The sequence below is a fragment of the Lactuca sativa genome, chromosome 1, assembly GCF_002870075.4.
Source record: "Lactuca sativa cultivar Salinas chromosome 1, Lsat_Salinas_v11, whole genome shotgun sequence".
Taxonomy (NCBI): Eukaryota; Viridiplantae; Streptophyta; class Magnoliopsida; order Asterales; family Asteraceae; genus Lactuca; species Lactuca sativa.
The window spans coordinates 179,089,421-179,161,509 of record NC_056623.2 but is presented as its reverse complement, the minus strand read 5'-3'; positions in this window follow the sequence as shown (position 1 = coordinate 179,161,509).

Below are 72,089 nucleotides of genomic sequence, written 5' to 3'. Positions count from 1 at the left end.
TGGAACACAAGATCTAAACAATGCTCATCAAAGCGTTGCTAAATTGCATAGACTTCTATTGTGGAACTCGAAAATTAAACAATGCACACAAAGCTTTGCTTAAATTGCATAGACTTCTTTTGTGGAACTCAAGAGATAAACAATACTCATCAAAGCTTTGCTATATTGCATAGACTTCTATTGTAGCAAGAATGAAACAACGCTCATCAAAGCTTTGCTTAAAGTGCATACACTTCTATTGTGGAACTAAAGAATTAAACAATGCTCATCAAATCTTTGCTAAATTGCAAAGGTTACTTCTATTGTGGAATTCATTAAACAATGCTCATCAATGCTTTGCTAAATTGCATAGACTTCCAATGTGGAACTCAAGAATGAAATAATGCTCATCAAAGCTTTGCTAAATTGCATAGACTTCGTGGAACTAATAAATCAAACAATGCTCATCAAAGCTTTTCTTATATTGCGTAGACTTCTAATGTGGAACTCAAGAATTAAACGATGCTCATTATAGCTTTGCTACATTGGATACACTTCTATTGTGGAACTCAAGTATTAAGCAATGCGCATCAAAGCATTGCAAGTTACATAGACTTCTATTATGGAACTCATGAATTAAACAATCCTCGTCAAAGTTTTGCTTAAATTGCATCGAATTCAATTGTGGAACTCAAGAATTAAACAATGCTCATCAAAGCTTTGCTTAAACTGCATAGAACTCTATTGTGGAACTCAAGAATGAAACAATGCTCATCAAAGCCTTGTTTAAATTGCATAGACTTCTATTGTGGAACTCAAGAACAAAACAATGCTCATCAAAACTATGCTAAATTACGAAGGCTACTTCTATTGTGCAACTCTAGAATTAAACAATGCTCATCAAAGCATTGCTACATAGCATAGACTTCTAATGTGGAACTCAAGAATGAAACAATGCTCATCAAAACTATGGTAAATTAAGAAGCCTTGTTTAAATTGCATAGACTTCTATTGTGGAACTCAAGAATATAGCAATGCTCATCAAAACTATGCTAAATTACAAAGGCTACTTCTATTGTGCAACTCTTGAATTAACCAATGCTCATCAAAACTATGCTAAATTACGAAGGCTACTTCTATTGTGCAACTCTAGAATTAAACAATGCTCATCAAAGCATTTCTAAATTGCATAGACTTATAATGTGGAACTCAAGAATGAAACAATGCTCATCAAAGCTTTTCTATAATTGCACTGACTTTTATTATGGAACTCAAGAATTAAACAAGGCTCATCAAACTTATACTAAATTACGAAGGCTACTTCTATTGTGCAACTCTAGAATTAAACAATGCTCATCAAAACATTCTTAAATTCCATAGACTTCTAATGTGGAACTCAAGAATGAAGCAATGCTCATCAAAGCTTTGCTTAAATTGCACAGACTTTTATTGTGGAACACAAGAATTAAACAACGGTCATCAAAGCTTTGCTAAATTGCGAAGACTACTTCTATTGTGGAACCCAAGAATTAAAATATGCTCATCAAAGCTTTGCTAAATTGCATAGACTTATAATGTGGAACTCAAGAATGAAACAATCCTCATCAAAGCTTTGTTTAAAGTGTATACATTTCTATTGTTGAGCTCAACAATTAAACAATGCTCATCAATGCTTTGTTAAATTGCATAGACCTCTAATGTGGAACCCAAGAATGAAACAATGCTCGTCAAAGCTTTGCTAAATTGCAAAGACTTCTATTGTGGAACTCAAGAATCAAACACTGTTCATCAAAGACTTGCTTAAATTGCATAGACTTCTATTGTGGAACTCAAGAATTAAACGATGCTTATCAAAGCTTTGGTAAATTGCATAGACTTCTATTATGGAACTCAAGTATTAAACAATGATCATCAAAGCTTTGCTAAGTTACATATACTTCTATTGTGGAACTCAAGATTTAAACAATCCTCATCAATTTGGATTTGCTTAAATTGCATAGAATTCTATTGTGGAACACAAGATCTAAACAATGCTCATCAAAGCGTTGCTAAATTGCATAGACTTCTATTGTGGAACTCGAAAATTAAACAATGCACACAAAGCTTTGCTTAAATTGCATAGACTTCTATTGTGGAACTCAAGAGATAAACAATACTCATCAAAGCTTTGCTATATTGCATAGACTTCTATTGTAGCAAGAATGAAACAACGCTCATCAAAGCTTTGCTTAAAGTGCATACACTTCTATTGTGGAACTAAAGAATTAAACAATGCTCATCAAATCTTTGCTAAATTGCAAAGGTTACTTCTGTTGTGGAATTCATTAAACAATGCTCATCAATGCTTTCCTAAATTGCATAGACTTCTAATGTGGAACTCAAGAATGAAATAATGCTCATCAAAGCTTTGCTAAATTGCATAGACTTCGTGGAACTAATAAATCAAACAATGCTCATCAAAGCTTTTCTTATATTGCGTAGACTTCTAATGTGGAACTCAAGAATTAAACGATGCTCATTATAGCTTTGCTACATTGGATACACTTCTATTGTGGAACTCAAGTATTAAGCAATGCGCATCAAAGCATTGCAAGTTACATAGACTTCTATTATGGAACTCATGAATTAAACAATCCTCGTCAAAGTTTTGCTTAAATTGCATCGAATTCAATTGTGGAACTCAAGAATTAAACAATGCTCATCAAAGCTTTGCTTAAATTGCATAGAACTCTATTGTGGAACTCAAGAATGAAACAATGCTCATCAAAGCCTTGTTTAAATTGCATAGACTTCTATTGTGGAACTCAAGAACAAAACAATGCTCATCAAAACTATGCTAAATTACGAAGGCTACTTCTATTGTGCAACTCTAGAATTAAACAATGCTCATCAAAGCATTGCTACATAGCATAGACTTCTAATGTGGAACTCAAGAATGAAACAATGCTCATCAAAACTATGGTAAATTAAGAACCCTTGTTTAAATTGCATAGACTTCTATTGTGGAACTCAAGAATATAGCAATGCTCATCAAAACTATGCTAAATTACAAAGGCTACTTCTATTGTGCAACTCTTGAATTAACCAATGCTCATCAAAACTATGCTAAATTACGAAGGCTACTTCTATTGTGCAACTCTAGAATTAAACAATGCTCATCAAAGCATTTCTAAATTGCATAGACTTATAATGTGGAACTCAAGAATGAAACAATGCTCATCAAAGCTTTTCTATAATTGCACTGACTTTTATTATGGAACTCAAGAATTAAACAAGGCTCATCAAACTTATACTAAATTACGAAGGCTACTTCTATTGTGCAACTCTAGAATTAAACAATGCTCATCAAAACATTCTTAAATTCCATAGACTTCTAATGTGGAACTCAAGAATGAAGCAATGCTCATCAAAGCTTTGCTTAAATTGCACAGACTTTTATTGTGGAACACAAGAATTAAACAACGGTCATCAAAGCTTTGCTAAATTGCGAAGACTACTTCTATTGTGGAACCCAAGAATTAAAATATGCTCATCAAAGCTTTGCTAAATTGCATAGACTTATAATGTGGAACTCAAGAATGAAACAATCCTCATCAAAGCTTTGTTTAAAGTGTATACATTTCTATTGTTGAGCTCAACAATTAAACAATGCTCATCAATGCTTTGTTAAATTGCATAGACCTCTAATGTGGAACCCAAGAATGAAACAATGCTCGTCAAAGCTTTGCTAAATTGCAAAGACTTCTATTGTGGAACTCAAGAATCAAACACTGTTCATCAAAGACTTGCTTAAATTGCATAGACTTCTATTGTGGAACTCAAGAATTAAACGATGCTTATCAAAGCTTTGGTAAATTGCATGGACTTCTATTATGGAACTCAAGTATTAAACAATGATCATCAAAGCTTTGCTAAGTTACATATACTTCTATTGTGGAACTCAAGATTTAAACAATCCTCATCAATTTGGATTTGCTTAAATTGCATAGAATTCTATTGTGGAACACAAGATCTAAACAATGCTCATCAAAGCGTTGCTAAATTGCATAGACTTCTATTGTGGAACTCGAAAATTAAACAATGCACACAAAGCTTTGCTTAAATTGCATAGACTTCTATTGTGGAACTCAAGAGATAAACAATACTCATCAAAGCTTTGCTATATTGCATAGACTTCTATTGTAGCAAGAATGAAACAACGCTCATCAAAGCTTTGCTTAAAGTGCATACACTTCTATTGTGGAACTAAAGAATTAAACAATGCTCATCAAATCTTTGCTAAATTGCAAAGGTTACTTCTATTGTGGAATTCATTAAACAATGCTCATCAATGCTTTCCTAAATTGCATAGACTTCTAATGTGGAACTCAAGAATGAAATAATGCTCATCAAAGCTTTGCTAAATTGCATAGACTTCGTGGAACTAATAAATCAAACAATGCTCATCAAAGCTTTTCTTATATTGCGTAGACTTCTAATGTGGAACTCAAGAATTAAACGATGCTCATTATAGCTTTGCTACATTGGATACACTTCTATTGTGGAACTCAAGTATTAAGCAATGCGCATCAAAGCATTGCAAGTTACATAGACTTCTATTATGGAACTCATGAATTAAACAATCCTCGTCAAAGTTTTGCTTAAATTGCATCGAATTCAATTGTGGAACTCAAGAATTAAACAATGCTCATCAAAGCTTTGCTTAAATTGCATAGAACTCTATTGTGGAACTCAAGAATGAAACAATGCTCATCAAAGCCTTGTTTAAATTGCATAGACTTCTATTGTGGAACTCAAGAACAAAACAATGCTCATCAAAACTATGCTAAATTACGAAGGCTACTTCTATTGTGCAACTCTAGAATTAAACAATGCTCATCAAAGCATTGCTACATAGCATAGACTTCTAATGTGGAACTCAAGAATGAAACAATGCTCATCAAAACTATGGTAAATTAAGAAGCCTTGTTTAAATTGCATAGACTTCTATTGTGGAACTCAAGAATATAGCAATGCTCATCAAAACTATGCTAAATTACAAAGGCTACTTCTATTGTGCAACTCTTGAATTAACCAATGCTCATCAAAACTATGCTAAATTACGAAGGCTACTTCTATTGTGCAACTCTAGAATTAAACAATGCTCATCAAAGCATTTCTAAATTGCATAGACTTATAATGTGGAACTCAAGAATGAAACAATGCTCATCAAAGCTTTTCTATAATTGCACTGACTTTTATTATGGAACTCAAGAATTAAACAAGGCTCATCAAACTTATACTAAATTACGAAGGCTACTTCTATTGTGCAACTCTAGAATTAAACAATGCTCATCAAAACATTCTTAAATTCCATAGACTTCTAATGTGGAACTCAAGAATGAAGCAATGCTCATCAAAGCTTTGCTTAAATTGCACAGACTTTTATTGTGGAACACAAGAATTAAACAACGGTCATCAAAGCTTTGCTAAATTGCGAAGACTACTTCTATTGTGGAACCCAAGAATTAAAATATGCTCATCAAAGCTTTGCTAAATTGCATAGACTTATAATGTGGAACTCAAGAATGAAACAATCCTCATCAAAGCTTTGTTTAAAGTGTATACATTTCTATTGTTGAGCTCAACAATTAAACAATGCTCATCAATGCTTTGTTAAATTGCATAGACCTCTAATGTGGAACCCAAGAATGAAACAATGCTCGTCAAAGCTTTGCTAAATTGCAAAGACTTCTATTGTGGAACTCAAGAATCAAACACTGTTCATCAAAGACTTGCTTAAATTGCATAGACTTCTATTGTGGAACTCAAGAATTAAACGATGCTTATCAAAGCTTTGGTAAATTGCATGGACTTCTATTATGGAACTCAAGTATTAAACAATGATCATCAAAGCTTTGCTAAGTTACATATACTTCTATTGTGGAACTCAAGATTTAAACAATCCTCATCAATTTGGATTTGCTTAAATTGCATAGAATTCTATTGTGGAACACAAGATCTAAACAATGCTCATCAAAGCGTTGCTAAATTGCATAGACTTCTATTGTGGAACTCGAAAATTAAACAATGCACACAAAGCTTTGCTTAAATTGCATAGACTTCTATTGTGGAACTCAAGAGATAAACAATACTCATCAAAGCTTTGCTATATTGCATAGACTTCTATTGTAGCAAGAATGAAACAACGCTCATCAAAGCTTTGCTTAAAGTGCATACACTTCTATTGTGGAACTAAAGAATTAAACAATGCTCATCAAATCTTTGCTAAATTGCAAAGGTTACTTCTATTGTGGAATTCATTAAACAATGCTCATCAATGCTTTCCTAAATTGCATAGACTTCTAATGTGGAACTCAAGAATGAAATAATGCTCATCAAAGCTTTGCTAAATTGCATAGACTTCGTGGAACTAATAAATCAAACAATGCTCATCAAAGCTTTTCTTATATTGCGTAGACTTCTAATGTGGAACTCAAGAATTAAACGATGCTCATTATAGCTTTGCTACATTGGATACACTTCTATTGTGGAACTCAAGTATTAAGCAATGCGCATCAAAGCATTGCAAGTTACATAGACTTCTATTATGGAACTCATGAATTAAACAATCCTCGTCAAAGTTTTGCTTAAATTGCATCGAATTCAATTGTGGAACTCAAGAATTAAACAATGCTCATCAAAGCTTTGCTTAAATTGCATAGAACTCTATTGTGGAACTCAAGAATGAAACAATGCTCATCAAAGCCTTGTTTAAATTGCATAGACTTCTATTGTGGAACTCAAGAACAAAACAATGCTCATCAAAACTATGCTAAATTACGAAGGCTACTTCTATTGTGCAACTCTAGAATTAAACAATGCTCATCAAAGCATTGCTACATAGCATAGACTTCTAATGTGGAACTCAAGAATGAAACAATGCTCATCAAAACTATGGTAAATTAAGAAGCCTTGTTTAAATTGCATAGACTTCTATTGTGGAACTCAAGAATATAGCAATGCTCATCAAAACTATGCTAAATTACAAAGGCTACTTCTATTGTGCAACTCTTGAATTAACCAATGCTCATCAAAACTATGCTAAATTACGAAGGCTACTTCTATTGTGCAACTCTAGAATTAAACAATGCTCATCAAAGCATTTCTAAATTGCATAGACTTATAATGTGGAACTCAAGAATGAAACAATGCTCATCAAAGCTTTTCTATAATTGCACTGACTTTTATTATGGAACTCAAGAATTAAACAAGGCTCATCAAACTTATACTAAATTACGAAGGCTACTTCTATTGTGCAACTCTAGAATTAAACAATGCTCATCAAAACATTCTTAAATTCCATAGACTTCTAATGTGGAACTCAAGAATGAAGCAATGCTCATCAAAGCTTTGCTTAAATTGCACAGACTTTTATTGTGGAACACAAGAATTAAACAACGGTCATCAAAGCTTTGCTAAATTGCGAAGACTACTTCTATTGTGGAACACAAGAATTAAACAACGGTCATCAAAGCTTTGCTAAATTGCGAAGACTACTTCTATTGTGGAACCCAAGAATTAAAATATGCTCATCAAAGCTTTGCTAAATTGCATAGACTTATAATGTGGAACTCAAGAATGAAACAATCCTCATCAAAGCTTTGTTTAAAGTGTATACATTTCTATTGTTGAGCTCAACAATTAAACAATGCTCATCAATGCTTTGTTAAATTGCATAGACCTCTAATGTGGAACCCAAGAATGAAACAATGCTCGTCAAAGCTTTGCTAAATTGCAAAGACTTCTATTGTGGAACTCAAGAATCAAACACTGTTCATCAAAGACTTGCTTAAATTGCATAGACTTCTATTGTGGAACTCAAGAATTAAACGATGCTTATCAAAGCTTTGGTAAATTGCATGGACTTCTATTATGGAACTCAAGTATTAAACAATGATCATCAAAGCTTTGCTAAGTTACATATACTTCTATTGTGGAACTCAAGATTTAAACAATCCTCATCAATTTGGATTTGCTTAAATTGCATAGAATTCTATTGTGGAACACAAGATCTAAACAATGCTCATCAAAGCGTTGCTAAATTGCATAGACTTCTATTGTGGAACTCGAAAATTAAACAATGCACACAAAGCTTTGCTTAAATTGCATAGACTTCTATTGTGGAACTCAAGAGATAAACAATACTCATCAAAGCTTTGCTATATTGCATAGACTTCTATTGTAGCAAGAATGAAACAACGCTCATCAAAGCTTTGCTTAAAGTGCATACACTTCTATTGTGGAACTAAAGAATTAAACAATGCTCATCAAATCTTTGCTAAATTGCAAAGGTTACTTCTATTGTGGAATTCATTAAACAATGCTCATCAATGCTTTCCTAAATTGCATAGACTTCTAATGTGGAACTCAAGAATGAAATAATGCTCATCAAAGCTTTGCTAAATTGCATAGACTTCGTGGAACTAATAAATCAAACAATGCTCATCAAAGCTTTTCTTATATTGCGTAGACTTCTAATGTGGAACTCAAGAATTAAACGATGCTCATTATAGCTTTGCTACATTGGATACACTTCTATTGTGGAACTCAAGTATTAAGCAATGCGCATCAAAGCATTGCAAGTTACATAGACTTCTATTATGGAACTCATGAATTAAACAATCCTCGTCAAAGTTTTGCTTAAATTGCATCGAATTCAATTGTGGAACTCAAGAATTAAACAATGCTCATCAAAGCTTTGCTTAAATTGCATAGAACTCTATTGTGGAACTCAAGAATGAAACAATGCTCATCAAAGCCTTGTTTAAATTGCATAGACTTCTATTGTGGAACTCAAGAACAAAACAATGCTCATCAAAACTATGCTAAATTACGAAGGCTACTTCTATTGTGCAACTCTAGAATTAAACAATGCTCATCAAAGCATTGCTACATAGCATAGACTTCTAATGTGGAACTCAAGAATGAAACAATGCTCATCAAAACTATGGTAAATTAAGAAGCCTTGTTTAAATTGCATAGACTTCTATTGTGGAACTCAAGAATATAGCAATGCTCATCAAAACTATGCTAAATTACAAAGGCTACTTCTATTGTGCAACTCTTGAATTAACCAATGCTCATCAAAACTATGCTAAATTACGAAGGCTACTTCTATTGTGCAACTCTAGAATTAAACAATGCTCATCAAAGCATTTCTAAATTGCATAGACTTATAATGTGGAACTCAAGAATGAAACAATGCTCATCAAAGCTTTTCTATAATTGCACTGACTTTTATTATGGAACTCAAGAATTAAACAAGGCTCATCAAACTTATACTAAATTACGAAGGCTACTTCTATTGTGCAACTCTAGAATTAAACAATGCTCATCAAAACATTCTTAAATTCCATAGACTTCTAATGTGGAACTCAAGAATGAAGCAATGCTCATCAAAGCTTTGCTTAAATTGCACAGACTTTTATTGTGGAACACAAGAATTAAACAACGGTCATCAAAGCTTTGCTAAATTGCGAAGACTACTTCTATTGTGGAACCCAAGAATTAAAATATGCTCATCAAAGCTTTGCTAAATTGCATAGACTTATAATGTGGAACTCAAGAATGAAACAATCCTCATCAAAGCTTTGTTTAAAGTGTATACATTTCTATTGTTGAGCTCAACAATTAAACAATGCTCATCAATGCTTTGTTAAATTGCATAGACCTCTAATGTGGAACCCAAGAATGAAACAATGCTCGTCAAAGCTTTGCTAAATTGCAAAGACTTCTATTGTGGAACTCAAGAATCAAACACTGTTCATCAAAGACTTGCTTAAATTGCATAGACTTCTATTGTGGAACTCAAGAATTAAACGATGCTTATCAAAGCTTTGGTAAATTGCATAGACTTCTATTATGGAACTCAAGTATTAAACAATGATCATCAAAGCTTTGCTAAGTTACATATACTTCTATTGTGGAACTCAAGATTTAAACAATCCTCATCAATTTGGATTTGCTTAAATTGCATAGAATTCTATTGTGGAACACAAGATCTAAACAATGCTCATCAAAGCGTTGCTAAATTGCATAGACTTCTATTGTGGAACTCGAAAATTAAACAATGCACACAAAGCTTTGCTTAAATTGCATAGACTTCTATTGTGGAACTCAAGAGATAAACAATACTCATCAAAGCTTTGCTATATTGCATAGACTTCTATTGTAGCAAGAATGAAACAACGCTCATCAAAGCTTTGCTTAAAGTGCATACACTTCTATTGTGGAACTAAAGAATTAAACAATGCTCATCAAATCTTTGCTAAATTGCAAAGGTTACTTCTATTGTGGAATTCATTAAACAATGCTCATCAATGCTTTCCTAAATTGCATAGACTTCTAATGTGGAACTCAAGAATGAAATAATGCTCATCAAAGCTTTGCTAAATTGCATAGACTTCGTGGAACTAATAAATCAAACAATGCTCATCAAAGCTTTTCTTATATTGCGTAGACTTCTAATGTGGAACTCAAGAATTAAACGATGCTCATTATAGCTTTGCTACATTGGATACACTTCTATTGTGGAACTCAAGTATTAAGCAATGCGCATCAAAGCATTGCAAGTTACATAGACTTCTATTATGGAACTCATGAATTAAACAATCCTCGTCAAAGTTTTGCTTAAATTGCATCGAATTCAATTGTGGAACTCAAGAATTAAACAATGCTCATCAAAGCTTTGCTTAAATTGCATAGAACTCTATTGTGGAACTCAAGAATGAAACAATGCTCATCAAAGCCTTGTTTAAATTGCATAGACTTCTATTGTGGAACTCAAGAACAAAACAATGCTCATCAAAACTATGCTAAATTACGAAGGCTACTTCTATTGTGCAACTCTAGAATTAAACAATGCTCATCAAAGCATTGCTACATAGCATAGACTTCTAATGTGGAACTCAAGAATGAAACAATGCTCATCAAAACTATGGTAAATTAAGAACCCTTGTTTAAATTGCATAGACTTCTATTGTGGAACTCAAGAATATAGCAATGCTCATCAAAACTATGCTAAATTACAAAGGCTACTTCTATTGTGCAACTCTTGAATTAACCAATGCTCATCAAAACTATGCTAAATTACGAAGGCTACTTCTATTGTGCAACTCTAGAATTAAACAATGCTCATCAAAGCATTTCTAAATTGCATAGACTTATAATGTGGAACTCAAGAATGAAACAATGCTCATCAAAGCTTTTCTATAATTGCACTGACTTTTATTATGGAACTCAAGAATTAAACAAGGCTCATCAAACTTATACTAAATTACGAAGGCTACTTCTATTGTGCAACTCTAGAATTAAACAATGCTCATCAAAACATTCTTAAATTCCATAGACTTCTAATGTGGAACTCAAGAATGAAGCAATGCTCATCAAAGCTTTGCTTAAATTGCACAGACTTTTATTGTGGAACACAAGAATTAAACAACGGTCATCAAAGCTTTGCTAAATTGCGAAGACTACTTCTATTGTGGAACCCAAGAATTAAACTATGCTCATCAAAGCTTTGCTAAATTGCATAGACTTATAATGTGGAACTCAAGAATGAAACAATCCTCATCAAAGCTTTGTTTAAAGTGTATACATTTCTATTGTTGAGCTCAACAATTAAACAATGCTCATCAATGCTTTGTTAAATTGCATAGACCTCTAATGTGGAACCCAAGAATGAAACAATGCTCGTCAAAGCTTTGCTAAATTGCAAAGACTTCTATTGTGGAACTCAAGAATCAAACACTGTTCATCAAAGACTTGCTTAAATTGCATAGACTTCTATTGTGGAACTCAAGAATTAAACGATGCTTATCAAAGCTTTGGTAAATTGCATAGACTTCTATTATGGAACTCAAGTATTAAACAATGATCATCAAAGCTTTGCTAAGTTACATATACTTCTATTGTGGAACTCAAGATTTAAACAATCCTCATCAATTATTTGCTTAAATTGCATAGAATTCTATTGTGGAACAAAATATCTAAACAATGCTCATCAAAGCGTTGCTAAATTGCGTAGACTTCTATTGTGGAACTCGAAAATTAAACAATGCACACAAAGCTTTGCTTAAATTGCATAGACTTCTATTGTGGAACTCAAGAGATAAACAATACTCATCAAAGCTTTGCTATATTGCATAGACTTCTATTGTAGCAAGAATGAAACAACGCTCATCAAAGCTTTGCTTAAAGTGCATACACTTCTATTGTGGAACTAAAGAATTAAACAATGCTCATCAAATCTTTGCTAAATTGCAAAGGTTACTTCTATTGTGGAATTCATTAAACAATGCTCATCAATGCTTTGCTAAATTGCATAGACTTCCAATGTGGAACTCAAGAATGAAATAATGCTCATCAAAGCTTTGCTAAATTGCATAGACTTCGTGGAACTAATAAATCAAACAATGCTCATCAAAGCTTTTCTTATATTGCGTAGACTTCTAATGTGGAACTCAAGAATTAAACGATGCTCGTTATAGCTTTGCTACATTGGATACACTTCTATTGTGGAACTCAAGTATTAAGCAATGCGCATCAAAGCATTGCAAGTTACATAGACTTCTATTATGGAACTCATGAATTAAACAATCCTCGTCAAAGTTTTGCTTAAATTGCATCGAATTCAATTGTGGAACTCAAGAATTAAACAATGCTCATCAAAGCTTTGCTTAAATTGCATAGAACTCTATTGTGGAACTCAAGAATGAAACAATGCTCATCAAAGCCTTGTTTAAATTGCATAGACTTCTATTGTGGAACTCAAGAACAAAACAATGCTCATCAAAACTATGCTAAATTACGAAGGCTACTTCTATTGTGCAACTCTAGAATTAAACAATGCTCATCAAAGCATTGCTACATAGCATAGACTTCTAATGTGGAACTCAAGAATGAAACAATGCTCATCAAAACTATGGTAAATTAAGAAGCCTTGTTTAAATTGCATAGACTTCTATTGTGGAACTCAAGAATATAGCAATGCTCATCAAAACTATGCTAAATTACAAAGGCTACTTCTATTGTGCAACTCTTGAATTAACCAATGCTCATCAAAACTATGCTAAATTACGAAGGCTACTTCTATTGTGCAACTCTAGAATTAAACAATGCTCATCAAAGCATTTCTAAATTGCATAGACTTATAATGTGGAACTCAAGAATGAAACAATGCTCATCAAAGCTTTTCTATAATTGCACTGACTTTTATTATGGAACTCAAGAATTAAACAAGGCTCATCAAACTTATACTAAATTACGAAGGCTACTTCTATTGTGCAACTCTAGAATTAAACAATGCTCATCAAAACATTCTTAAATTCCATAGACTTCTAATGTGGAACTCAAGAATGAAGCAATGCTCATCAAAGCTTTGCTTAAATTGCACAGACTTTTATTGTGGAACACAAGAATTAAACAACGGTCATCAAAGCTTTGCTAAATTGCGAAGACTACTTCTATTGTGGAACCCAAGAATTAAACTATGCTCATCAAAGCTTTGCTAAATTGCATAGACTTATAATGTGGAACTCAAGAATGAAACAATCCTCATCAAAGCTTTGTTTAAAGTGTATACATTTCTATTGTTGAGCTCAACAATTAAACAATGCTCATCAATGCTTTGTTAAATTGCATAGACCTCTAATGTGGAACCCAAGAATGAAACAATGCTCGTCAAAGCTTTGCTAAATTGCAAAGACTTCTATTGTGGAACTCAAGAATCAAACACTGTTAATGTTATGCTTTTTCGCTTTCTCTCTCTACTTTCTCTCTCTTATCCTGATTCTTTCTGACGGTGGTGCGATCTAGCTTAGATTCATCGGCGCTGCTTTTCCGACGTTTTTACTTTTAATTGGTGAAGCAATATCTTTCTTTATTCCGTTGATTTAATGGGAGCATCTTCCAAATCGGATAGATTGAAGGATGTGAAGGTTAAACCTCCGGATAAAAGTGCTGCAGTTCGTTATACAAAAACTGAATTGGAGGTGAATGATCTTGTTCCTCCTGGGGTAATTGAACAATCATCTGCCACGATCTATAAAGCTCGACGTAAACCAAGTGTGACAGGAGCTGTTGTATCTGGGATTAGCAAAGCTGGATGGAAAATGGAGGGGAAATCTTTTAGGATTAAGAACAGAGCTAGGAAGAAGGTGGATAAATTAGCTCCGATGGATACGGAAGAATTCTTCAATGATGATGGTTCAGAGGAGGAAACGGAAGAAGAATTGGAAGCTGTCTCAGTTTGGGAGTCGGATTCTAACATTTCTATTCCTGGGTCTGTAGGAAAGGAGAAGGAATTGAAGAAAGGGTTGGCTGGTGATTCTAAAAAGGTAAGTTCTCATGTTGTATCTATCCCAACTGGTAATACTGCTAATTTGATGAAAAATTGGGATGGGTTGATGATGAGTAATGAAGCTTTGAGTCCAATCTCTGAGTTAAAGAATGTTATTAGTGAAATGGTTAATGTGAACCCTACCTTAAAAGTGATGGATGATAATATTCAGAATAAATCTATTAGGGAAGATAATGAAGTTGTGAAGATTATAACTGATGGGGAGAAAAGGGCTAATAATAATGAAGATTTCATTCCAGGAATTGGATTTCAATTTCTGAGTGAATTGAAGGAAGAAGGACAGGTGGGAAAGGGAGATGTGAAGACTATGGGGAAAGATTTAGATAGTGAGAAGAACCAGAAAATGGATGTTGATATGTCAAATTTGGAAAAGAAAGATAAGGAGATAGAAGGTAATACTGAAGATGATGATTCTACTGATGAGGAAGGGGATAATGATTCAAGTGAGGAAGATACTAGTGGGGAAGAGGAAACTGAGATAGAAGAAGAGGTTAATGCTAAGAGTAATATGGGTAATAGCTGCAATGAGAAATCAGGTACTGTTATTAATAGCATTAATTTACTTCCTTCTATTTTGGGAAATGCTAAGAATAGTAATAAGGAGGATGGAGGAATGCAGGGGAATGAGATGAACTCTTATGCTGGAGTGTTAAAGGGTAATAGACATAAGGGCAAGATTGATGTTAGATTCATTCCAGGGGAGAAAGGGGAAGAGGATGGACCTGTAATAATTCCATTAGAAAATCTAAAGAATGCAAGTATTCCTTTTACTAATACTCTTTATGGCTATATGATTGACAAGAAGTTGGCGTTTCCTGTAATTCAGAAAGAAGTAAGAAGTTTGTGGAAGAATATGGGTTTGGAAGAGGTATTCATGAACAGCAAAGGTTTTTTCTTCTTTAAATTCAGTGATGAAAAGGGGATGTTATCTGTTTTGGAGGGTAGTCCTTGGTTAATGTTTAATAATATGCCTTTATTTCTTCAACGATGGAGGCCTGGTTTGACATTAACTAAGAACAAGCATGATAAAATTCCTGTTTGGATTAAAATATTTGATTTGCCCTTGGAAGTTTGGAGTGGTGAAAACTTATGTAGAATTGCTAGTAAGATAGGTATTCCTTTGGCTTTTGATTCCTTTACTGAGGATATGTGTTTAGAACATAAAGGAAGGAATGCTTATGCTAGAATTCTTGTTGAAATAGCAGCTGGGAAGGAATGGAGAAAGAAGATTGATATAGCTACTTGGGATTTTGTCTCTAATTCTGCTGTGATTCAAAGTTTTGATGTTGAATATGCTTGGATTCCTTCTAGATGTAATCATTGTAAGGTCTATGGGCATGTTGATAAAGTTTGTGCTGCTGCTATGAATGTTGTGAAGGAGGATAATAATGGAGAAGTGAGAAATTTAAAGAATAATAAAGGGAAGGAAGTTGTTAATGGGGATGGTTTCACAGAAGTTAAATATAAAAAGGTAATGGGTAACATTGATGGTGAAGGCACTAGCAAATCTCAAGTGGGCTATTATCAAACGAATAATATGAAGAATAATGGAAAGAATGGGAATTGGAGAAGGAGTATTTTCGCTAAAGGCAATAATGGGAACAGAGGTGGAAATGGTAAAGGGCAAAATTGGAATTGGAGTAATAAAGGAGTAAGTCACTGGAATCTAGAAAAGAATAGAAATTATGAGAAGTTTGTTATTGGGCAGGATGATATAGGAAATCGGGGGTTGAAGGAGAATAATAAACAGCAGGTTGCAGTGAATAAGGATAACAAGGTAGAGAAGGGCATTTTTAGTATTGGTAGTGAGAATATAACAGGGGAGGGACTAAGTAATAAAAACAGTTTTGAAATCTTGGGAGAGATCGAAGAGGAAGTATTGGATAAAATGGAAGAGGATGATAAGATTGTGAAGACTGTTGCTAATCAAAATGTTGATAGTGGTGAAGCTGAAATGGATTCTAATGAAAGCAAGAATAACAAATTGATTTCTTCAATCAAGGGAGTGGGGAAGAAGAAAGGAAGTGAAAGTAATAAAGTGAATAAAGATAAGATGGAGGCGGATAATAATAGCAGTAAGTTGGGGAGTTCTCAGGCATTTGAGGAGGTAAATGCCAAAAATTCTATTTTTTCCCAATGATGTCTGTTGGTGCTTGGAATGTTAGGGGATTGAATAAGTCTGTTAAGCAGAAGGAGGTTATTGATGTTATTAGGTGTAATAACCTTGGTATTTGTGCTGTGATTGAATCTCATGTCAAAATCTTAAATCTCAAGAGTGTTTGTGCTAAGACTTTTGGGCAGTGGGATTGGATATCTAATAATAATAGTTGTGAAACTGGTACTAGAATAATAGTGGGGTGGAATCCGAGACTTTTTGATGTGATTCTGCTTTATCAATCCAAACAGGTTATTCATTGTTATGTGAAATTGTGTAATTTGGATATTGGCATGTATTTGTCTTTTATATATGCTGCTTCGAATTATATTGAAAGAAGATTACTTTGGGATAATTTGAAAAAACATAGTTTGGTTGTTAATAGGGAAGCTTGGGGTTTATTAGGTGATTTTAATGTTGCTTTAAAACCTTCGGAATATTCTGAAAGCTGTTCTAGAACTCCTAAAGGAGTTGAAGATTTTGTTGATTGTTTGAGTTTTATAGAAGTGGAGGACTTGAAGTCTTATGGGTTTCAGTTTACATGGAACAAAACCCCTATGGGTAATATGGGGCTGTTGAAGAAACTTGATAGAGTTATGGTTAATCAAAAATTTATGTTGAACCATCCTCTTGCTCATGCTGTCTTTAAACCATACAGAAATTCGGATCATTGCCCTGCTATTTTAAATTTTCCTGGTAACAAAGTGAAGTGGAAACCTTCTTTTAGATTTGCGAATTTTATCTCTGAGAAGGAGGAATTTCTCCCTTTGGTTAAGGAGGTTTGGGATAAGAATATTGATGGTTATTTTATGTTTAAAGTGACACAAAAGTTGAAGATTCTCAAAAAACATTGCAGGGAGATGTGTAATAAATATTGGGGAGCTGGAAAAAGAATTCAGAAGTTAAGAAAGGATTTGGAGTGTAAACAACAAGATATTGACAATAATCCTTTTGATTGCAAGATTAGGGAAGAGCATGCTAATATTCTCTTAGATTTTAATATTGCTTGTAATGATGAAGAAAAGATTCTTGCTCAGCGTGCTAAAATCAAATGGTTACAGGATGGGGACAATAACTCTAAATTCTTCCACAAAATTGTTAAAAGCAGAGGTATCAATAATCGTATTCAGATGGTTCTGAATGAAGATGGTCACTGGGTGAGTGGGAAGGCTATGATAGAGAAATTTGTGTCTCATTTTAATAAGTTTTTGGGATGTAAGGATGATACTGATTTGTCAGGCTTAAATGATGAGTTTTTTCCTAAAAAATTGGACAGTAGGGTGGCTATTGATATGATTAGAGTGGTTACTGATGAAGAAATTAAATTGGCTATGTTTGACATAGATGACAATCGTGCCCCTGGGCCTGATGGGTATTCGTCGAAATTTTTTAAAAGTGCTTGGAGTATTGTTGGTCCAGATGTTTGTAAGGCTGTGAGAGAATTTTTTTGGACTGGTAAATTGTTGAATGGGATTAATGCCACGAGAATTGTTCTGGTCCCTAAAGTTGAGGTTCCGAGGAAAGTTTCTGATTTTAGACCTATAGCTTGCTGTAACACTTTTTATAAGTGTATCAGTAAGATTATAGTGAATAGAATTAGAAATAGCTTGGGTGATATTGTTAGTAATAACCAATCAGCTTTTATTCCTGGTAGATCTATTTTGGATAATATCCTTCTTGCTCAGGAGTTGATGGTGGGGTACAAAAAAAAGAGAGGTGCCCCTAAATGTACGATAAAGATTGATATACAAAAGGCTTATGATACGGTGGATTGGGATTTTCTTAATAGAGTTCTGCAGGGATTTGGGTTTCATCCAGTCATGGTTAAATGGATTATGGCTTGTGTTTCTACCCCGTGGTTCATGCTCAATTTTAATGGTGAAGATCATGGGTATTTTGAAGGAAAGCGTGGGCTAAGGCAGGGAGATCCTTTATCTCCTTACCTATTTACTATAGTTATGGAGGTTTTCAATATTATTATGGGTAAACTTATTGAAGATTCTTTGAATTTTAAGTTCCATAGTAAGTGCTTGAGCCTCAGAATTTCCCATTTATGTTTTGCTGATGATTTGTTAATTTTTTCTTATGGTAATGGGAATTCGGCCAGAATTATAAGGAATGCCCTTGATGATTTCAATAAGATTTCAGGGCTGAAGGTTAGTATGGAAAAAAGTCAGATTTATTTCAGTTGTGTTAAGCCTAATATGAGAAGGATTATTTTGGGTATTCTTCCTTATGAAGTTGGGAAATTTCCTTTTAAATATTTGGGGGTTCCTATGTGTGTTACTAAATTGTTTGATAGAGATTGTAAAAAGTTGATTGAAAAAATTAAGTTGAGAATTTTCAATTGGAAGTGTAAAACCCTATCTTTTGCTGGCAGATTGCAACTCATTAATTCGGTTCTAACTTCCATTCATGTTTATTGGGCTTCTATTTTTAAAATTCCAATTGCTACTATTAATGAGATTGAAAAGATGTGCAGGAGTTTTTTATGGGCTAATGGTGAGATAGTTAAAGGGAAAGCTAAAGTTAAATGGATTGAAATTTGCAAACCTAAGGAGTATGGTGGGCTGGGAATAAAGAATTTGAGGAAATGGAATGATGCTTTACTTGCTAAACATGTTTGGAATGTGGTTAATAACAAAAATTCCCTGTGGGTGCAGTGGGTGAGAATCAATTATATAGGCAGCAGGAATTTTTGGGATATTCTGCAGAAAAAGAGTATGAACTGGACATGGAAGAGATTTTTGGAGATAAGGAATACTGTTAGGCCTCATGTTATTTCTTGTGTGGGTAATGGGAGGAACACTTCTTTATGGCATGATTGGTGGCATCCTATAGGTATTCTTTGCACTATTATTCCTAGGAGAGAGTGGATTAGTAATGGGCTTAGTGATTCTGCTTTAGTTTGTGATGTTCTTGAGTTGGATTCGTATTCTTGGCCGGTTGAGTGGGTTAATAAGTACCCTGGATTGACTGAAGCTCCTATGTTTTGTATTGATTCTAATTTGAATGATGTTATTGGATGGAGGGATAAGGGAGGTATATGCAGAAAATTCTCATGTAAACAGGTGTGGAATGATTTGAATAATTTTGGGGATAGTGTGCCTTGGTTTAATCTTGTTTGGTATAATAATTGCATTCCTCGCAACTCTTTTATTTTATGGCTGGCTGTCCTGAACAGATTAAAAACTCAGGATAGGGTTAGAGGATGGGAATTGGCTGGTAATTTGCTGTGTCCTTTTTGTGATAATGTTCCTGATTCGCATAGCCATTTATTCTTTAATTGTGAGTATTCCTCTAGAATCTGGAAATATTTCTGCAGTAAAGTGGGGTTAAATTTGAGAATGGTTGAATGGAATGATCTTATTTTAATGTTGAACAGAATGCTTAAAATGAAGACAGGTGAGAATTTGATCATTAAATGTATGTTTGCTAGCTGTGTGTCTAATATTTGGAGAGAGAGAAACGCTAGACTGTTTGGTTCTAGCAGAATTTCAGTTGAGGGGGTTATAGCTAGTATTGAGAATGAGATTCGTTTGAAGCTGATGGGATTAAGGAAAAGAGTTAAAATGATCAATAATAAGGTTTATTTGATTTGGGGTATTTCGGGAATTGAGAATGTTGAATAATGGAGATCATTTTCTGGTTTTGCTGTTTGGAGTGGGGTTGGTTATGGTTTTGGGTTTGGCAGTGGTGGCAGTTAAATAAGGATGAGGTTATTAATGGTATATGGTGGGGGTATTTTGGGAATAAAAATTTGCACAAAGGAATTGATGGAATATGTCGCTGGTTGGAGAGTTTACTCTTTAATCATGTGACTTGTACCTATGGGATCTGCTGTTTGGATATGATCTTAATTGAGATTATCCAAATAGTGAATCCTAGACATGTGATTGATGCCATGTCTAGTCTGAAACTTAATTTGATTCACTGGTGGTTTGGAGTTATTTTCTTGTGTTTCTTTTTGAGTTTGTGGTGCAGAAAGGCGAAGCAAAGATTGGTGGTGGGCAATAGCTGTGGAGAGATTATGGATGCCCTGATGAAGACTTTGAAGGATGTTATGGACAAGGATTGTGACGGGAGCTTTGGGTCTATTTGTTGTTTGGGGCTTTCCTGTTTTCTCTTTGATGTTATGTTTATTTGTGGTTTAGTTTATAGGGATTCCCTTGTTTTTTGTGATTTGTGGGTTTTGAACTTGAGGTTTTTTTTCTTAAAGGTTAGCTTATGGACTGAGGGTTTTTTTAAGGGCCTTACCCCTTGCTTTGGTTTCTTTATCTTTTGGAGGTTTGGTTGGAACAAGGGGGTGAAGTTACCTTTTTTCCCTCTTTCAATAAGTTCTGGGGCAAACTTTAAGGAATTTAGGGATTATTGGGGTTGTGTGTGGTTAGTTCTTATTATTAGGAAGTGGTTTGGTAGTTGGTTATGGATAGGCTGGTTATTACTGTACTTTGTTTGAATTTTTGGTGATTGTATTCTTTTATTCTTTTTAATAAAGTTTGCTGTGCTTTGGCTCTTTCAAAAAAAAAAAAAGAATCAAACACTGTTCATCAAAGACTTGCTTAAATTGCATAGACTTCTATTGTGGAACTCAAGAATTAAACGATGCTTATCAAAGCTTTGGTAAATTGCATAGACTTCTATTATGGAACTCAAGTATTAAACAATGATCATCAAAGCTTTGCTAAGTTACATATACTTCTATTGTGGAACTCAAGATTTAAACAATCCTCATCAATTATTTGCTTAAATTGCATAGAATTCTATTGTGGAACAAAATATCTAAACAATGCTCATCAAAGCGTTGCTAAATTGCGTAGACTTCTATTGTGGAACTCGAAAATTAAACAATGCACACAAAGCTTTGCTTAAATTGCATAGACTTCTATTGTGGAACTCAAGAGATAAACAATACTCATCAAAGCTTTGCTATATTGCATAGACTTCTATTGTAGCAAGAATGAAACAACGCTCATCAAAGCTTTGCTTAAAGTGCATACACTTCTATTGTGGAACTAAAGAATTAAACAATGCTCATCAAATCTTTGCTAAATTGCAAAGGTTACTTCTATTGTGGAATTCATTAAACAATGCTCATCAATGCTTTGCTAAATTGCATAGACTTCCAATGTGGAACTCAAGAATGAAATAATGCTCATCAAAGCTTTGCTAAATTGCATAGACTTCGTGGAACTAATAAATCAAACAATGCTCATCAAAGCTTTTCTTATATTGCGTAGACTTCTAATGTGGAACTCAAGAATTAAACGATGCTCGTTATAGCTTTGCTACATTGGATACACTTCTATTGTGGAACTCAAGTATTAAGCAATGCGCATCAAAGCATTGCAAGTTACATAGACTTCTATTATGGAACTCATGAATTAAACAATCCTCGTCAAAGTTTTGCTTAAATTGCATCGAATTCAATTGTGGAACTCAAGAATTAAACAATGCTCATCAAAGCTTTGCTTAAATTGCATAGAACTCTATTGTGGAACTCAAGAATGAAACAATGCTCATCAAAGCCTTGTTTAAATTGCATAGACTTCTATTGTGGAACTCAAGAACAAAACAATGCTCATCAAAACTATGCTAAATTACGAAGGCTACTTCTATTGTGCAACTCTAGAATTAAACAATGCTCATCAAAGCATTGCTACATAGCATAGACTTCTAATGTGGAACTCAAGAATGAAACAATGCTCATCAAAACTATGGTAAATTAAGAAGCCTTGTTTAAATTGCATAGACTTCTATTGTGGAACTCAAGAATATAGCAATGCTCATCAAAACTATGCTAAATTACAAAGGCTACTTCTATTGTGCAACTCTTGAATTAACCAATGCTCATCAAAACTATGCTAAATTACGAAGGCTACTTCTATTGTGCAACTCTAGAATTAAACAATGCTCATCAAAGCATTTCTAAATTGCATAGACTTATAATGTGGAACTCAAGAATGAAACAATGCTCATCAAAGCTTTTCTATAATTGCACTGACTTTTATTATGGAACTCAAGAATTAAACAAGGCTCATCAAACTTATACTAAATTACGAAGGCTACTTCTATTGTGCAACTCTAGAATTAAACAATGCTCATCAAAACATTCTTAAATTCCATAGACTTCTAATGTGGAACTCAAGAATGAAGCAATGCTCATCAAAGCTTTGCTTAAATTGCACAGACTTTTATTGTGGAACACAAGAATTAAACAACGGTCATCAAAGCTTTGCTAAATTGCGAAGACTACTTCTATTGTGGAACCCAAGAATTAAAATATGCTCATCAAAGCTTTGCTAAATTGCATAGACTTATAATGTGGAACTCAAGAATGAAACAATCCTCATCAAAGCTTTGTTTAAAGTGTATACATTTCTATTGTTGAGCTCAACAATTAAACAATGCTCATCAATGCTTTGTTAAATTGCATAGACCTCTAATGTGGAACCCAAGAATGAAACAATGCTCGTCAAAGCTTTGCTAAATTGCAAAGACTTCTATTGTGGAACTCAAGAATCAAACACTGTTCATCAAAGACTTGCTTAAATTGCATAGACTTCTATTGTGGAACTCAAGAATTAAACGATGCTTATCAAAGCTTTGGTAAATTGCATAGACTTCTATTATGGAACTCAAGTATTAAACAATGATCATCAAAGCTTTGCTAAGTTACATATACTTCTATTGTGGAACTCAAGATTTAAACAATCCTCATCAATTATTTGCTTAAATTGCATAGAATTCTATTGTGGAACAAAATATCTAAACAATGCTCATCAAAGCGTTGCTAAATTGCGTAGACTTCTATTGTGGAACTCGAAAATTAAACAATGCACACAAAGCTTTGCTTAAATTGCATAGACTTCTATTGTGGAACTCAAGAGATAAACAATACTGATGTGATCTCACCCGAAAACTAGGTTTGAACACACTTTGCCCGATCGTTCTATTGGTTGCTGTAACGTGATGGTGGAAACCGCGACCCATTGCCTATAAAGAGACAAGAACCTTGGTATAGAAACGCCACAACCAACACACCAAGTTGATTGATAAGTTTTGAACGCCACAAGTTTCATAACTTGATAAGTTCCTAATGTTCCAAAAAGAACTACAAAGAGTATAAAACTCACATTGTTTTTATTCCAAAATTGATTGATCAAAATGAGAACATAAGCAACCTATTTATATGCGATTTGGACACACCTCAAAAGTCATGAATTAAAGATGAAACTTTAATTCATTCAACTTTAAGGCATTAAATTCCATGACTTAAAACTATGAATCTAGACATACTTATGAGACGGGTTCAAGTAACATATGACTCTTACAACTCCTACTCACTTATTTAGGAGAATAAAAACGAAAATTACATAATTAAATTATAAAAATTCGAAATGGGCTTGTTAATGGCTCTTATTGGGTCTTGTAAATCTTTCTTGGACTTGAATTAGGGTAATCCAACCTTAATCGGGTCAAATGGGTCTTCATTCACTTTCTTGAGTACAAACGTCTCTAATTAGCCTGTTTAAAGCCTTATTGAATGCTTTATAGCTCGTGCCTTTGCAAGTGGTCCATTTTCACAATGTTATTAGATGGATCATATCATTCCCCTCTTCTTGAAGATGATTCGACCTCGAATCTAAATAATGTTGAGCATTTTGTTTGTACTCGAATCATCTCATATCATTCTCCTTTTTTTTCAAGATGGTTCATCATGCAAAAAAAAGTTGTGCTTGGAATTTTATTCTTTTTCTCTCTTTTTTTCATTTTCCCTTTCTTTCTTTTTTTTTTCTTTTCTCTTCATCTTCTTTCTTCACATTTTTTTTCTTTTCTTTTTTATTCTATTTTTTTTCCAAACATTCTTTTTCATCGATTTTTTCTTTTCAACAAATACATGAAAAAAATAAGAAAACTTGAACCAAAACCCAATAATAGGAACCACACCAACTTGTGATATGACCCACTATTAATACTTGAATCTTGATTCAATAAAAAGAAATATAGATGAGGAGATGAAAACTTAGAGATTCAATAAACACTAGTAAGAACCATGCCAACCTGTGACAAGACCCATTACCAATACGAGTATCTTGAATTCCAAGTAATCGAGAATAAGAAAGATAAAAAAAAACAAAACAAAAAAAGGATGTGCAAACCAATAGATCTGGCTCTGATACCAAATGATGTGATCTCACCCAAAATCAAGTTTTGAATACAATTTGTGAGTTTTTAACTCTTTTTTCGTTCTTTGTGAACTTTAGAACTTATCAGGTTTTCATAGCTTGTGGCGTTCAAACTTATCAATCAATTTGGTGGGTTGATTGTGGCGTTTTATACCAAGGTTCTTGTCTCTTTATAGACAACGGGTCGCGGTTTCCACCTTTGTTTTACAATTCTGTAACCAAAAGAACGATCGGGCAAAACGTGTTCAAACCTCAATTTTGGGTGAGATCACATCAAATACTCATCAAAGCTTTGCTATATTGCATAGACTTCTATTGTAGCAAGAATGAAACAACGCTCATCAAAGCTTTGCTTAAAGTGCATACACTTCTATTGTGGAACTAAAGAATTAAATAATGCTCATCAAATCTTTGCTAAATTGCAAAGGTTACTTCTATTGTGGAATTCATTAAACAATGCTCATCAATGCTTTGCTAAATTGCATAGACTTCCAATGTGGAACTCAAGAATGAAATAATGCTCATCAAAGCTTTGCTAAATTGCATAGACTTCGTGGAACTAATAAATCAAACAATGCTCATCAAAGCTTTTCTTATATTGCGTAGACTTCTAATGTGGAACTCAAGAATTAAACGATGCTCGTTATAGCTTTGCTACATTGGATACACTTCTATTGTGGAACTCAAGTATTAAGCAATGCGCATCAAAGCATTGCAAGTTACATAGACTTCTATTATGGAACTCATGAATTAAACAATCCTCGTCAAAGTTTTGCTTAAATTGCATCGAATTCAATTGTGGAACTCAAGAATTAAACAATGCTCATCAAAGCTTTGCTTAAATTGCATAGAACTCTATTGTGGAACTCAAGAATGAAACAATGCTCATCAAAGCCTTGTTTAAATTGCATAGACTTCTATTGTGGAACTCAAGAACAAAACAATGCTCATCAAAACTATGCTAAATTACGAAGGCTACTTCTATTGTGCAACTCTAGAATTAAACAATGCTCATCAAAGCATTGCTACATAGCATAGACTTCTAATGTGGAACTCAAGAATGAAACAATGCTCATCAAAACTATGGTAAATTAAGAAGCCTTGTTTAAATTGCATAGACTTCTATTGTGGAACTCAAGAATATAGCAATGCTCATCAAAACTATGCTAAATTACAAAGGCTACTTCTATTGTGCAACTCTTGAATTAACCAATGCTCATCAAAACTATGCTAAATTACGAAGGCTACTTCTATTGTGCAACTCTAGAATTAAACAATGCTCATCAAAGCATTTCTAAATTGCATAGACTTATAATGTGGAACTCAAGAATGAAACAATGCTCATCAAAGCTTTTCTATAATTGCACTGACTTTTATTATGGAACTCAAGAATTAAACAAGGCTCATCAAACTTATACTAAATTACGAAGGCTACTTCTATTGTGCAACTCTAGAATTAAACAATGCTCATCAAAACATTCTTAAATTCCATAGACTTCTAATGTGGAACTCAAGAATGAAGCAATGCTCATCAAAGCTTTGCTTAAATTGCACAGACTTTTATTGTGGAACACAAGAATTAAACAACGGTCATCAAAGCTTTGCTAAATTGCGAAGACTACTTCTATTGTGGAACCCAAGAATTAAAATATGCTCATCAAAGCTTTGCTAAATTGCATAGACTTATAATGTGGAACTCAAGAATGAAACAATCCTCATCAAAGCTTTGTTTAAAGTGTATACATTTCTATTGTTGAGCTCAACAATTAAACAATGCTCATCAATGCTTTGTTAAATTGCATAGACCTCTAATGTGGAACCCAAGAATGAAACAATGCTCGTCAAAGCTTTGCTAAATTGCAAAGACTTCTATTGTGGAACTCAAGAATCAAACACTGTTCATCAAAGACTTGCTTAAATTGCATAGACTTCTATTGTGGAACTCAAGAATTAAACGATGCTTATCAAAGCTTTGGTAAATTGCATAGACTTCTATTATGGAACTCAAGTATTAAACAATGATCATCAAAGCTTTGCTAAGTTACATATACTTCTATTGTGGAACTCAAGATTTAAACAATCCTCATCAATTTGGATTTGCTTAAATTGCATAGAATTCTATTGTGGAACAAAATATCTAAACAATGCTCATCAAAGCGTTGCTAAATTGCATAGACTTCTATTGTGGAACTCGAAAATTAAACAATGCACACAAAGCTTTGCTTAAATTGCATAGACTTCTATTGTGGAACTCAAGAGATAAACAATACTCATCAAAGCTTTGCTATATTGCATAGACTTCTATTGTAGCAAGAATGAAACAACGCTCATCAAAGCTTTGCTTAAAGTGCATACACTTCTATTGTGGAACTAAAGAATTAAACAATGCTCATCAAATCTTTGCTAAATTGCAAAGGTTACTTCTATTGTGGAATTCATTAAACAATGCTCATCAATGCTTTGCTAAATTGCATAGACTTCCAATGTGGAACTCAAGAATGAAATAATGCTCATCAAAGCTTTGCTAAATTGCATAGACTTCGTGGAACTAATAAATCAAACAATGCTCATCAAAGCTTTTCTTATATTGCGTAGACTTCTAATGTGGAACTCAAGAATTAAACGATGCTCGTTATAGCTTTGCTACATTGGATACACTTCTATTGTGGAACTCAAGTATTAAGCAATGCGCATCAAAGCATTGCAAGTTACATAGACTTCTATTATGGAACTCATGAATTAAACAATCCTCGTCAAAGTTTTGCTTAAATTGCATCGAATTCAATTGTGGAACTCAAGAATTAAACAATGCTCATCAAAGCTTTGCTTAAATTGCATAGAACTCTATTGTGGAACTCAAGAATGAAACAATGCTCATCAAAGCCTTGTTTAAATTGCATAGACTTCTATTGTGGAACTCAAGAACAAAACAATGCTCATCAAAACTATGCTAAATTACGAAGGCTACTTCTATTGTGCAACTCTAGAATTAAACAATGCTCATCAAAGCATTGCTACATAGCATAGACTTCTAATGTGGAACTCAAGAATGAAACAATGCTCATCAAAACTATGGTAAATTAAGAAGCCTTGTTTAAATTGCATAGACTTCTATTGTGGAACTCAAGAATATAGCAATGCTCATCAAAACTATGCTAAATTACAAAGGCTACTTCTATTGTGCAACTCTTGAATTAACCAATGCTCATCAAAACTATGCTAAATTACGAAGGCTACTTCTATTGTGCAACTCTAGAATTAAACAATGCTCATCAAAGCATTTCTAAATTGCATAGACTTATAATGTGGAACTCAAGAATGAAACAATGCTCATCAAAGCTTTTCTATAATTGCACTGACTTTTATTATGGAACTCAAGAATTAAACAAGGCTCATCAAACTTATACTAAATTACGAAGGCTACTTCTATTGTGCAACTCTAGAATTAAACAATGCTCATCAAAACATTCTTAAATTCCATAGACTTCTAATGTGGAACTCAAGAATGAAGCAATGTTCATCAAAGCTTTGCTTAAATTGCACAGACTTTTATTGTGGAACACAAGAATTAAACAACGGTCATCAAAGCTTTGCTAAATTGCGAAGACTACTTCTATTGTGGAACCCAAGAATTAAAATATGCTCATCAAAGCTTTGCTAAATTGCATAGACTTATAATGTGGAACTCAAGAATGAAACAATCCTCATCAAAGCTTTGTTTAAAGTGTATACATTTCTATTGTTGAGCTCAACAATTAAACAATGCTCATCAATGCTTTGTTAAATTGCATAGACCTCTAATGTGGAACCCAAGAATGAAACAATGCTCGTCAAAGCTTTGCTAAATTGCAAAGACTTCTATTGTGGAACTCAAGAATCAAACACTGTTCATCAAAGACTTGCTTAAATTGCATAGACTTCTATTGTGGAACTCAAGAATTAAACGATGCTTATCAAAGCTTTGGTAAATTGCATAGACTTCTATTATGGAACTCAAGTATTAAACAATGATCATCAAAGCTTTGCTAAGTTACATATACTTCTATTGTGGAACTCAAGATTTAAACAATCCTCATCAATTTGGATTTGCTTAAATTGCATAGAATTCTATTGTGGAACACAAGATCTAAACAATGCTCATCAAAGCGTTGCTAAATTGCATAGACTTCTATTGTGGAACTCGAAAATTAAACAATGCACACAAAGCTTTGCTTAAATTGCATAGACTTCTATTGTGGAACTCAAGAGATAAACAATACTCATCAAAGCTTTGCTATATTGCATAGACTTCTATTGTAGCAAGAATGAAACAACGCTCATCAAAGCTTTGCTTAAAGTGCATACACTTCTATTGTGGAACTAAAGAATTAAACAATGCTCATCAAATCTTTGCTAAATTGCAAAGGTTACTTCTATTGTGGAATTCATTAAACAATGCTCATCAATGCTTTGCTAAATTGCATAGACTTCCAATGTGGAACTCAAGAATGAAATAATGCTCATCAAAGGTTTGCTAAATTGCATAGATTTCGTGGAACTAATAAATCAAACAATGCTCATCAAAGCTTTTCTTATATTGCGTAGACTTCTAATGTGGAACTCAAGAATTAAACGATGCTCATTATAGCTTTGCTACATTGGATACACTTCTATTGTGGAACTCAAGTATTAAGCAATGCGCATCAAAGCATTGTAAGTTACATAGACTTCTATTATGGAACTCATGAATTAAACAATCCTCGTCAAAGTTTTGCTTAAATTGCATCGAATTCAATTGTGGAACTCAAGAATTAAACAATGCTCATCAAAGCTTTGCTTAAATTGCATAGAACTCTATTGTGGAACTCAAGAATGAAACAATGCTCATCAAAGCCTTGTTTAAATTGCATAGACTTCTATTGTGGAACTCAAGAACAAAACAATGCTCATCAAAACTATGCTAAATTACGAAGGCTACTTCTATTGTGCAACTCTAGAATTAAACAGTGCTCATCAAAGCATTGCTAGATTGCATAGACTTCTAATGTGGAACTCAAGAATGAAACAATGCTCATCAAAACTATGGTAAATTAAGAAGCCTTGTTTAAATTGCATAGACTTCTATTATGGAACTCAAGAATATAGCAATGCTCATCAAAACTATGCTAAATTACAAAGGCTACTTCTATTGTGCAACTCTTGAATTAACCAATGCTCATCAAAACTATGCTAAATTACGAAGGCTACTTCTATTGTGCAACTCTAGAATTAAACAATGCTCATCAAAGCATTTTTAAATTGCATAGACTTATAATGTGGAACTCAAGAATGAAACAATGCTCATCAAAGCTTTTCTATAATTGCACTGACTTTTATTATGGAACTCAAGAATTAAACAAGGCTCATCAAACTTATACTAAATTACGAAGGCTACTTCTATTGTGCAACTCTAGAATTAAACAATGCTCATCAAAACATTCTTAAATTCCATAGACTTCTAATGTTGAATTCAAGAATGAAGCAATGCTCATCAAAGCTTTGCTTAAATTGCACAGACTTTTATTGTGGAACACAAGAATTAAACAACGGTCATCAAAGCTTTGCTAAATTGCGAAGACTACTTCTATTGTGGAACCCAAGAATTAAACTATGCTCATCAAAGCTTTGCTAAATTGCATAGACTTATAATGTGGAACTCAAGAATGAAACAATCCTCATCAAAGCTTTGTTTAAAGTGTATACATTTCTATTGTTGAGCTCAACAATTAAACAATGCTCATCAATGCTTTGTTAAATTGCATAGACCTCTAATGTGGAACCCAAGAATGAAACAATGCTCGTCAAAGCTTTGCTAAATTGCAAAGACTTCTATTGTGGAACTTAAGAATCAAACACTGTTCATCAAAGACTTGCTTAAATTGCATAGAATTCTATTGTGGAACTCAAGAATTAAACGATGCTTATCAAAGCTTTGGTAAATTGCATAGACTTCTATTATGGAACTCAAGTATTAAACAGTGATCATCAAAGCTTTGCTAAGTTACATATACTTCTATTGTGGAACTCAAGATTTAAACAATCCTCATCAATGATTTGCTTAAATTGCATAGAATTCTATTGTGGAACACAAGATCTAAACAATGCTCATCAAAGCGTTGCTAAATTGCGTAGACTTCTATTGTGGAACTCGAAAATTAAACAATGCACACAAAGCTTTGCTTAAATTGCATAGACTTCTATTGTGGAACTCAAGAGATAAACAATACTCATCAAAGCTTTGCTATATTGCATAGACTTCTATTGTAGCAAGAATGAAACAACGCTCATCAAAGCTTTGCTTAAAGTGCATACACTTCTATTGTGGAACTAAAGAATTAAACAATGCTCATCAAATCTTTGCTAAATTGCAAAGGTTACTTCTCTTGTGGAATTCATTAAACAATGCTCATCAATGCTTTGCTAAATTGCATAGACTTCCAATGTGGAACTCAAGAATGAAATAATGCTCATCAAAGCTTTGCTAAATTGCATAGATTTCGTGGAACTAATAAATCAAACAATGCTCATCAAAGCTTTTCTTATATTGCGTAGACTTCTAATGTGGAACTCAAGAATTAAACGATGCTCATTATAGCTTTGCTACATTGGATACACTTCTATTGTGGAACTCAAGTATTAAGCAATGCGCATCAAAGCATTGTAAGTTACATAGACTTCTATTATGGAACTCATGAATTAAACAATCCTCGTCAAAGTTTTGCTTAAATTGCATCGAATTCAATTGTGGAACTCAAGAATTAAACAATGCTCATCAAAGCTTTGCTTAAATTGCATAGAACTCTATTGTGGAACTCAAGAATGAAACAATGCTCATCAAAGCCTTGTTTAAATTGCATAGACTTCTATTGTGGAACTCAAGAACAAAACAATGCTCATCAAAACTATGCTAAATTACGAAGGCTATTTCTATTGTGCAACTCTAGAATTAAACAGTGCTCATCAAAGCATTGCTAGATTGCATAGACTTCTAATGTGGAACTCAAGAATGAAACAATGCTCATCAAAACTATGGTAAATTAAGAAGCCTTGTTTAAATTGCATAGACTTCTATTGTGGAACTCAAGAATATAGCAATGCTCATCAAAACTATGCTAAATTACAAAGGCTACTTCTATTGTGCAACTCTTGAATTAACCAATGCTCATCAAAACTATGCTAAATTACGAAGGCTACTTCTATTGTGCAACTCTAGAATTAAACAATGCTCATCAAAGCATTTCTAAATTGCATAGACTTATAATGTGGAACTCAAGAATGAAACAATGCTCATCAAAGCTTTTCTATAATTGCACTGACTTTTATTATGGAACTCAAGAATTAAACAAGGCTCATCAAACTTATACTAAATTACGAAGGCTACTTCTATTGTGCAACTCTAGAATTAAACAATGCTCATCAAAACATTCTTAAATTCCATAGACTTCTAATGTGGAACTCAAGAATGAAGCAATGCTCATCAAAGCTTTGCTTAAATTGCACAGACTTTTATTGTGGAACACAAGAATTAAACAACGGTCATCAAAGCTTTGCTAAATTGCGAAGACTACTTCTATTGTGGAACCCAAGAATTAAACTATGCTCATCAAAGCTTTGCTAAATTGCATAGACTTATAATGTGGAACTCAAGAATTAAACAATCCTCATCAAAGCTTTGTTTAAAGTGTATACATTTCTATTGTTGAGCTCAACAATTAAACAATGCTCATCAATGCTTTGTTAAATTGCATAGACCTCTAATGTGGAACCCAAGAATGAAACAATGCTCGTCAAAGCTTTGCTAAATTGCAAAGACTTCTATTGTGGAACTCAAGAATCAAACAGTGTTCATCAAAGACTTGCTTAAATTGCATAGAATTCTATTGTGGAACTCAAGAATTAAACGATGCTTATCAAAGCTTTGGTAAATTGCATAGACTTCTATTATGGAACTCAAGTATTAAACAATGATCATCAAAGCTTTGCTAAGTTACATATACTTCTATTGTGGAACTCAAGATTTAAACAATCCTCATCAATGATTTGCTTAAATTGCATAGAATTCTATTGTGGAACACAAGATCTAAACAATGCTCATCAAAGCGTTGCTAAATTGCGTAGACTTCTATTGTGGAACTCGAAAATTAAACAATGCACACAAAGCTTTGCTTAAATTGCATAGACTTCTATTGTGGAACTCAAGAGATAAACAATACTCATCAAAGCTTTGCTATATTGCATAGACTTCTATTGTAGCAAGAATGAAACAACGCTCATCAAAGCTTTGCTTAAAGTGCATACACTTCTATTGTGGAACTAAAGAATTAAACAATGCTCATCAAATCTTTGCTAAATTGCAAAGGTTACTTCTATTGTGGAATTCATTAAACAATGCTCATCAATGCTTTGCTAAATTGCATAGACTTCCAATGTGGAACTCAAGAATGAAATAATGCTCATCAAAGCTTTGCTAAATTGCATAGACTTCATGGAACTAATAAATCAAACAATGCTCATCAAAGCTTTTCTTATATTGCGTATACTTCTAATGTGGAACTCAAGAATTAAACGATGCTCATTATAGCTTTGCTACATTGGATACACTTCTATTGTGGAACTCAAGTATTAAGCAATGCGCATCAAAGCATTGCAAGTTACATAGACTTCTATTATGGAACTCATGAATTAAACAATCCTCGTCAAAGTTTTGCTTAAATTGCATCGAATTCAATTGTAGAACTCAAGAATTAAACAATGCTCATCAAAGCTTTGCTTAAATTGCATAGAACTCTATTGTGGAACTCAAGAATGAAACAATGCTCATCAAAGCCTTGTTTAAATTGCATAGACTTCTATTGTGGAACTCAAGAACAAAACAATGCTCATCAAAACTATGCTAAATTACGAAGGCTACTTCTATTGTGCAACTCTAGAATTAAACAATGCTCATCAAAGCATTGCTAAATAGCATAGACTTCTAATGTGGAACTCAAGAATGAAACAATGCTCATCAAAACTATGGTAAATTAAGAAGCCTTGTTTAAATTGCATAGACTTCTATTGTGGAACTCAAGAATATAGCTATGCTCATCAAAACTATGCTAAATTACAAAGGCTACTTCTATTGTGCAACTCTTGAATTAACCAATGCTCATCAAAACTATGCTAAATTACGAAGGCTACTTCTATTGTGCAACTCTAGAATTAAACAATGCTCATCAAAGCATTTCTAAATTGCATAGACTTATAATGTGGAACTCAAGAATGAAACAATGCTCATCAAAGCTTTTCTATAATTGCACTGACTTTTATTATGGAACTCAAGAATTAAACAAGGCTCATCAAACTTATACTAAATTACGAAGGCTACTTCTATTGTGCAACTCTAGAATTAAACAATGCTCATCAAAACATTCTTAAATTCCATAGACTTCTAATGTGGAACTCAAGAATGAAGCAATGCTCATCAAAGCTTTGCTTAAATTGCACAGACTTTTATTGTGGAACACAAGAATTAAACAACGGTCATCAAAGCTTTGCTAAATTGCGAAGACTACTTCTATTGTGGAACCCAAGAATTAAACTATGCTCATCAAAGCTTTGCTAAATTGCATAGACTTATAATGTGGAACTCAAGAATGAAACAATCCTCATCAAAGCTTTGTTTAAAGTGTATACATTTCTATTGTTGAGCTCAACAATTAAACAATGCTCATCAATGCTTTGTTAAATTGCATAGACCTCTAATGTGGAACCCAAGAATGAAACAATGCTCGTCAAAGCTTTGCTAAATTGCAAAGACTTCTATTGTGGAACTCAAGAATCAAACACTGTTCATCAAAGACTTGCTTAAATTGCATAGACTTCTATTGTGGAACTCAAGAATTAAACGATGCTTATCAAAGCTTTGGTAAATTGCATAGACTTCTATTGTGGAACTCAAGTATTAAACAATGATCATTAAAGCTTTGCTAAGTTACATATACTTCTATTGTGCAGCTCAAGATTTAAACAATCCTCATCAATGATTTGCTTAAATTGCATAGAATTCTATTGTGGAACATAAGATTTAAACAATGCTCATTTAAGCTTTGCTAAATTGCGTAGACTTCTATTGTGGAACTCGAAAATTAAACAATGCACACAAAAGCTTTGCTTAAATTGCATAGACTTCTATTGTGGAACTCAAGAGATAAACAATACTCCTCAAAGCTTTGCTAAATTGCATAGACTTCTATTGTAGCAAGAATGAAACAACGCTCATCAAAGCTTTGCTTAAAGTGCATACACTTCTATTGTGGAACTAAAGAATTAAACAATGCTCATCAAATCTTTGCTAAATTGCAAAGGTTATATCTATTGTGGAATTCATTAAACAATGCTCATCAATGCTTTGCTAAATTGCATAGACTTCCAATGTGGAACTCAAGAATGAAATAATGCTCATCAAAGCTTTGCTAAATTGCATAGACTTCGTGGAACTAATAAATCAAACAATGCTCATCAAAGCTTTTCTTATATTGCGTAGACTTCTAATGTGGAACTCAAGAATTAAACGATGCTCATTATAGCTTTGCTACATTGGATACACTTCTATTGTGGAACTCAAGTATTAAGCAATGCGCATCAAAGCATTGCAAGTTACATAGACTTCTATTATGGAACTCATGAATTAAACAATCCTCGTCAAAGTTTTGCTTAAATTGCATCGAATTCAATTGTGGAACTCAAGAATTAAACAATGCTCATCAAAGCTTTGCTTAAATTGCATAGAACTCTATTGTGGAACTCAAGAATGAAACAATGCTCATCAAAGCCTTGTTTAAATTGCATAGACTTCTATTGTGGAACTCAAGAACAAAACAATGCTAGTCAAAACTATGCTAAATTACGAAGGCTACTTCTATTGAGCAACTCTAGAATTAAACAATGCTCATCAAAGTGAGGGGCTAACTTTTTCGCTTTCTCTCTCTACTTTCTCTCTCTTCCCTTGATTCTTTCTGACGGTGGTGCGATCTAGTTTCGATTCATCGGTGCTGCTTTTCCGACGTATTTCATTTAATTTGGTGAAGCAATTTCTCTTCTATTTCCATTGTCTTAATGGGAGCATCATCCAAATCGGATCGATTGAAGGAAGTGAAGGTTAAACCTCCGGATAAAAGTGCTACTGTTCGGTACACTATGACTGAAGTGGATGTGAAGGATCTAGTTCCGCCTGGAATTATTGAGCAATCTTCAGCTACGATCTATAAAGCTCGTCGTAAGCCTAGTGTCTCTGGAGCTGTTGCGTCAGGAATTGGTAAAGCTGAGTGGAAAATGGAGGGGAAAGCTTTCAGAGTAAAGAATAGAGCTCGGAAAATTATGGATGGGATATCTCCGATGGATGCTGAAGAGTACTTTGATGAGGAAGATTCAGAAGAAGAAACTGAAGTTGATTTGGATTCTGTAAAAGTGTGGGAGGTGGATAGTAAGATTTCTTTGACTGGGAATGATAGTTCTATAAAGGGAATGAAGAATGGAGGTTCTGAAGAGATGCAGACAATTGGATCATTCATGGGTAATATTCCTTCAGGTAATACTGCTAACCTAATGAAGAATTGGGATGGATCAAAAGCGAGTGATGAAGTATTGAACCCTGTTTCGGATTTGAAGAATGTCACAAACGAAATGTTGAGAGTTAATTCTAACATTATTGTCTGTGATGATTCTAATCAATTCAGTTCTAATTTGAATGATAAAAAAATTGGGGAATCTAGATCTGATGTTGATAAGGGTATCATTGACAATGAAGAATTCATTCCAGGGGTTGGGTTTCAATTTCTTAGTAAATTGAAGGAGGATAAGGCTGTGGGGAAAGAAGATGATAATGGGATGAAACAGAATATGGATATGGATACTTCAAATTTGATTAAACAAAATGATATGGATGAAGGTAGTAATGAAGATGACAGCACTTCTGAAGAGGAAGGGGAAGTTGAAACAAGTGAAGAGGAGTCCAGTGAAGATGAGGAAATAATGATGGAAGAGGAGACTAATGAGAAGAGTAATATTATAATTAAAGGGAAGGTGGAGGCTGGTACAGTAATCAATAGTATTAGTACTCTTCCTTCTATTTTGGGAGCTGCTAATAAAGGCAAAAAGGAGGAAAGTGATATGCAGGGGAAATTAGAGAATTCTTATGCTGGTGTTTTAAAGGGGAATAGACACAAAGGTAAAATAGATGTGAGATATATGCCTGGGGAAATAGGTAAAGAAGATGATCCTGTTATTATTCCAATTGAAAATCTTAAGAGTGCTAGTATTCCTTTCGTGAATACTCTATATGGGTATATGATTGATAAGAAATTGGCTTTCCCAGTGATACAAAAAGAAGTCAGAAGATTATGGAAGAATGTGGGACTTGAAGAGGTGTTTATGAATAATAAAGGATTTTTTTTCTTTAAATTTAGTGATGAACAGGGGATGTTGTCTGTTTTGGAAGAAAGTCCATGGCTAATGTTCAATAATATGCCTCTTTTTCTTCAAAGATGGAGACCAGGGTTGACTTTAACTAAGAATAGTCATGATAAGATTCCTGTTTGGGTCAAAATATATGATTTACCTTTGGAAGTATGGAGTGGAGATAATCTGTGTATTATTGCTAGTAAATTGGGAATTCCTCTTGCTTTTGATTCATTTACTGAAGAGATGTGCTTGGAACATAAGGGAAGGAATGCCTATGCTAGAATCTTAATTGAAATGTCGGCTGGAAAAGAATGGAAGAAAAGTATTGATGTTTCAACTTGGGATTTTGTTACTAATTCGGCTGTTATTCAAAGATTTGAAGTGGAGTATGCTTGGGTGCCTTCTAGATGCAGCCATTGTAAGGTTTATGGACATATGGATAAGATATGTATGGCAAGTATGAAGGGTAGTAATTCAGCACAAAATGGGAATAATGGAATTAATAAGGAGGATAAAGGGAAATCTGTGATTGATAATGAAGGGTATATTGAAGTTGTGAATAAAAGAAATAAGAATGTCAAAGATGGAGAAGGTACTAGTAAAACATTGATGAATTCAGTTAATAATGTTAATCAAAAATACAATGGGAGGAATAATAATTTTAGAGCGGGAAATAAAATCAGGGGACAAAATTGGAATAGAGGTGGAAATGGACGGGGGCAAAATGGGTATGTGAACAATAAAGGGGTAAGTCACTGGAATATGGAGAAAAATAAAAGATACGAGAAGGTATCTGGGCAATATGATAATAATGATAGGAGCTATAAGGGAGGAATTAAACAGGGAGTAAGTGAAAAGAATGTTATCGAAAAAGAGGAAAATAAAAAGATGGTTAAGAAAGCTGATAATAGCAATGTAAACAGTTTTGAAATTTTGGGGGTGTTTGATGAGGAAGTTATAATTGGAATGGAAGAGGATGATAGAGGAGATAAGAGTGGTGTTATTTCTGAAAATAAGACTTGTTTTCAAACTACTTTTGATGATAGCGGTTTGAATAATGATTTGATTCATTCTATGGGGATTAGAAAAGAAGATTTAGAATTGGTTAACAATGAAAATAAGTCAGATAGCACAAGGAATAATAAAAGCAGCAGCAAAGGTGAGTTTTCTCAGGCATTTGAGGTGGTAAATGCCAAGAATAATGTTGTTATCCAATGATGTCGATTGGTGTTTGGAATATCAGAGGGTTGAATAAAGGAGTTAAGCAAAAAGAGGTTATTGATGTTATTAAGGAGAATAATCTGGGGATATGTGCTGTACTTGAAACCCATGTCAAAATATTAAATCTCAAGAGTGTTTGTGCTAAAACTTTTGGACATTGGGATTGGGTTTCTAATAATAGTTGTTGTGAGGCTGGAACTAGGATCATAGTCGGATGGAATTCTAGAATTGTGGATGTGATGGTGATTTCTCAATCTAGACAAGTTATTCACTGTTATGTTAGATTCTGTGAATCTAATTATAGCATGTATTTGTCTTTTATTTATGCTGCTTCCAATTATCTGGATAGAAGAGATTTATGGGAGAATCTGAAGAAACATAAAATGGTGGTTAAAGAGGATGCTTGGGGATTATTAGGAGATTTCAATGTGGCTTTAAAACATTCGGAATATTCTGAAGGTTGTTCTAGTTTTCCTAAAGGTGTTGAAGACTTTATTGATTGTATTAACTGTTTAGATATTGAGGACCTGAATTCGACTGGTTTCCAATTTACTTGGAACAAAACACCTGCTGGAAGTATGGGCCTCCTGAAGAAACTGGATAGAGTGATGACTAATTTGAAGTTTGTTTCAGATTATCCTTTGGCTCATGCTATATTCAAGCCTTATCGAATTTCAGATCACTGTCCGGCTGTTCTTAATATTCCATTGAGTAAAATGAGATGGCGACCTTCTTTCAGATTTGCTAATTTTATTACTGAGAAGGAAGAATTTTTACCAATGGTCAAGAAAGTTTGGGATGAAAATATTGAAGGATTTTATATGTTTAAGGTTTGTCAGAAATTGAAGATTCTTAAAAAACATTGTAGGGATCTTTGTAACAGCTACAGAGGATATGGGAAGCGAATACAGGAGCTAAGGAAAAAACTGGAAAGTAAACAAATGGAGATTGATTGTAATCCTTTTGATTATAAGATTAGGAATGAGCATGCTGATCTATTGCTCAAATTTAATGAAGCTTGTAATGATGAAGAGAAGCTTTTATTCCAAAGAGCTAAAATTAAATGGATTCAGGAAGGTGATAATAATACTAAATTTTTTCATAGTATTGTGAAGAGTAGGGGCAATAAAAATAGAATTATGAGGGTTTTGGATGAAGATGGAAGATGGGTTAGTGGAATTGCGTTGAAGGATAAATTTGTTTCGTATTTTAAAATTTTCTTGGGGTGTAAGGATGATTCTGTTATGCCGGAGCTAAGTGAAGATCTTTTCAATAACAGGTTAGACAGTTCTGATGCTATTAATATGATCAGAGTGGTGACTGATGAAGAAATTAAAGCAGCTATGTTTGAAATTGATGACAATCGAGCTCCTGGACCTGATGGTTATTCTTCAAAATTTTTCAAGAGTGCCTGGAATATTATTGGATCGGAGGTTTGCAAAGCAGTGAGAGAATTTTTTTGGACAGGGAAGCTTCTTAAAGGGATAAATGCTACGAGAGTTATTTTAATTCCTAAAGTGGAAATGCCGAGGAAGGTTGCTGATTTTAGACCTATAGCCTGCTGCAATACTTTGTATAAATGTATTAGTAAGGTTATAGTGAATAGAATTAGAAGCTGTTTGGGGAAAATTGTTAGTAAGAATCAATCTGCTTTCATTCCTGGAAGATCGATCTTGGATAATATTCTTCTTGCGCAGGAATTGATGGTGGGATATAATAACAAGAGGGGAGTTCCAAAGTGCACCTTAAAAATTGATATTCAAAAAGCATATGATACAGTGGATTGGGAGTTTCTTAAGAGAAGTCTTAAAGGGTTTGGATTTCATCCGATTATGATTCAGTGGATTATGGCTTGTGTGTCTTCCCCGTGGTTTATGATCAATTTTAATGGTGAAGACCATGGGTATTTTGAAGGTAAGAGGGGTCTTAGGCAGGGTGATCCTCTGTCACCTTACTTATTTACTATAGTGATGGAAGTATTCAATAAGATTCTTGGTAAGAAAATAGAAGACAGCAATAATTTTAAATATCACAATAAGTGTGAGGTGCTTAGCATTTCTCATTTATGTTTTGCTGATGATCTCCTGGTTTTTTCTTATGGTAATGGGAATTCGGCTAGAATCATAAGGGAAGCTCTTGATGAATTCAAAAATATTTCTGGGCTGAAGGTTAGCATGGAAAAAAGCCAGATCTATTTCAGTTGTGTTAAACCGAATATGAGGAGAATAATTTTGGGAATTCTTCCTTTTGATGTTGGAAATTTCCTTTTAAATACCTGGGTGTTCCTATGTGTGTTACTAAACTTTTTGAAAGAGATTGCAAGAAGTTGTTAGAAAAGATTAGAATGAGAATTTTCAACTGGAAATGCAAAACTTTATCGTTTGCTGGAAGATTACAGCTCATTAATTCTGTGTTGACTTCTATTCATGTGTATTGGGCTTCAATTTTTAAAATTCCCATTGCAACTATAAAAGAGATTGAAAAGATGTGTAGAAGCTTCTTATGGGCTAATGGTGAAAAAGTTAATGGGAAAGCTAAAGTCAAATGGGATGATGTTTGTAAACCTAAAGATTATGGAGGATTGGGGATTAAGAATTTAAGGAAATGGAATGATGCTTTACTTGCAAAACATGTGTGGAATGTTGTTAATAATAAAAATTCTTTATGGGTGCAATGGGTGAAAGCTTATTACATTGGAAAGAGAAATTTTTGGGATATAATGCAAAAGAAAAGCATGAGCTGGACCTGGAAGAGATTTTTGGAAATTAGAAAAATTGTTAGACCTCATATTGTTGCTTGTGTGGGAAATGGGAGGAACACCTCTCTATGGCATGATTGGTGGCATCCTTTAGGTATTTTAAGCACTATCATTCCAAGAAGAGAATGGTTTAGCTATGGATTTAATGACTTTTCTTTGGTTAGTGATGTGCTTGATTATGATACTTATTGTTGGCCTGTAAATTGGGTTGATAAATTTTCAGGTCTAAAAGATGCTCCTATGTTTTGTATTGATCCTAATATGAGAGATGGTGCTGGTTGGAGAGATAAGGAGGGTAATTGCAAACAATTTTCGTGTAATCAAGTGTGGAGAGATATTAACAACTTTGGGAATAAGGTGCCATGGAAGGATATCGTTTGGTATGGTAAGGGCATTCCTAGAAATTCTTTCATTTTATGGATGGCTATCTTGAATAGATTGAAAACTCAGGATCGTGTTAGAGTTTGGGAAACTTCAGGAATTCTCCTCTGTCCTTTTTGTAATCTTATCCCTGATTCTCATGATCATCTCTTCTTTAATTGTGAATTTTCTCAAAGTATTTGGAGACATTTTTGTGGTAAGATGAGAATTAATTTGGTGATGGGTGGCTGGAATGAGCTGATTCTGAAGTGCTGTAATCTGTGGTACAAGGATGCTGGTGAGAATTTATTTAATAAATGTATTCTTGCGAGTTGTGTAGCATATATTTGGAAGGAAAGGAATGCTAGGATTTTTAATAAGAAGAGTCTAACAGCTGAAGGAGTGATAGCTTGTATTGAGAATGAAATCAGATTAAAGCTGTTGGGTTTAAGGAATAATAATAATTTGATTAATGAAAGAATCTATAAGGATTGGGGCATCTATGGAAAGGACAAACATAAGAGATGATTTACTGGATCAGAATTGGGAAGTTGATGGTTGAAGTGTTTTTTAATTGGGGTTGGCAGTGGAGAAATTATTTTGAGTTTATTCTTTGTATTGGTTTTAGCTGGGGGCAATTTTGGAATAAGTGGTTTTACAAAGGAATTGACGGAAATTGTCTATGGTTGGGGAGTTCTCTCTCTAATCATTTGACTTGTACCAATGGGATTTTTAATTTGGATATGATCCTTTGTGAGATTATTCAAATTGAAAATCCTAGACATGTGATTGATGCCATGTCTAGTCTGAAACTTATTCTGAAGTTCTGGAGTCTCGGTATTGGTTTTTGGTTCGTTGGGATTTGTATTCTTTGCAGGAATCTTTTGCAGTGGATGAAGATGGACATTAGTGAAAAGAAGGAAGAGAGTTTCTTGCTGAAATTCAAGAGGAGAATGAAGAATTGGAAAAGAGACAGAAGAAGTGAATTTGATCATCTATTGGAGATTAATTGGGATTGCATTGTTATTTTGGTTAACAGTCTTAATTATGTTTGGATTCTATTTGTGATTTGTTGGTTGAGAATTTTGGTCTTAGATGGATTTTCTTTAAAGTTTAGTCTTTGGACTGAGGGTTTTTTTAAGGGCCTTACCCCTTGCTATTTTTTTTATGGTTCTCGGAGTTTTTGGAGGTGCAAGGGGGTGAAGTTACCTTTTTTCCCTCATTCAATAAGTCCTTGGGCTAACTTTAAGGATTTTAGGGTTTATTGGGGTTGTGAGTGGTTAGTTCTTATTCTTAGGAAGTGGTTTGGTAGTTGGTTATGGATAGGCTGGTTATTTTTGTTATTTGTTTGAATATTGGTGTTTGTATTCTTTTATTCTTTTTAATAAAGTTTGCTGAGCTTTGACTCTTTCAAAAAAAAAAAACAATGCTCATCAAAGCATTGCTAGATTGCATAGAATTCTAATGTGGAACTCAAGAATGAAACAATGCTCATCAAAACTTTGGTAAATTAAGAAGCCTTGTTTAAATTGCATAGACTTCTATTGTGGAACTCAAGAATATAGCTATGCTCATCAAAACTATGCTAAATTACAAAGGCTACTTCTATTGTGCAACTCTTGAATTAACCAATGCTCATCAAAACTATGCTAAATTACGAAGGCTACTTCTATTGTGCAACTCTAGAATTAAACAATGCTCATCAAAGCATTTCTAAATTGCATAGACTTATAATGTGGAACTCAAGAATGAAACAATGCTCATCAAAGCTTTTCTATAATTGCACTGACTTTTATTATGGAACTCAAGAATTAAACAAGGCTCATCAAACTTATACTAAATTACGAAGGCTACTTCTATTGTGCAACTCTAGAATTAAACAATGCTCATCAAAACATTCTTAAATTCCATAGACTTCTAATGTGGAACTCAAGAATGAAGCAATGCTCATCAAAGCTTTGCTTAAATTGCACAGACTTTTATTGTGGAACACAAGAATTAAACAACGGTCATCAAAGCTTTGCTAAATTGCGAAGACTACTTCTATTGTGGAACCCAAGAATTAAACTATGCTCATCAAAGCTTTGCTAAATTGCATAGACTTATAATGTGGAACTCAAGAATGAAACAATCCTCATCAAAGCTTTGTTTAAAGTGTATACATTTCTATTGTTGAGCTCAACAATTAAACAATGCTCATCAATGCTTTTTTAAATTTCATAGACCTTTAATGTGGAACCCATGAATGAAACAATGCTCGTCAAAGCTTTGCTAAATTGCAAAGACTTCTATTGTGGAACTCAAAAATCAAACACTGTTCATCAAAGACTTGCTTAAATTGCATAGACTTCTATTGTGGAACTCAAGAATTAAACGATGCTTATCAAAGCTTTGGTAAATTGCATAGACTTTTATTATGGAACTCAAGTATTAAACAATGATCATCAAAGCTTTGCTAAGTTACATATACTTCTATTGTGGAACTCAAGATTTAAAAATTCCTCATCAATGATTTGCTTAAATTGCATAGAATTCTATTGTGGAACACAAGATCTAAACAATGCTCATCAAAGCATTGCTAAATTGCGTAGACTTCTATTGTGGAACTCGAAAATTAAACAATGCACACAAAGCTTTGCTTAAATTGCATAGACTTCTATTGTGGAACTCAAGAGATAAACAATACTCATCAAAGCTTTGCTATATTGCATAGACTTCTATTGTAGCAAGAATGAAACAACGCTCATCAAAGCTTTGCTTAAAGTGCATACACTTCTATTGTGGAACTAAAGAATTAAACAATGCTCATCAAATCTTTGCTAAATTGCAAAGGTTACTTCTATTGTGGAATTCATTAAACAATGCTCATAAATGCTTTGCTAAATTGCATAGACTTCCAATGTGGAACTCAAGAATGAAATAATGCTCATCAAAGCTTTGCTAAATTGCATAGACTTCGTGGAACTAATAAATCAAACAATGCTCATCAAAGCTTTTCTTATATTGCGTAGACTTCTAATGTGGAACTCAAGAATTAAACGATGCTCATTATAGCTTTGCTACATTGGATACACTTCTATTGTGGAACTCAAGTATTAAGCAATGCGCATCAAAGCATTGCAAGTTACATAGACTTCTATTATGGAACTCATGAATTAAACAATCCTCGTCAAAGTTTTGCTAAAATTGCATCGAATTCAATTGTGGAACTCAAGAATTAAACACTGCTCATCAAAGCTTTGCTTAAATTGCATAGAACTCTATTGTGGAACTCAAGAATGAAACAATGCTCATCAAAGCCTTGTTTAAATTGCATAGACTTCTATTGTGGAACTCAAGAACAAAACAATGCTAGTCAAAACTATGCTAAATTACGAAGGCTACTTCTATTGAGCAACTCTAGAATTAAACAATGCTCATCAAAGCATTGCTAGATTGCATAGAATTCTAATGTGGAACTCAAGAATGAAACAATGCTCATCAAAACTATGGTAAATTAAGAAGCCTTGTTTAAATTGCATAGACTTCTATTGTGGAACTCAAGAATATAGCTATGCTCATCAAAACTATGCTAAATTACAAAGGCTACTTCTATTGTGCAACTCTTGAATTAACCAATGCTCATCAAAACTATGCTAAATTACGAAGGCTACTTCTATTGTGCAACTCTAGAATTAAACAATGCTCATCAAAGCATTTCTAAATTGCATAGATTTATAATGTGGAACTCAAGAATGAAACAATGCTCATCAAAGCTTTTCTATAATTGCACTGACTTTTATTATGGAACTCAAGAATTAAACACGGCTCATCAAACTTATACTAAATTACGTAGGCTACTTCTATTGTGCAACTCTAGAATTAAACAATGCTCATCAAAACATTCTTAAATTCCATAGACTTCTAATGTGGAAGTCAAGAATGAAGCAATGCTCATCAAAGCTTTGCTTAAATTGCACAGACTTTTATTGTGGAACACAAGAATTAAACAACGGTCATCAAAGCTTTGCTAAATTGCGAAGACTACTTCTATTGTGGAACCCAAGAATTAAACTATGCTCATCAAAGCTTTGCTAAATTGCATAGACTTATAATGTGGAACTCAAGAATGAAACAATCCTCATCAAAGCTTTGTTTAAAGTGTATACATTTCTATTGTTGAGCTCAACAATTAAACAATGCTCATCAATGCTTTGTTAAATTGCATAGACCTCTAATGTGGAACCCAAGAATGAAACAATGCTCGTCAAAGCTTTGCTAAATTGCAAAGACTTCTATTGTGGAACTCAAGAATCAAACACTGTTCATCAAAGACTTGCTTAAATTGCATAGACTTCTATTGTGGAACTCAAGAATTAAACGATGCTTATCAAAGCTTTGGTAAATTGCATAGACTTCTATTATGGAACTCAAGTATTAAACAATGATCATCAAAGCTTTGCTAAGTTACATATACTTCTATTGTGGAACTCAAGATTTAAACAATCCTCATCAATGATTTGCTTAAATTGCATAGAATTCTATTGTGGAACACAAGATCTAAACAATGCTCATCAAAGCGTTGCTAAATTGCGTAGACTTCTATTGTGGAACTCGAAAATTAAACAATGCACACAAAGCTTTGCTTAAATTGCATAGACTTCTATTGTGGAACTCAAGAGATAAACACTACTCATCAAAGCTTTGCTATATTGCATAGACTTCTATTGTAGCAAGAATGAAACAACGCTCATCAAAGCTTTGCTTAAAGTGCATACACTTCTATTGTGGAACTAAAGAATTAAACAATGCTCATCAAATCTTTGCTAAATTGCAAAGGTTACTTCTATTGTGGAATTCATTAAACAATGCTCATCAATGCTTTGCTAAATTGCATAGACTTCCAATGTGGAACTCAAGAATGAAATAATGCTCATCAAAGCTTTGCTAAATTGCATAGACTTCGTGGAACTAATAAATCAAACAATGCTCATCAAAGCTTTTCTTATATTGCGTAGACTTCTAATGTGGAACTCAAGAATTAAACGATGCTCATTATAGCTTTCCTACATTGGATACACTTCTATTGTGGAACTCAAGTATTAAGCAATGCGCATCAAAGCATTGCAAGTTACATAGACTTCTATTATGGAACTCATGAATTAAACAATCCTCGTCAATGTTTTGCTTAAATTGCATCGAATTCAATTGTGGAACTCAAGAATTAAACAATGCTCATCAAAGTTTTGCTTAAATTGCATAGAACTCTATTAGGGAACTCAAGAATGAAACAATGCTCATCAAAGCCTTGTTTAAATTGCATAGACTTCTATTATGAAACAATGCTCATCAAAACTATGCTAAATTACGAAGGCTACTTCTATTGTGCAACTCTAGAATTAAACAATGCTCATCAAAGCATTGCTAGATTGCATAGACTTCTAATATGGAACTCAAGAATGAAACAATGCTCATCAAAACTATGGTAAATTAAGAAGCCTTGTTTAAATTGCATAGACTTCTATTGTGGAACTCAAGAATATAGCAATGCTCATCAAAACTATGCTAAATTACAAAGGCTACTTCTATTGTGCAACTCTTGAATTAACCAATGCTCATCAAAACTATGCTAAATTACGAAGGCTACTTCTATTGTGCAACTCTAGAATTAAACAATGCTCATCAAAGCATTTCTAAATTGCATAGACTTATAATGTGGAACTCAAGAATGAAACAATGCTCATCAAAGCTTTTCTATAATTGCACTGACTTTTATTATGGAACTCAAGAATTAAACAAGGCTCATCAAACTTATACTAAATTACGAAGGCTACTTCTATTGTGCAACTCTAGAATTAAACAATGCTCATCAAAACATTCTTAAATTCCATAGATTTCTAATGTGGAACTCAAGAATGAAGCAATGCTCATCAAAGCTTTGCTTAAATTGCACAGACTTTTATTGTGGAACACAAGAATTAAACAACGGTCATCAAAGCTTTGCTAAATTGCGAAGACTACTTCTATTGTGGAACCCAAGAATTAAACTATGCTCATCAAAGCTTTGCTAAATTGCATAGACTTATAATGTGGAACTCAAGAATGAAACAATCCTCATCAAAGCTTTGTTTAAAGTGTATACATTTCTATTGTTGAGCTCAACAATTAAACAATGCTCATCAATGCTTTGTTAAATTGCATAGACCTCTAATGTGGAACCCATGAATGAAACAATGCTCGTCAAAGCTTTGCTAAATTGCAAAGACTTCTATTGTGGAACTCAAAAATCAAACACTGTTCATCAAAGACTTGCTTAAATTGCATAGACTTCTATTGTGGAACTCAAGAATTAAACGATGCTTATCAAAGCTTTGGTAAATTGCATAGACTTTTATTATGGAACTCAAGTATTAAACAATGATCATCAAAGCTTTGCTAAGTTACATATACTTCTATTGTGGAACTCAAGATTTAAACAATCCTCATCAATGATTTGCTTAAATTGCATAGAATTCTATTGTGGAACACAAGATCTAAACAATGCTCATCAAAGCGTTGCTAAATTGCGTAGACTTCTATTGTGGAACTCGAAAATTAAACAATGCACACAAAGCTTTGCTTAAATTGCATAGACTTCTATTGTGGAACTCAAGAGATAAACACTACTCATCAAAGCTTTGCTATATTGCATAGACTTCTATTGTAGCAAGAATGAAACAACGCTCATCAAAGCTTTGCTTAAAGTGCATACACTTCTATTGTGGAACTAAAGAATTAAACAATGCTCATCAAATCTTTGCTAAATTGCAAAGGTTACTTCTATTGTGGAATTCATTAAACAATGCTCATCAATGCTTTGCTAAATTGCATAGACTTCCAATGTGGAACTCAAGAATGAAATAATGCTCATCAAAGCTTTGCTAAATTGCATAGACTTCGTGGAACTAATAAATCAAACAATGCTCATCAAAGCTTTTCTTATATTGCGTAGACTTCTAATGTGGAACTCAAGAATTAAACGATGCTCATTATAGCTTTGCTACATTGGATACACTTCTATTGTGGAACTCAAGTATTAAGCAATGCGCATCAAAGCATTGCAAGTTACATAGACTTCTATTATGGAACTCATGAATTAAACAATCCTCGTCAAAGTTTTGCTTAAATTGCATCGAATTCAATTGTGGAACTCAAGAATTAAACAATGCTCATCAAAGCTTTGCTTAAATTGCATAGAACTCTATTGTGGAACTCAAGAATGAAACAATGCTCATCAAAGCCTTGTTTAAATTGCATAGACTTCTATTGTGGAACTCAAGAACAAAACAATGCTAGTCAAAACTATGCTAAATTACGAAGGCTACTTCTATTGAGCAACTCTAGAATTAAAGAATGCTCATCAAAGCATTGCTAGATTGCATAGAATTCTAATGTGGAACTCAAGAATGAAACAATGCTCATCAAAACTATGGTAAATTAAGAAGCCTTGTTTAAATTGCATAGACTTCTATTGTGGAACTCAAGAATATAGCTATGCTCATCAAAACTATGCTAAATTACAAAGGCTACTTCTATTGTGCAACTCTTGAATTAACCAATGCTCATCAAAACTATGCTAAATTACGAAGGCTACTTCTATTGTGCAACTCTAGAATTAAACAATGCTCATCAAAGCATTTCTAAATTGCATAGATTTATAATGTGGAACTCAAGAATGAAACAATGCTCATCAAAGCTTTTCTATAATTGCACTGACTTTTATTATGGAACTCAAGAATTAAACACGGCTCATCAAACTTATACTAAATTACGTAGGCTACTTCTATTGTGCAACTCTAGAATTAAACAATGCTCATCAAAACATTCTTAAATTCCATAGACTTCTAATGTGGAACTCAAGAATGAAGCAATGCTCATCAAAGCTTTGCTTAAATTGCACAGACTTTTATTGTGGAACACAAGAATTAAACAACGGTCATCAAAGCTTTGCTAAATTGCGAAGACTACTTCTATTGTGGAACCCAAGAATTAAACTATGCTCATCAAAGCTTTGCTAAATTGCATAGACTTATAATGTGGAACTCAAGAATGAAACAATCCTCATCAAAGCTTTGTTTAAAGTGTATACATTTCTATTGTTGAGCTCAACAATTAAACAATGCTCATCAATGCTTTGTTAAATTGCATAGACCTCTAATGTGGAACCCAAGAATGAAACAATGCTCGTCAAAGCTTTGCTAAATTGCAAAGACTTCTATTGTGGAACTCAAGAATCAAACACTGTTCATCAAAGACTTGCTTAAATTGCATAGACTTCTATTGTGGAACTCAAGAATTAAACGATGCTTATCAAAGCTTTGGTAAATTGCATAGACTTCTATTATGGAACTCAAGTATTAAACAATGATCATCAAAGCTTTGCTAAGTTACATATACTTCTATTGTGGAACTCAAGATTTAAACAATCCTCATCAATGATTTGCTTAAATTGCATAGAATTCTATTGTGGAACACAAGATCTAAACAATGCTCATCAAAGCGTTGCTAAATTGCGTAGACTTCTATTGTGGAACTCGAAAATTAAACAATGCACACAAAGCTTTGCTTAAATTGCATAGACTTCTATTGTGGAACTCAAGAGATAAACAATACTCATCAAAGCTTTGCTATATTGCATAGACTTCTATTGTAGCAAGAATGAAACAACGCTCATCAAAGCTTTCCTTAAAGTGCATACACTTCTATTGTGGAACTAAAGAATTAAACAATGCTCATCAAATCTTTGCTAAATTGCAAAGGTTACTTCTATTGTGGAATTCATTAAACAATGCTCCTCAATGCTTTGCTAAATTGCATAGACTTCCAATGTGGAACTCAAGAATGAAATAATGCTCATCAAAGCTTTGCTAAATTGCATAGACTTCGTGGAACTAATAAATCAAACAATGCTCATCAAAGCTTTTCTTATATTGCGTAGACTTCTAATGTGGAACTCAAGAATTAAACGATGCTCATTATAGCTTTCCTACATTGGATACACTTCTATTGTGGAACTCAAGTATTAAGCAATGCGCATCAAAGCATTGCAAGTTACATAGACTTCTATTATGGAACTCATGAATTAAACAATCCTCGTCAAAGTTTTGCTTAAATTGCATCGAATTCAATTGTGGAACTCAAGAATTAAACAATGCTCATCAAAGCTTTGCTTAAATTGCATAGAACTCTATTGTGGAACTCAAGAATGAAACAATGCTCATCAAAGCCTTGTTTAAATTGCATAGACTTCTATTGTGGAACTCAAGAACAAAACAATGCTCATCAAAACTATGCTAAATTACGAAGGCTACTTCTATTGAGCAACTCTAGAATTAAACAATGCTCATCAAAGCATTGCTAGATTGCATAGAATTCTAATGTGGAACTCAAGAATGAAACAATGCTCATCAAAACTATGGTAAATTAAGAAGCCTTGTTTAAATTGCATAGACTTCTATTGTGGAACTCAAGAATATAGCTATGCTCATCAAAACTATGCTAAATTACAAAGGCTACTTCTATTGTGCAACTCTTGAATTAACCAATGCTCATCAAAACTATGCTAAATTACGAAGGCTACTTCTATTGTGCAACTCTAGAATTAAACAATGCTCATCAAAGCATTTCTAAATTGCATAGACTTATAATGTGGAACTCAAGAATGAAACAATGCTCATCAAAGCTTTTCTATAATTGCACTGACTTTTATTATGGAACTCAAGAATTAAACAAGGCTCATCAAACTTATACTAAATTACGAAGGCTACTTCTATTGTGCAACTCTAGAATTAAACAATGCTCATCAAAACATTCTTAAATTCCATAGACTTCTAATGTGGAACTCAAGAATGAAGCAATGCTCATCAAAGCTTTGCTTAAATTGCACAGACTTTTATTGTGGAACACAAGAATTAAACAACGGTCATCAAAGCTTTGCTAAATTACGAAGACTACTTCTATTGTGGAACCCAAGAATTAAACTATGCTCATCAAAGCTTTGCTAAATTGCATAGACTTATAATGTGGAACTCAAGAATGAAACAATCCTCATCAAAGCTTTGTTTAAAGTGTATACATTTCTATTGTTGAGCTCAACAATTAAACAATGCTCATCAATGCTTTGTTAAATTGCATAGACCTCTAATGTGGAACCCATGAATGAAACAATGCTCGTCAAAGCTTTGCTAAATTGCAAAGACTTCTATTGTGGAACTCAAGAATCAAACACTGTTCATCAAAGACTTGCTTAAATTGCATAGACTTCTATTGTGGAACTCAAGAATTAAACGATGCTTATCAAAGCTTTGGTAAATTGCATAGACTTCTATTATGGAACTCAAGTATTAAACAATGATCATCAAAGCTTTGCTAAGTTACATATACTTCTATTGTGGAACTCAAGATTTAAACAATCCTCATCAATGATTTGCTTAAATTGCATAGAATTCTATTGTGGAACACAAGATCTAAACAATGCTCATCAAAGCATTGCTAAATTGCGTAGACTTCTATTGTGGAACTCGAAAATTAAACAATGCACACAAAGCTTTGCTTAAATTGCATAGACTTCTATTGTGGAACTCAAGAGATAAACAATACTCATCAAAGCTTTGCTATATTGCATAGACTTCTATTGTAGCAAGAATGAAACAACGCTCATCAAAGCTTTGCTTAAAGTGCATACACTTCTATTGTGGAACTAAAGAATTAAACAATGCTCATCAAATCTTTGCTAAATTGCAAAGGTTACTTCTATTGTGGAATTCATTAAACAATGCTCATCAATGCTTTGCTAAATTGCATAGACTTCCAATGTGGAACTCAAGAATGAAAAAATGCTCATCAAAGCTTTGCTAAATTGCATAGACTTCGTGGAACTAATAAATCAAACAATGCTCATCAAAGCTTTTCTTATATTGCGTAGACTTCTAATGTGGAACTCAAGAATTAAACGATGCTCATTATAGCTTTGCTACATTGGATACACTTCTATTGTGGAACTCAAGTATTAAGCAATGCGCATCAAAGCATTGCAAGTTACATAGACTTCTATTATGGAACTCATGAATTAAACAATCCTCGTCAAAGTTTTGCTTAAATTGCATCGAATTCAATTGTGGAACTCAAGAATTAAACAATGCTCATCAAAGCTTTGCTTAAATTGCATAGAACTCTATTGTGGAACTCAAGAATGAAACAATGCTCATCAAAGCCTTGTTTAAATTGCATAGACTTCTATTGTGGAACTCAAGAACAAAACAATGCTAGTCAAAACTATGCTAAATTACGAAGGCTACTTCTATTGAGCAACTCTAGAATTAAACAATGCTCATCAAAGCATTGCTAAATTGCATAGATTTCTAATGTGGAACTCAAGAATGAAACAATGCTCATCAAAACTATGGTAAATTAAGAAGCCTTGTTTAAATTGCATAGACTTCTATTGTGGAACTCAAGAATATAGCTATGCTCATCAAAACTATGCTAAATTACAAAGGCTACTTCTATTGTGCAACTCTTGAATTAACCAATGCTCATCAAAACTATGCTAAATTACGAAGGCTACTTCTATTGTGCAACTCTAGAATTAAACAATGCTCATCAAAGCATTTCTAAATTGCATAGACTTATAATGTGGAACTCAAGAATGAAACAATGCTCATCAAAGCTTTTCTATAATTGCACTGACTTTTATTATGGAACTCAAGAATTAAACGATGCTCATTATAGCTTTGCTACATTGGATACACTTCTATTGTGGAACTCAAGTATTAAGCAATGCGCATCAAAGCATTGCAAGTTACATAGACTTCTATTATGGAACTCATGAATTAAACAATCCTCGTCAAAGTTTTGCTTAAATTGCATCGAATTCAATTGTGGAACTCAAGAATTAAACAATGCTCATCAAAGCTTTGCTTAAATTGCATAGAACTCTATTGTGGAACTCAAGAATGAAACAATGCTCATCAAAGCCTTGTTTAAATTGCATAGACTTCTATTGTGGAACTCAAGAACAAAACAATGCTAGTCAAAACTATGCTAAATTACGAAGGCTACTTCTATTGAGCAACTCTAGAATTAAACAATGCTCATCAAAGCATTGCTAAATTGCATAGATTTCTAATGTGGAACTCAAGAATGAAACAATGCTCATCAAAACTATGGTAAATTAAGAAGCCTTGTTTAAATTGCATAGACTTCTATTGTGGAACTCAAGAATATAGCTATGCTCATCAAAACTATGCTAAATTACAAAGGCTACTTCTATTGTGCAACTCTTGAATTAACCAATGCTCATCAAAACTATGCTAAATTACGAAGGCTACTTCTATTGTGCAACTCTAGAATTAAACAATGCTCATCAAAGCATTTCTAAATTGCATAGACTTATAATGTGGAACTCAAGAATCAAACAATGCTCATCAAAGCTTTTCTTATATTGCGTAGACTTCTAATGTGGAACTCAAGAATTAAACAAGGCTCATCAAAACATTCTTAAATTCCATAGACTTCTAATGTGGAACTCAAGAATGAAGCAATGCTCATCAAAGCTTTGCTTAAATTGCACAGACTTTTATTGTGGAACACAAGAATTAAACAACGGTCATCAAAGCTTTGCTAAATTGCGAAGACTACTTCTATTGTGGAACCCAAGAATTAAACTATGCTCATCAAAGCTTTGCTAAATTGCATAGACTTATAATGTGGAACTCAAGAATGAAACAATCCTCATCAAAGCTTTGTTTAAAGTGTATACATTTCTATTGTTGAGCTCAACAATTAAACAATGCTCATCAATGCTTTGTTAAATTGCATAGACCTCTAATGTGGAACCCAAGAATGAAACAATGCTCGTCAAAGCTTTGCTAAATTGCAAAGACTTCTATTGTGGAACTCAAGAATCAAACACTGTTCATCAAAGACTTGCTTAAATTGCATAGACTTCTATTGTGGAACTCAAGAATTAAACGACGCTTATCAAAGCTTTGGTAAATTGCATAGACTTCTATTATGGAACTCAAGTATTAAACAATGATCATCAAAGCTTTGCGAAGTTACATATACTTCTATTGTGGAACTCAAGATTTAAACAATCCTCATCAATGATTTGCTTAAATTGCATAGAATTCTATTGTGGAACACAAGATCTAAACAATGCTCATCAAAGCGTTGCTAAATTGCGTAGACTTCTATTGTGGAACTCGAAAATTAAACAATGCACACAAAGCTTTGCTTAAATTGCATAGACTTCTATTGTGGAACTCAAGAGATAAACAATACTCATCAAAGCTTTGCTATATTGCATAGACTTCTATTGTAGCAAGAATGAAACAACGCTCATCAAAGCTTTGCTTAAAGTGCATACACTTCTATTGTGGAACTAAAGAATTAAACAATGCTCATCAAATCTTTGCTAAATTGCAAAGGTTACTTCTATTGTGGAATTCATTAAACAATGCTCATCAATGCTTTGCTAAATTGCATAGACTTCCAATGTGGAACTCAAGAATGAAATAATGCTCATCAAAGCTTTGCTAAATTGCATAGACTTCGTGGAACTAATAAATCAAACAATGCTCATCAAAGCTTTTCTTATATTGCGTAGACTTCTAATGTGGAACTCAAGAATTAAACGATGCTCATTATAGCTTTGCTACATTGGATACACTTCTATTGTGGAACTCAAGTATTAAGCAATGCGCATCAAAGCATTGCAAGTTACATAGACTTCTATTATGGAACTCATGAATTAAACAATCCTCGTCAAAGTTTTGCTTAAATTGCATCGAATTCAATTGTGGAACTCAAGAATTAAACAATGCTAATCAAAGCTTTGCTTAAATTGCATAGAACTCTATTGTGGAACTCAAGAATGAAACAATGCTCATCAAAGCCTTGTTTAAATTGCATAGACTTCTATTGTGGAACTCAAGAACAAAACAATGCTAGTCAAAACTATGCTAAATTACGAAGGCTACTTCTATTGAGCAACTCTAGAATTAAACAATGCTCATCAAAGCATTGCTAGATTGCATAGAATTCTAATGTGGAACTCAAGAATGAAACAATGCTCATCAAAACTATGGTAAATTAAGAAGCCTTGTTTAAATTGCATAGACTTCTATTGTGGAACTCAAGAATATAGCTATGCTCATCAAAACTATGCTAAATTACAAAGGCTACTTCTATTGTGCAACTCTTGAATTAACCAATGCTCATCAAAACTATGCTAAATTACGAAGGCTACTTCTATTGTGCAACTCTAGAATTAAACAATGCTCATCAAAGCATTTCTAAATTGCATAGACTTATAATGTGGAACTCAAGAATGAAACAATGCTCATCAAAGCTTTTCTATAATTGCACTGACTTTTATTATGGAACTCAAGAATTAAACAAGGCTCATCAAACTTATACTAAATTACGAAGGCTACTTCTATTGTGCAACTCTAGAATTAAACAATGCTCATCAAAACATTCTTAAATTCCATAGACTTCTAATGTGGAACTCAAGAATGAAGCAATGCTCATCAAAGCTTTGCTTAAATTGCACAGACTTTTATTGTGGAACACAAGAATTAAACAACGGTCATCAAAGCTTTGCTAAATTGCGAAGACTACTTCTATTGTGGAACCCAAGAATTAAACTATGCTCATCAAAGCTTTGCTAAATTGCATAGACTTATAATGTGGAACTCAAGAATGAAACAATCCTCATCAAAGCTTTGTTTAAAGTGTATACATTTCTATTGTTGAGCTCAACAATTAAACAATGCTCATCAATGCTTTGTTAAATTGCATAGACCTCTAATGTGGAACCCAAGAATGAAACAATGCTCGTCAAAGCTTTGCTAAATTGCAAAGACTTCTATTGTGGAACTCAAGAATCAAACACTGTTCATCAAAGACTTGCTTAAATTGCATAGACTTCTATTGTGGAACTCAAGAATTAAACGACGCTTATCAAAGCTTTGGTAAATTGCATAGACTTCTATTATGGAACTCAAGTATTAAACAATGATCATCAAAGCTTTGCTAAGTTACATATACTTCTATTGTGGAACTCAAGATTTAAACAATCCTCATCAATGATTTGCTTAAATTGCATAGAATTCTATTGTGGAACACAAGATCTAAACAATGCTCATCAAAGCGTTGCTAAATTGCGTAGACTTCTATTGTGGAACTCGAAAATTAAACAATGCACACAAAGCTTTGCTTAAATTGCATAGACTTCTATTGTGGAACTCAAGAGATAAACAATACTCATCAAAGCTTTGCTATATTGCATAGACTTCTATTGTAGCAAGAATGAAACAACGCTCATCAAAGCTTTGCTTAAAGTGCATACACTTCTATTGTGGAACTAAAGAATTAAACAATGCTCATCAAATCTTTGCTAAATTGCAAAGGTTACTTCTATTGTGGAATTCATTAAACAATGCTCATCAATGCTTTGCTAAATTGCATAGACTTCCAATGTGGAACTCAAGAATGAAATAATGCTCATCAAAGCTTTGCTAAATTGCATAGACTTCGTGGAACTAATAAATCAAACAATGCTCATCAAAGCTTTTCTTATATTGCGTAGACTTCTAATGTGGAACTCAAGAATTAAACGATGCTCATTATAGCTTTGCTACATTGGATACACTTCTATTGTGGAACTCAAGTATTAAGCAATGCGCATCAAAGCATTGCAAGTTACATAGACTTCTATTATGGAACTCATGAATTAAACAATCCTCGTCAAAGTTTTGCTTAAATTGCATCGAATTCAATTGTGGAACTCAAGAATTAAACAATGCTAATCAAAGCTTTGCTTAAATTGCATAGAACTCTATTGTGGAACTCAAGAATGAAACAATGCTCATCAAAGCCTTGTTTAAATTGCATAGACTTCTATTGTGGAACTCAAGAACAAAACAATGCTAGTCAAAACTATGCTAAATTACGAAGGCTACTTCTATTGAGCAACTCTAGAATTAAACAATGCTCATCAAAGCATTGCTAGATTGCATAGAATTCTAATGTGGAACTCAAGAATGAAACAATGCTCATCAAAACTATGGTAAATTACGAAGCCTTGTTTAAATTGCATAGACTTCTATTGTGGAACTCAAGAATATAGCTATGCTCATCAAAACTATGCTAAATTACAAAGGCTACTTCTATTGTGCAACTCTTGAATTAACCAATGCTCATCAAAACTATGCTAAATTACGAAGGCTACTTCTATTGTGCAACTCTAGAATTAAACAATGCTCATCAAAGCATTTCTAAATTGCATAGACTTATAATGTGGAACTCAAGAATGAAACAATGCTCATCAAAGCTTTTCTATAATTGCACTGACTTTTATTATGGAACTCAAGAATTAAACAAGGCTCATCAAACTTATACTAAATTACGAAGGCTACTTCTATTGTGCAACTCTAGAATTAAACAATGCTCATCAAAACATTCTTAAATTCCATAGACTTCTAATGTGGAACTCAAGAATGAAGCAATGCTCATCAAAGCTTTGCTTAAATTGCACAGACTTTTATTGTGGAACACAAGAATTAAACAACGGTCATCAAAGCTTTGCTAAATTGCGAAGACTACTTCTATTGTGGAACCCAAGAATTAAACTATGCTCATCAAAGCTTTGCTAAATTGCATAGACTTATAATGTGGAACTCAAGAATGAAACAATCCTCATCAAAGCTTTGTTTAAAGTGTATACATTTCTATTGTTGAGCTCAACAATTAAACAATGCTCATCAATGCTTTGTTAAATTGCATAGACCTCTAATGTGGAACCCAAGAATGAAACAATGCTCGTCAAAGCTTTGCTAAATTGCAAAGACTTCTATTGTGGAACTCAAGAATCAAACACTGTTCATCAAAGACTTGCTTAAATTGCATAGACTTCTATTGTGGAACTCAAGAATTAAACGACGCTTATCAAAGCTTTGGTAAATTGCATAGACTTCTATTATGGAACTCAAGTATTAAACAATGATCATCAAAGCTTTGCTAAGTTACATATACTTCTATTGTGGAACTCAAGATTTAAACAATCCTCATCAATGATTTGCTTAAATTGCATAGAATTCTATTGTGGAACACAAGATCTAAACAATGCTCATCAAAGCGTTGCTAAATTGCGTAGACTTCTATTGTGGAACTCGAAAATTAAACAATGCACACAAAGCTTTGCTTAAATTGCATAGACTTCTATTGTGGAACTCAAGAGATAAACAATACTCATCAAAGCTTTGCTATATTGCATAGACTTCTATTGTAGCAAGAATGAAACAACGCTCATCAAAGCTTTGCTTAAAGTGCATACACTTCTATTGTGGAACTAAAGAATTAAACAATGCTCATCAAATCTTTGCTAAATTGCAAAGGTTACTTCTATTGTGGAATTCATTAAACAATGCTCATCAATGCTTTGCTAAATTGCATAGACTTCCAATGTGGAACTCAAGAATGAAATAATGCTCATCAAAGCTTTGCTAAATTGCATAGACTTCGTGGAACTAATAAATCAAACAATGCTCATCAAAGCTTTTCTTATATTGCGTAGACTTCTAATGTGGAACTCAAGAATTAAACGATGCTCATTATAGCTTTGCTACATTGGATACACTTCTATTGTGGAACTCAAGTATTAAGCAATGCGCATCAAAGCATTGCAAGTTACATAGACTTCTATTATGGAACTCATGAATTAAACAATCCTCGTCAAAGTTTTGCTTAAATTGCATCGAATTCAATTGTGGAACTCAAGAATTAAACAATGCTCATCAAAGCTTTGCTTAAATTGCATAGAACTCTATTGTGGAACTCAAGAATGAAACAATGCTCATCAAAGCCTTGTTTAAATTGCATAGACTTCTATTGTGGAACTCAAGAACAAAACAATGCTAGTCAAAACTATGCTAAATTACGAAGGCTACTTCTATTGAGCAACTCTAGAATTAAACAATGCTCATCAAAGCATTGCTAGATTGCATAGAATTCTAATGTGGAACTCAAGAATGAAACAATGCTCATCAAAACTATGGTAAATTACGAAGCCTTGTTTAAATTGCATAGACTTCTATTGTGGAACTCAAGAATATAGCTATGCTCATCAAAACTATGCTAAATTACAAAGGCTACTTCTATTGTGCAACTCTTGAATTAACCAATGCTCATCAAAACTATGCTAAATTACGAAGGCTACTTCTATTGTGCAACTCTAGAATTAAACAATGCTCATCAAAGCATTTCTAAATTGCATAGACTTATAATGTGGAACTCAAGAATGAAACAATGCTCATCAAAGCTTTTCTATAATTGCACTGACTTTTATTATGGAACTCAAGAATTAAACAAGGCTCATCAAACTTATACTAAATTACGAAGGCTACTTCTATTGTGCAACTCTAGAATTAAACAATGCTCATCAAAACATTCTTAAATTCCATAGACTTCTAATGTGGAACTCAAGAATGAAGCAATGCTCATCAAAGCTTTGCTTAAATTGCACAGACTTTTATTGTGGAACACAAGAATTAAACAACGGTCATCAAAGCTTTGCTAAATTACGAAGACTACTTCTATTGTGGAACCCAAGAATTAAACTATGCTCATCAAAGCTTTGCTAAATTGCATAGACTTATAATGTGGAACTCAAGAATGAAACAATCCTCATCAAAGCTTTGTTTAAAGTGTATACATTTCTATTGTTGAGCTCAACAATTAAACAATGCTCATCAATGCTTTGTTAAATTGCATAGACCTCTAATGTGGAACCCAAGAATGAAACAATGCTCGTCAAAGCTTTGCTAAATTGCAAAGACTTCTATTGTGGAACTCAAGAATCAAACACTGTTCATCAAAGACTTGCTTAAATTGCATAGACTTCTATTGTGGAACTCAAGAATTAAACGACGCTTATCAAAGCTTTGGTAAATTGCATAGACTTCTATTATGGAACTCAAGTATTAAACAATGATCATCAAAGCTTTGCTAAGTTACATATACTTCTATTGTGGAACTCAAGATTTAAACAATCCTCATCAATGATTTGCTTAAATTGCATAGAATTCTATTGTGGAACACAAGATCTAAACAATGCTCATCAAAGCGTTGCTAAATTGCGTAGACTTCTATTGTGGAACTCGAAAATTAAACAATGCACACAAAGCTTTGCTTAAATTGCATAGACTTCTATTGTGGAACTCAAGAGATAAACAATACTCATCAAAGCTTTGCTATATTGCATAGACTTCTATTGTAGCAAGAATGAAACAACGCTCATCAAAGCTTTGCTTAAAGTGCATACACTTCTATTGTGGAACTAAAGAATTAAACAATGCTCATCAAATCTTTGCTAAATTGCAAAGGTTACTTCTATTGTGGAATTCATTAAACAATGCTCATCAATGCTTTGCTAAATTGCATAGACTTCCAATGTGGAACTCAAGAATGAAATAATGCTCATCAAAGCTTTGCTAAATTGCATAGACTTCGTGGAACTAATAAATCAAACAATGCTCATCAAAGCTTTTCTTATATTGCGTAGACTTCTAATGTGGAACTCAAGAATTAAACGATGCTCATTATAGCTTTGCTACATTGGATACACTTCTATTGTGGAACTCAAGTATTAAGCAATGCGCATCAAAGCATTGCAAGTTACATAGACTTCTATTATGGAACTCATGAATTAAACAATCCTCGTCAAAGTTTTGCTTAAATTGCATCGAATTCAATTGTGGAACTCAAGAATTAAACAATGCTAATCAAAGCTTTGCTTAAATTGCATAGAACTCTATTGTGGAACTCAAGAATGAAACAATGCTCATCAAAGCCTTGTTTAAATTGCATAGACTTCTATTGTGGAACTCAAGAACAAAACAATGCTAGTCAAAACTATGCTAAATTACGAAGGCTACTTCTATTGAGCAACTCTAGAATTAAACAATGCTCATCAAAGCATTGCTAGATTGCATAGAATTCTAATGTGGAACTCAAGAATGAAACAATGCTCATCAAAACTATGGTAAATTACGAAGCCTTGTTTAAATTGCATAGACTTCTATTGTGGAACTCAAGAATATAGCTATGCTCATCAAAACTATGCTAAATTACAAAGGCTACTTCTATTGTGCAACTCTTGAATTAACCAATGCTCATCAAAACTATGCTAAATTACGAAGGCTACTTCTATTGTGCAACTCTAGAATTAAACAATGCTCATCAAAGCATTTCTAAATTGCATAGACTTATAATGTGGAACTCAAGAATGAAACAATGCTCATCAAAGCTTTTCTATAATTGCACTGACTTTTATTATGGAACTCAAGAATTAAACAAGGCTCATCAAACTTATACTAAATTACGAAGGCTACTTCTATTGTGCAACTCTAGAATTAAACAATGCTCATCAAAACATTCTTAAATTCCATAGACTTCTAATGTGGAACTCAAGAATGAAGCAATGCTCATCAAAGCTTTGCTTAAATTGCACAGACTTTTATTGTGGAACACAAGAATTAAACAACGGTCATCAAAGCTTTGCTAAATTGCGAAGACTACTTCTATTGTGGAACCCAAGAATTAAACTATGCTCATCAAAGCTTTGCTAAATTGCATAGACTTATAATGTGGAACTCAAGAATGAAACAATCCTCATCAAAGCTTTGTTTAAAGTGTATACATTTCTATTGTTGAGCTCAACAATTAAACAATGCTCATCAATGCTTTGTTAAATTGCATAGACCTCTAATGTGGAACCCAAGAATGAAACAATGCTCGTCAAAGCTTTGCTAAATTGCAAAGACTTCTATTGTGGAACTCAAGAATCAAACACTGTTCATCAAAGACTTGCTTAAATTGCATAGACTTCTATTGTGGAACTCAAGAATTAAACGACGCTTATCAAAGCTTTGGTAAATTGCATAGACTTCTATTATGGAACTCAAGTATTAAACAATGATCATCAAAGCTTTGCTAAGTTACATATACTTCTATTGTGGAACTCAAGATTTAAACAATCCTCATCAATGATTTGCTTAAATTGCATAGAATTCTATTGTGGAACACAAGATCTAAACAATGCTCATCAAAGCGTTGCTAAATTGCGTAGACTTCTATTGTGGAACTCGAAAATTAAACAATGCACACAAAGCTTTGCTTAAATTGCATAGACTTCTATTGTGGAACTCAAGAGATAAACAATACTCATCAAAGCTTTGCTATATTGCATAGACTTCTATTGTAGCAAGAATGAAACAACGCTCATCAAAGCTTTGCTTAAAGTGCATACACTTCTATTGTGGAACTAAAGAATTAAACAATGCTCATCAAATCTTTGCTAAATTGCAAAGGTTACTTCTATTGTGGAATTCATTAAACAATGCTCATCAATGCTTTGCTAAATTGCATAGACTTCCAATGTGGAACTCAAGAATGAAATAATGCTCATCAAAGCTTTGCTAAATTGCATAGACTTCGTGGAACTAATAAATCAAACAATGCTCATCAAAGCTTTTCTTATATTGCGTAGACTTCTAATGTGGAACTCAAGAATTAAACGATGCTCATTATAGCTTTGCTACATTGGATACACTTCTATTGTGGAACTCAAGTATTAAGCAATGCGCATCAAAGCATTGCAAGTTACATAGACTTCTATTATGGAACTCATGAATTAAACAATCCTCGTCAAAGTTTTGCTTAAATTGCATCGAATTCAATTGTGGAACTCAAGAATTAAACAATGCTCATCAAAGCTTTGCTTAAATTGCATAGAACTCTATTGTGGAACTCAAGAATGAAACAATGCTCATCAAAGCCTTGTTTAAATTGCATAGACTTCTATTGTGGAACTCAAGAACAAAACAATGCTAGTCAAAACTATGCTAAATTACGAAGGCTACTTCTATTGAGCAACTCTAGAATTAAACAATGCTCATCAAAGCATTGCTAGATTGCATAGAATTCTAATGTGGAACTCAAGAATGAAACAATGCTCATCAAAACTATGGTAAATTACGAAGCCTTGTTTAAATTGCATAGACTTCTATTGTGGAACTCAAGAATATAGCTATGCTCATCAAAACTATGCTAAATTACAAAGGCTACTTCTATTGTGCAACTCTTGAATTAACCAATGCTCATCAAAACTATGCTAAATTACGAAGGCTACTTCTATTGTGCAACTCTAGAATTAAACAATGCTCATCAAAGCATTTCTAAATTGCATAGACTTATAATGTGGAACTCAAGAATGAAACAATGCTCATCAAAGCTTTTCTATAATTGCACTGACTTTTATTATGGAACTCAAGAATTAAACAAGGCTCATCAAACTTATACTAAATTACGAAGGCTACTTCTATTGTGCAACTCTAGAATTAAACAATGCTCATCAAAACATTCTTAAATTCCATAGACTTCTAATGTGGAACTCAAGAATGAAGCAATGCTCATCAAAGCTTTGCTTAAATTGCACAGACTTTTATTGTGGAACACAAGAATTAAACAACGGTCATCAAAGCTTTGCTAAATTACGAAGACTACTTCTATTGTGGAACCCAAGAATTAAACTATGCTCATCAAAGCTTTGCTAAATTGCATAGACTTATAATGTGGAACTCAAGAATGAAACAATCCTCATCAAAGCTTTGTTTAAAGTGTATACATTTCTATTGTTGAGCTCAACAATTAAACAATGCTCATCAATGCTTTGTTAAATTGCATAGACCTCTAATGTGGAACCCAAGAATGAAACAATGCTCGTCAAAGCTTTGCTAAATTGCAAAGACTTCTATTGTGGAACTCAAGAATCAAACACTGTTCATCAAAGACTTGCTTAAATTGCATAGACTTCTATTGTGGAACTCAAGAATTAAACGACGCTTATCAAAGCTTTGGTAAATTGCATAGACTTCTATTATGGAACTCAAGTATTAAACAATGATCATCAAAGCTTTGCTAAGTTACATATACTTCTATTGTGGAACTCAAGATTTAAACAATCCTCATCAATGATTTGCTTAAATTGCATAGAATTCTATTGTGGAACACAAGATCTAAACAATGCTCATCAAAGCGTTGCTAAATTGCGTAGACTTCTATTGTGGAACTCGAAAATTAAACAATGCACACAAAGCTTTGCTTAAATTGCATAGACTTCTATTGTGGAACTCAAGAGATAAACAATACTCATCAAAGCTTTGCTATATTGCATAGACTTCTATTGTAGCAAGAATGAAACAACGCTCATCAAAGCTTTGCTTAAAGTGCATACACTTCTATTGTGGAACTAAAGAATTAAACAATGCTCATCAAATCTTTGCTAAATTGCAAAGGTTACTTCTATTGTGGAATTCATTAAACAATGCTCATCAATGCTTTGCTAAATTGCATAGACTTCCAATGTGGAACTCAAGAATGAAATAATGCTCATCAAAGCTTTGCTAAATTGCATAGACTTCGTGGAACTAATAAATCAAACAATGCTCATCAAAGCTTTTCTTATATTGCGTAGACTTCTAATGTGGAACTCAAGAATTAAACGATGCTCATTATAGCTTTGCTACATTGGATACACTTCTATTGTGGAACTCAAGTATTAAGCAATGCGCATCAAAGCATTGCAAGTTACATAGACTTCTATTATGGAACTCATGAATTAAACAATCCTCGTCAAAGTTTTGCTTAAATTGCATCGAATTCAATTGTGGAACTCAAGAATTAAACAATGCTAATCAAAGCTTTGCTTAAATTGCATAGAACTCTATTGTGGAACTCAAGAATGAAACAATGCTCATCAAAGCCTTGTTTAAATTGCATAGACTTCTATTGTGGAACTCAAGAACAAAACAATGCTAGTCAAAACTATGCTAAATTACGAAGGCTACTTCTATTGAGCAACTCTAGAATTAAACAATGCTCATCAAAGCATTGCTAGATTGCATAGAATTCTAATGTGGAACTCAAGAATGAAACAATGCTCATCAAAACTATGGTAAATTACGAAGCCTTGTTTAAATTGCATAGACTTCTATTGTGGAACTCAAGAATATAGCTATGCTCATCAAAACTATGCTAAATTACAAAGGCTACTTCTATTGTGCAACTCTTGAATTAACCAATGCTCATCAAAACTATGCTAAATTACGAAGGCTACTTCTATTGTGCAACTCTAGAATTAAACAATGCTCATCAAAGCATTTCTAAATTGCATAGACTTATAATGTGGAACTCAAGAATGAAACAATGCTCATCAAAGCTTTTCTATAATTGCACTGACTTTTATTATGGAACTCAAGAATTAAACAAGGCTCATCAAACTTATACTAAATTACGAAGGCTACTTCTATTGTGCAACTCTAGAATTAAACAATGCTCATCAAAACATTCTTAAATTCCATAGACTTCTAATGTGGAACTCAAGAATGAAGCAATGCTCATCAAAGCTTTGCTTAAATTGCACAGACTTTTATTGTGGAACACAAGAATTAAACAACGGTCATCAAAGCTTTGCTAAATTACGAAGACTACTTCTATTGTGGAACCCAAGAATTAAACTATGCTCATCAAAGCTTTGCTAAATTGCATAGACTTATAATGTGGAACTCAAGAATGAAACAATCCTCATCAAAGCTTTGTTTAAAGTGTATACATTTCTATTGTTGAGCTCAACAATTAAACAATGCTCATCAATGCTTTGTTAAATTGCATAGACCTCTAATGTGGAACCCAAGAATGAAACAATGCTCGTCAAAGCTTTGCTAAATTGCAAAGACTTCTATTGTGGAACTCAAGAATCAAACACTGTTCATCAAAGACTTGCTTAAATTGCATAGACTTCTATTGTGGAACTCAAGAATTAAACGACGCTTATCAAAGCTTTGGTAAATTGCATAGACTTCTATTATGGAACTCAAGTATTAAACAATGATCATCAAAGCTTTGCTAAGTTACATATACTTCTATTGTGGAACTCAAGATTTAAACAATCCTCATCAATGATTTGCTTAAATTGCATAGAATTCTATTGTGGAACACAAGATCTAAACAATGCTCATCAAAGCGTTGCTAAATTGCGTAGACTTCTATTGTGGAACTCGAAAATTAAACAATGCACACAAAGCTTTGCTTAAATTGCATAGACTTCTATTGTGGAACTCAAGAGATAAACAATACTCATCAAAGCTTTGCTATATTGCATAGACTTCTATTGTAGCAAGAATGAAACAACGCTCATCAAAGCTTTGCTTAAAGTGCATACACTTCTATTGTGGAACTAAAGAATTAAACAATGCTCATCAAATCTTTGCTAAATTGCAAAGGTTACTTCTATTGTGGAATTCATTAAACAATGCTCATCAATGCTTTGCTAAATTGCATAGACTTCCAATGTGGAACTCAAGAATGAAATAATGCTCATCAAAGCTTTGCTAAATTGCATAGACTTCGTGGAACTAATAAATCAAACAATGCTCATCAAAGCTTTTCTTATATTGCGTAGACTTCTAATGTGGAACTCAAGAATTAAACGATGCTCATTATAGCTTTGCTACATTGGATACACTTCTATTGTGGAACTCAAGTATTAAGCAATGCGCATCAAAGCATTGCAAGTTACATAGACTTCTATTATGGAACTCATGAATTAAACAATCCTCGTCAAAGTTTTGCTTAAATTGCATCGAATTCAATTGTGGAACTCAAGAATTAAACAATGCTCATCAAAGCTTTGCTTAAATTGCATAGAACTCTATTGTGGAACTCAAGAATGAAACAATGCTCATCAAAGCCTTGTTTAAATTGCATAGACTTCTATTGTGGAACTCAAGAACAAAACAATGCTAGTCAAAACTATGCTAAATTACGAAGGCTACTTCTATTGAGCAACTCTAGAATTAAACAATGCTCATCAAAGCATTGCTAGATTGCATAGAATTCTAATGTGGAACTCAAGAATGAAACAATGCTCATCAAAACTATGGTAAATTACGAAGCCTTGTTTAAATTGCATAGACTTCTATTGTGGAACTCAAGAATATAGCTATGCTCATCAAAACTATGCTAAATTACAAAGGCTACTTCTATTGTGCAACTCTTGAATTAACCAATGCTCATCAAAACTATGCTAAATTACGAAGGCTACTTCTATTGTGCAACTCTAGAATTAAACAATGCTCATCAAAGCATTTCTAAATTGCATAGACTTATAATGTGGAACTCAAGAATGAAACAATGCTCATCAAAGCTTTTCTATAATTGCACTGACTTTTATTATGGAACTCAAGAATTAAACAAGGCTCATCAAACTTATACTAAATTACGAAGGCTACTTCTATTGTGCAACTCTAGAATTAAACAATGCTCATCAAAACATTCTTAAATTCCATAGACTTCTAATGTGGAACTCAAGAATGAAGCAATGCTCATCAAAGCTTTGCTTAAATTGCACAGACTTTTATTGTGGAACACAAGAATTAAACAACGGTCATCAAAGCTTTGCTAAATTACGAAGACTACTTCTATTGTGGAACCCAAGAATTAAACTATGCTCATCAAAGCTTTGCTAAATTGCATAGACTTATAATGTGGAACTCAAGAATGAAACAATCCTCATCAAAGCTTTGTTTAAAGTGTATACATTTCTATTGTTGAGCTCAACAATTAAACAATGCTCATCAATGCTTTGTTAAATTGCATAGACCTCTAATGTGGAACCCATGAATGAAACAATGCTCGTCAAAGCTTTGCTAAATTGCAAAGACTTCTATTGTGGAACTCAAGAATCAAACACTGTTCAACAATGATCATCAAAGCTTTGCTAAGTTACATATACTTCTATTGTGGAACTCAAGATTTAAACAATCCTCATCAATGATTTGCTTAAATTGCATAGAATTCTATTGTGGAACACAAGATCTAAACAATGCTCATCAAAGCATTGCTAAATTGCGTAGACTTCTATTGTGGAACTCGAAAATTAAACAATGCACACAAAGCTTTGCTTAAATTGCATAGACTTCTATTGTGGAACTCAAGAGATAAACAATACTCATCAAAGCTTTGCTATATTGCATAGACTTCTATTGTAGCAAGAATGAAACAACGCTCATCAAAGCTTTGCTTAAAGTGCATACACTTCTATTGTGGAACTAAAGAATTAAACAATGCTCATCAAATCTTTGCTAAATTGCAAAGGTTACTTCTATTGAGGAATTCATTAAACAATGCTCATCAATGCTTTGCTAAATTGCATAGACTTCCAATGTGGAACTCAAGAATGAAAAAATGCTCATCAAAGCTTTGCTAAATTGCATAGACTTCGTGGAACTAATAAATCAAACAATGCTCATCAAAGCTTTTCTTATATTGCGTAGACTTCTAATGTGGAACTCAAGAATTAAACGATGCTCATTATAGCTTTGCTACATTGGATACACTTCTATTGTGGAACTCAAGTATTAAGCAATGCGCATCAAAGCATTGCAAGTTACATAGACTTCTATTATGGAACTCATGAATTAAACAATCCTCGTCAAAGTTTTGCTTAAATTGCATCGAATTCAATTGTGGAACTCAAGAATTAAACAATGCTCATCAAAGCTTTGCTTAAATTGCATAGAACTCTATTGTGGAACTCAAGAATGAAACAATGCTCATCAAAGCCTTGTTTAAATTGCATAGACTTCTATTGTGGAACTCAAGAACAAAACAATGCTAGTCAAAACTATGCTAAATTACGAAGGCTACTTCTATTGAGCAACTCTAGAATTAAACAATGCTCATCAAAGCATTGCTAGATTGCATAGAATTCTAATGTGGAACTCAAGAATGAAACAATGCTCATCAAAACTATGGTAAATTACGAAGCCTTGTTTAAATTGCATAGACTTCTATTGTGGAACTCAAGAATATAGCTATGCTCATCAAAACTATGCTAAATTACAAAGGCTACTTCTATTGTGCAACTCTTGAATTAACCAATGCTCATCAAAACTATGCTAAATTACGAAGGCTACTTCTATTGTGCAACTCTAGAATTAAACAATGCTCATCAAAGCATTTCTAAATTGCATAGACTTATAATGTGGAACTCAAGAATGAAACAATGCTCATCAAAGCTTTTCTATAATTGCACTGACTTTTATTATGGAACTCAAGAATTAAACAAGGCTCATCAAACTTATACTAAATTACGAAGGCTACTTCTATTGTGCAACTCTAGAATTAAACAATGCTCATCAAAACATTCTTAAATTCCATAGACTTCTAATGTGGAACTCAAGAATGAAGCAATGCTCATCAAAGCTTTGCTTAAATTGCACAGACTTTTATTGTGGAACACAAGAATTAAACAACGGTCATCAAAGCTTTGCTAAATTGCGAAGACTACTTCTATTGTGGAACCCAAGAATTAAACTATGCTCATCAAAGCTTTGCTAAATTGCATAGACTTATAATGTGGAACTCAAGAATGAAACAATCCTCATCAAAGCTTTGTTTAAAGTGTATACATTTCTATTGTTGAGCTCAACAATTAAACAATGCTCATCAATGCTTTGTTAAATTGCATAGACCTCTAATGTGGAACCCAAGAATGAAACAATGCTCGTCAAAGCTTTGCTAAATTGCAAAGACTTCTATTGTGGAACTCAAGAATCAAACACTGTTCATCAAAGACTTGCTTAAATTGCATAGACTTCTATTGTGGAACTCAAGAATTAAACGACGCTTATCAAAGCTTTGGTAAATTGCATAGACTTCTATTATGGAACTCAAGTATTAAACAATGATCATCAAAGCTTTGCTAAGTTACATATACTTCTATTGTGGAACTCAAGATTTAAACAATCCTCATCAATGATTTGCTTAAATTGCATAGAATTCTATTGTGGAACACAAGATCTAAACAATGCTCATCAAAGCGTTGCTAAATTGCGTAGACTTCTATTGTGGAACTCGAAAATTAAACAATGCACACAAAGCTTTGCTTAAATTGCATAGACTTCTATTGTGGAACTCAAGAGATAAACAATACTCATCAAAGCTTTGCTATATTGCATAGACTTCTATTGTAGCAAGAATGAAACAACGCTCATCAAAGCTTTGCTTAAAGTGCATACACTTCTATTGTGGAACTAAAGAATTAAACAATGCTCATCAAATCTTTGCTAAATTGCAAAGGTTACTTCTATTGTGGAATTCATTAAACAATGCTCATCAATGCTTTGCTAAATTGCATAGACTTCCAATGTGGAACTCAAGAATGAAATAATGCTCATCAAAGCTTTGCTAAATTGCATAGACTTCGTGGAACTAATAAATCAAACAATGCTCATCAAAGCTTTTCTTATATTGCGTAGACTTCTAATGTGGAACTCAAGAATTAAACGATGCTCATTATAGCTTTGCTACATTGGATACACTTCTATTGTGGAACTCAAGTATTAAGCAATGCGCATCAAAGCATTGCAAGTTACATAGACTTCTATTATGGAACTCATGAATTAAACAATCCTCGTCAAAGTTTTGCTTAAATTGCATCGAATTCAATTGTGGAACTCAAGAATTAAACAATGCTCATCAAAGCTTTGCTTAAATTGCATAGAACTCTATTGTGGAACTCAAGAATGAAACAATGCTCATCAAAGCCTTGTTTAAATTGCATAGACTTCTATTGTGGAACTCAAGAACAAAACAATGCTAGTCAAAACTATGCTAAATTACGAAGGCTACTTCTATTGAGCAACTCTAGAATTAAACAATGCTCATCAAAGCATTGCTAGATTGCATAGAATTCTAATGTGGAACTCAAGAATGAAACAATGCTCATCAAAACTATGGTAAATTACGAAGCCTTGTTTAAATTGCATAGACTTCTATTGTGGAACTCAAGAATATAGCTATGCTCATCAAAACTATGCTAAATTACAAAGGCTACTTCTATTGTGCAACTCTTGAATTAACCAATGCTCATCAAAACTATGCTAAATTACGAAGGCTACTTCTATTGTGCAACTCTAGAATTAAACAATGCTCATCAAAGCATTTCTAAATTGCATAGACTTATAATGTGGAACTCAAGAATGAAACAATGCTCATCAAAGCTTTTCTATAATTGCACTGACTTTTATTATGGAACTCAAGAATTAAACAAGGCTCATCAAACTTATACTAAATTACGAAGGCTACTTCTATTGTGCAACTCTAGAATTAAACAATGCTCATCAAAACATTCTTAAATTCCATAGACTTCTAATGTGGAACTCAAGAATGAAGTAATGCTCATCAAAGCTTTGCTTAAATTGCACAGACTTTTATTGTGGAACACAAGAATTAAACAACGGTCATCAAAGCTTTGCTAAATTACGAAGACTACTTCTATTGTGGAACCCAAGAATTAAACTATGCTCATCAAAGCTTTGCTAAATTGCATAGACTTATAATGTGGAACTCAAGAATGAAACAATCCTCATCAAAGCTTTGTTTAAAGTGTATACATTTCTATTGTTGAGCTCAACAATTAAA